Source organism: Gambusia affinis, linkage group LG15 (assembly GCF_019740435.1).
Source record: "Gambusia affinis linkage group LG15, SWU_Gaff_1.0, whole genome shotgun sequence".
Lineage (NCBI taxonomy): Eukaryota > Metazoa > Chordata > Actinopteri > Cyprinodontiformes > Poeciliidae > Gambusia > Gambusia affinis.
This window is the reverse complement of record NC_057882.1, coordinates 19,673,757-19,729,270: the sequence shown is the minus strand read 5'-3', so window position 1 is coordinate 19,729,270 and position 55,514 is coordinate 19,673,757. Positions and strand designations below refer to the sequence as shown.

The window sequence follows — 55,514 nt, the reverse complement described above, 5'->3', positions numbered from 1 at the left end:
TTATGATTCAGTCAATATTAAAACAGGAAAGTTTCCTTAGACAGAAAAGGTACCAATGGACCTTTTTACACAAAGTGTTGAAATTAGTTTCAAAGTTTAGATGACCTGAATGACTGAGAGTAAAACCAACACACTCACCCTGACATGAATTATTCAGAGTCTCGTCTGATATGAGCATCACTGTGTGTGTGTGTGTGTACACACATTGTTGCCTGCCTCTGATGCTACATCTGGATCGATTTGTAAGGAGTGGACATGAAAGGGCGCCAGGAGGGCATGTGTGACCTCATAATCAGTACAGGCAGTTACTAGAGCAACCAACAGTCAGTCCAAACAGTGACTTAAGGTCACCAGGCACAGGTAGACTGTGTGTGACTGCCTGACATGCGAGGTGCAGAAATGTTACAGTGACTGGAAACTGCAACCAGTCCTGAGTACATGACTCAGAGTCAGTGAGATGCATGATCCCGGTTATCAAACAATACAGTTAGGTTCACCTTTTTATTTAAACTGGTTAAACGTTTTCTACCTGAAAAAGAACGTAACGTGTCTAACCATCTGTAGCAACTGCACTGTGTGCATTCACAAACTGTAATCAGTCTTTTTACGTTGTTAACAGAGTAATGTCTTCTTCCCATCAGAGTGGCTCTTCAGCCCTGTTGGAAATCTTTTCACAGTGGATAATAGTGCTCTTTTAGTAGCCTCAGCTAGTATCTAAACAAAACTCTGTTGCTTTTTTCATCTCCAGGACACTATGGGACTTGTATGTGAGCCTAAATATTTAAGCAGATAAACCTGATGCCTTCAGGCATTTCAAGTTTTTACCCTTGAATGAGCCAGACTTATGAAATTATCCTATGTCTTCATGGTTGAGTTGTTGCCCTAAAATACATTCAGTGGTGTGTCTTCATTCAACTCAGATGATAGCCTATCAGATACTTAGAAATACTCTATGTATCTACTAATCCTATTCTATATAAACTAGGGTTATAATAAATTTAGGTTTTTCATTGTAGTTTATTTTTATAAAATTAAACTAACTGAATTAGCCACTTGTTTGTCTAATTCAAACGTTCCAGTTTGTTTTTTATCAGTTATAGTCGTAGTTTAGTTGTTTCACACTTTGGTTAATGTGTTGAATTCAAAAAGGTCAAAGTATTATTGTATTGTGATTATGTATTCATTGAGTGGGTAATGAAGACTCAACAGAAGATATTATTCACAAAAAATTTATTCAATTATACAACTGACTCTGGTGTTTTCTCCTGACTTTTGCTGTCACATTTTGTGGATTAGCATCGTGCAGACAGCTGATGTAATGGGGGGAGAAAAAAAAATCCATTTCACGTCAGTTTGAAAGGCCAATGAATAAATTCACAAACATGAAAACAAAGGGCATCATATCTATAATTTAACTATGTTTTAGTTAATTTTACAAATGGACAACATAGTTAGTTCTAGTTGTTCCCGTTTAATACTGTTTTTATTAATTTTGGTTAAATGCAAAAATGCGTTCTCAATCTCAGTTTTTGTTATCCTTCTAGTTTTAGTTTACTACAACCTCGATGTAAACTTCTGAATTTGAAAAAAGTCCAGAAGAAAATGTGATCTTGCTTATTATTCAGGGTATTTAGCAAATGGAAATTATGGTGGTGACGGCGACTGACAGTGAGGAATAAAAGGTTTATCTGGCTTCTACAATACAATGGAAATTACTTCAAAATTACTCTAATCCCTACATCCTCATCTCACTCCAAGCTCCACTCAAAACTGGGCAACTCGAAGTCATCTTTTGTGCCAAAACAGCATATAAATCTAAGCATCTTGCCTGGATACTTAAGTTTTAGTCGCACAACCTGCCTTTACGTATACATAAATAGTTTTAAATCCTTTAAATGTGTCAATTCGATGCACTGACGTTTAAACAGCCTGATTTGCTAAAACATGTTCAGTAAAATTCAGTCATTCGTCTGGCAACCAGAAATGTTTGTTTGTAACCACAGGCGTGCTTCTGTGTAGGAAGCTTGGGTTGAAATCTTACAGGGCATGTTCCCAGTGAGGCTGAGCTGGTCCAGTTCAAGTTTGTCTACACGACTCTCACATACTGACAGCTATGAGCCATCCTGCACCCAGCTCTTCCTCCCACGCGGTTTGACCTCGTTCATTATCGAATGCGTTCCTAATCTTCAGAGCTCGGCTGCACAAGCCATGAGGAGCGCATCACGCATTTATAAAGAAACGACGATGGCCTTGGTGTTTTTGCTTTCGTAATTATGATATTATCTAGAAGAAAACGGTGGCATCTGAATTCTGATGCTGATTTATAGGAAGGATAGGAAATAAAAACAGGTTCTGAAAACATCATTTATTAATCAGGCTCTCGGGGTATCCAGTTCCGATTAATACCTATAGCATTATATATATATTATTTATTTCTCTTTGTTTGTTTATTTAGTTCCTTTCTGTTTGCTTGTGAAATCCTGTATCAGAGAAAGAGTGGCTCATGGACTGGGAAACAAAAAACTTAGCATGTCCAGCTGCCTGCATGCCAGCTATCCATCCATCCATTTTCTTTACACCCTTCTTCCCTAAACAGGGTCGGGAGGGTTGCTGGTGCCTATCTCCAGCTGCGTCCTGGGCGAGAGGCGGGGTACACCCTGGACAGGTCGCCAGTCTGTCGCAGGGCAACACAAAGACATACAAGACAAACAACCATGCACACACACACTCACACCTAGGGAGAATTTAGAGAAACCAATTAACCTGACAGTCATGTTTTTGGACTGTGGGAGGAAGCCGGAGAACCCGGAGAGAACCCACGCATGCACAGGGAGAACATGAAAACTCCATGCAGAAAGATCCCCGGCCGGGAATCGAACCCAGGACCTTCTTGCTGCAAGGCAACAGCTCTACCAACTGCGCCACTGTGCAGCCGCATGCCAGCTATTAAGATTAATAATTAAATTGCAAATATAAACTGGTGTTTTCATATAACTGGATGAAAAAGTAATCGGAAACAGCAGCAAACCTGAGATGACTGTTGTTTAGTCAATGGCAGCACCTGTTGAACTGTTTGCTACTTTGCAATTTAATAATCCTAAGTGTTTTAAAGCCAACCCCACCAGAGTTTGTTCATGTTATTTAATTTATAGATTAACGGGTTAAAACTCGAGGCCTGAGACTACAGATCAGCTAATATTAAAGTATATAAAATAGTTTCCCCCCCCTTTTTTTATCTCACGTCCCATTCCGCACTCCATGCCAGTAGATGACAGAAACTGCCGTTAAAATTGTTTTGTTGCTGTTAATTGTTTCAAGGTCTTTCTTTGTCCTTTTTTTTATTATTATTTTGAAAAAAGAAACATGCAAAAACATAAGATTATAGCCAGGTGGCTAATTTCTCTCTCCATTCCCATTGATGTTGATGTTTATAATGTTAGGTAATATTAATTAAAAGTAACCTCAGATTACTGCACCCCCCCCTCCACCCCCCCCCCCCCACACACACACACACACACACACACACACACAAATCTTCATAAAGGAGTTAAGGAGGTAAGTAAACAGTTGTTTGTAATTTAATTTATGATGATTAAAAAATTTAGCAACTAACATTTTTTGTGTAACAGCACTAATCATAGTTATATACAGTTATACTATACTAAACTAGACAGACTAATCACCTGACTGAGAAAAATAAGACACTTTACCAAACAAGTTTACTGTATAGTCCCTCACAACAGATCCATGACTTTTTTTTTTATTATTGTTTTTTTTTTTGGGGGGGGGGGGAGAGACTGGTTGGTGGGGAATAAATATTCAAGTTTGAATCTAAGACTGCAGTGCATTTAGATGAAATGTATTTCTAGTTTTTCTCTTGTGAAGGCAGCTGATTGTGATGTGTATCAGAAAGAAGTGAATACAAATGCACACTACAATTTCTTTAAAAAAACAAAACAAAAAAACCTTTCTGAAACTATGCACAATTTTCTTTCCACTTCACAATATTATGCTGCTTTGTATTTGAAATTGGATATTATAATGTCTTATAATATCAAACATTATAAAAGCTTTTTCAGTTGTTTTTAAAAAAAATGAATATTCTCCTTGCTGCTCACGTTTTAGGGGTTTAGTGAAATATCAGCTTCAGTATCTAGCTTACCTTTCAGAATCTGACAAAAATCTTATCTGATTCAATGTTTCATGAGTTTCCTCCCACGGAAAATAAAGAAAACACACACACACACACACACACACACACACACACAACGGAAGTCTTTTAAAGGACAAATTTATTTTTTTTATAATAATTACAGAACTCTGACTTTGCAACATTGGGTCAGGATTTGTCCTCTGTCCTCCCTTGAAACGAGGAGTAAAACAGAAAAACGAAACCTGCATCAGTATACGTTTAAGGCACATTTGATTCCTGCTGTGAGAGAAGGTAGCAGTGGGCTTGAATGATAAAATTGCGTTGTCAAGGTAACAGGTTGTTCTGAAGACTGCAAATATGTCATGTTGGTGGTTGGTGATGCTCCCATACAATATGCCCCCCACCCCCCAGTTGCTGGAGCGAACCACACGGCTCTGCTGTCTCACAGCCGGCCAGGTGACTGCAGATATAATGTCCTTTGCATTCATAATTCACAGCTCTCTAATAGCCGCTCCATCTTCATCAACATCGCTGAGATTATTCTCTGCAGATCTCATTTGCAAAAGCCAAATTGTGGCTGTCGGAAACCTTCAGGTGGCTCTGCGATTTCTCTCGAGTGATGAATGAGAGAAGAAGTGGAAAGTGCTGGAGAATAGAGATGCACCGAGGCACCCTTTAACATGGCTCCTGAAGTAACCATGGATACCTCTATTTCATGGATGGAGTAATTTTAGCTGGAGTGGGATCTGAGGGAAACGTATCACTGTTCTCTCCATGTCAGCTATTATCATGTCTTTCAGCTCGACGTCATGTCGCACGCTGTATGTTTTTTTTTATATTATTTTTTAGCACAACCATTCTGGATGTGTCACAGTTTGGAGGATTTGCTCATGTGCATTGTTTTGTAAAAGCAGACTGCAATTGCAACAGACATGCACACTCATATCTGAGGTTGTGTTGTGCCGCAAAAGCAAAAGTGAGATTTGGGATGAATTGAGGAAGAAAATCCCAGCCGTAACAATCATCATTTTATATGCAAAACATTGTCTGACAGCCATGTTTCTGTGGGGAGTTTGAGGTGTTTTAACAAGAGAGGGGAGACGAGGGTGCAACCATCACATCATCGAGTGAGAGGAGTCAAGAGGGGATGTATATATGTTTAAAAAAACACAGAGCTGTTCTTGTTCAAAGCACAAGAGGTTTGACTTTTAGTGAATCTGAAAGGCAGAACATTTATCTAGATAAACGCAGCAGACTAATAAATACTGCTGAATTCTTTTTGTTTTGTTTTTTAATTTGTTTTTTGTTGTTGTTTTTTTGTTAGGTTTATTGGAGATAGGATTCAAAACGTGAGATGAAAGTGATGCCACTGCTCAAGACTAACAAACTCCCAATTCTGGTACAATTGGAAGATTGCCTTATTTGCCAAAAAAAGTAATGCAAAGTATACAGTACATGCAGTTTGTTTCTTTTGAATTATAATTTTACAATCCAGCATCCAAATAGTAATAAGGAATAAGAATATTTGAAATATCTAAATGCTCATGTTTTCAGACGTGTGTTAATGTAAGGGCACATCCGCATTCATACTGCACAAAATATTTCCATAGCGGATACAGATGATGAACGTCTCCTTCCCCTATAACTTAACCCTGTCAGGTGCTCTCTGGCTCCATCTAACGGCTGAATTCAGCACCTACAAGCGCAAACAAAGTTCACGTGTGAACTGCAGCAAAAGTTCAGAGGCAGCACTAAGCACTATGCTGGATCAGTGTTCTCTGGTTTTGAATGCTGTGCAGCTGGAAGGATTTTTGTTGATACTTTTTCCATTTTTGGGCTTTTGTTATGATACATAAACAGGGCAACCAGGTGGTTTACAACTGGGAGCAGCTGGTTAACATCACAAAAGCTCAAATTATACCTTAACTGCACCCATAAACCCCAGATGCGTTGAAAAAGTGGTGCTGCGAATCCAAAGCAGGAATAGTGGAGAGAAAGAAGGGGGGAATCCAACCTTGTCTTCTGATGCAAGAATGTTATTAAACAAGCTGGATTCATAGAATCAAGAAAGTTAAAGAGCATCCCTGTTCTTCAGACTGTGATACAACAATAGGGTGTCCTCAGTTAGAGGCTTCTGCAGATGTGTAGCAATACACTCTGCCACACGAGAATATTCCTGTTCACAGTCATCAGAATCTACAACAAAATTTTGAAGAAACTTGTACAATGTTTAAGGACCCATGGATTCAAGGATTTTTGTTGTCATACCAGCTCACATTTGGATGTGAGCTGTTTAAGAAACCAGTTTAAGAAACCTGATGCGTAAAAATAAAATAAAATAAAATAAAATAAAATAAAATAAAATAAAATAAAATAAAATAAAATAAAATAAAATAGATAGATAATAATTACATAAATAAAAGAGTACATAGATTTATAATGAGTGTAATGTAACTAAAAATGCTGCCAACATTAGTGACAGTTCTAGGACATACATTACTTCATGCATTAATTGATGCAAAAGTAACGATGACAAGTTCATGGAAATAATTTTCAGTTAGTTTTTTGTGGCAATGTGTAAAACCTTTATTTGCTAAGAAACACGTTTTATTTATTTATTTATTTATTTATTTATTTATTTATTTATTTATTTATTTATTTATTTATTTATTTAATATAAACATTAAGTAAAATATTAAAGTGCTGGTTATGATTATCAAAAATGATCAGAAATAATTATATTCAATCCAATCTAATATATTAAGACGTTCCGGCAAATAAAAAGAGTAATGGTTATTCCCTATCTGCTGCATTTTATTTTGTAAGAAGGAAAGCGGAAGTTGCTTTGAACGTTTCCTGTCGCCTCCCTTATTTTTATCCCTGCTGCGTCAGTTAAGGCGTGTTCACGGTTCCTGGTTCTTACTGACATTTTTGGAAGTCACGCAAAGGCTCGGACACAGGACAAGTTTGTAAACCTCTCCATCCACACGGTAACTACCTCTTAAAAACAGGATGGTATCAGGGTCACTGCTGTTAACTCCTGTTTGGCCAGTTTTCCTTAATTAGACGTCGGAGTTGGTGCGTTAGCTGAAGCTAAACTTAATTAGCTGCTTTGCGTCGGAACACTGTGTCTTAAACTTAGTTTCTCATTTGCAGCTTTTTTCCCTTAAGTTTAGACGGTTACGTAAACCTCCTTGAAGGCTATAGTTGGCTAGCTAAAAAGCGCCGACTAGTACGGCAATGCCTAACTTTTAGCCCAAACAAAACGTAACACCGTGTACATATTTGACTTGTGTTTAAGTGGCTTGTTTAGTTGCATTTTTGCCCCGTCTGTGTGCATCCCATGTAGTTTTTGCTTCCATAACAGGAAGCGTTTGAAGGGGGCTGTGGGGCGTGTCTGTGGTTAATTGCAGCGGAAATTCTAGTTGTGACTAACAAGACCAACTGTTGGGACTGACAAGCCCAAACCGATTACTGTTCGGTTGGCATTCTGTAAAGCAAAAATGTTCAAACAAGCACAAGAGTTGATTTAATGTGGTTTGTCTGGGGGCTTTACTTAATCGATCATTGGCACTTATGAAGTCAGAAATCTTGTATTGATTACTTCACTCACTCCTTTATTTTCAAACCCAACCGAGGCCTTAAGTTTATGTTCTGCTATGCTTTTTTTTGTTGTTGACAGAAGATGTTCTTTCTCAAAAAAGTTGTCGGTGGCATCGTTGACGTTGTCAGGTGAGAATCTGAACGATTCATAAGCGTGATGTAAATCTAAGCGCTGTTTGCGGTGTTAATGGTCATCTTCATCTCTGGTCTTTTTGCAGCAACATTGACCCTGAGCAGTTTGCGCCCTCAAATCCTGTAAGTGAGTCATCTATATCTGCTAGAGATGCACCTAACAATTTCCATGTGTTTTCTCATTCTTAAGGACTTTAATGTATAAAAGGAAAATAATGTGTTGTAGGTTTTTTTTTTTTTTAAATAAAGATAAAGAGGTTTATGCATCTAGATGTGCAAAACCTTTGCCTGATTTATTTATTTATTTTTTTTACTCAAAGAACACAATATTTATAAATAAAAATTGTGAGTTTTAGCTCACAAAGTGAAGAAAATAATTAATGTATTTGACCTGCTGGTCACTGATCAGAGCCAATCAAGGGAGTCAATTTCTGGCTGCCCGATTGGTGCATTTCTAACCTGTCTCCGTCCCACAGCCTCCTCCACGCCAGCCAGCCGTTTATGCAGAGAAACATGAAAACGATGAGGAGAAACAGTTCCGCAAAGTCTTCCAGCAGCTCGCTGGAGACGTGGGTGTTTCATCTTTCTTTCTCATTTTATTTTCTTTTTCTTTGTTGCACCTTGACAACACTGTCTCCTTTTGTTTCTCACAGGACATGGAGGTGAGCCCAAATGAGCTGATGAACATCCTGAACCGGATCATCTCAAAGCGTAAGCGCTGCCTCCATTTGTTGCATGCAAAGCTCTCATCTCTCTCATTTACTCTTAAATGGTAAATGGACTGAACTTATATAGCACTTTTCCAGTCATTTTGACCACTCAAAGCACTTTACACTAGAGTCACATTCACCCATTCATACACCGATACGCAGATCGGTAGGCACTTTAGGGTTAAGTGCCTTGCCCAGAGGCACATCGACATGTGGCAGGAGGAAGCTGGAATCGAACCTACAACCTTCCAATTGCAAGACAACTACTCTACCATAGAGCCACAGTCGCCCACAAACTCTACTCTTGTTCACATTAGCTCTTCAGACCCCTGTTGTAACGATGGTCTGAACAGTTCATTTGTGCGCTAAACAATTTGTCCCTTAAAAGATTTTTGTCCAACGATCATTGACTCTTGTTTCAGATGGAGACCTGAAGACTGATGGCTTCAGCATCGAATCCTGCAGGAGCATGGTGGCTGTCATGGACGTATCCTTTCTGTCACGTGTCATCTGTAAATATTAATGGATGTAGTTTTTTTTTTTTTTTTTTTTTTTTTTTCTATAAATACAACTTGGACGAATAAGAAGTCTTAAGGTAGGAAGTAACGTTGAAGCTGGAAAACTTTTGGACTTTCTGCTTGATTTCCTTAACATGGTTTCAGTCAGACAGCACCGGGAAACTTGGCTTCCATGAATTCAAACACCTGTGGAACAACATAAAGAAATGGCAGGTCAGTGCAGCACAGCTTGTTGGACACAAACGAATGCAGCACAGATGCACTCTGTCATCTGATTTGAATGAACGGCGTGCCAAAATCCCCGTTAATTTAAATTTGTTTTGAATACAGATCTGAGATGATTCCAGCTACCAGAACAGACAGCTGCATTTCCTAGATATGTCTGGATTAAAGCAATTGCGTCTAATTACTGTTTTGGTTCTGAGACATCTTGTGATGGTTCTACTCTTTCTAGGTTGAGCCAACTAACCTAGCTGGCATAACTGCTCTAAATATTTGCATTGTTTCTGTTTAGGGCGTGTACAAGCAGTATGACGCAGACCATTCGGGTGTCATTGGTGCAGATGAGCTGCCGAATGCGTTCAAAGCTGCAGGTGAGGATTCTCCTTCCTTTATCGTACAGTACAGCGACATGAAAACATGCATACACCTCATTGCTTTCCTCTGTCTTGGGATTTTTTTGTTTTGTTTTTTGTCCCTTCTTGAGGCAAAAATGTGTAACAATTTTTAGACTTAAAAATAACTTTCATGAATGCAAAATGAAAATCTTTTTTTAATTATTTTTAATTTTGCTTATTCGGGGGAATAACAATTCAAAGCAACCTGGCTCTGTGTAGAACTGGTTGTTCCACTCTGGGTGGCAACAACCAGTTGCAGTTGATTAAAGCAACAATCTGTCTTTTGAGAATGAATGATCTGTTTAAGGACAGACCACAACTCTAGAGTTGAGTCCAAACTTTGACTAGAGAACCCCCAGAACAAAACCGGTTAGAGGCTCAAAAGATTTGACTATGAAGGTTCAGCTTCCAGACAATCTTATGCATACAGTAATGGAAGGCCTTGCATGTAAGGATTTTCATTTTAGAATGGCCTAGTCAAAATCTAGACCAAAATCCAGTAGAGAATATGCCAAGTTGATTTTATGTTGCTGTACTCATGTTTCAAAGAAATTTGAACAAACGCTTCACTCTGCAGATGTCTCCAAAAGTGTATCGTAAGAGACAATCTCCCAGCTCTAACTAGAAACAACCAATCAGAGCAAGGAGGAGGGTGTCAGCACTGTCGATCATGCAGTGCTGCTCACCAACACTGATGCATAAAATATATAAAACAAATGAACAGCAGAGGCTTTATGTGAGATTCCCATGCTTTTGTCGTGTTGCTGTAGCTCCATGGTAACAGACTGGTCTAATCTGTGTCTCTTGCAGGGTTCCCCCTCAACGAACAACTGTTCCAGATGATCATCCGTAGGTATAGCGACGAAAGCGGCAACATGGACTTTGACAACTACATCGGCTGCCTCGTGAGGCTGGATGCGATGTGTCGTAAGTAGATCTGAGCCGATCGTCTGAGTGTTTAGTGGCTTTATCGGGGCAACAAGTCGTCATGTTGAAGCTTTATTTAATCTGCTTCAGGGGCCTTCCAAACCCTGGACAAAGACAGAAACGGGACCATTAAAGTGAATGTTCAAGAGGTAATGGAATCAAAAATATCAGTGGATCCAAGTTTTGCAGTTCAGTGATTTCATTACGTGTTGGTTGTTGTCATTGCAGTGGCTTCAGTTGACCATGTACTCCTGAGTCCTGGTGATGCCGCCTTCTTCCTCCCCAGCTGGTTTTCCAAAATGACTCCGCTCTTTATCTAAGCAATCCAAAAGTATTTTATATAGACGTCCCCACAGCTTCCTGTGTTCTTCAGAAGTTAGGAGCACAAGCATGCAGTTTTTTTTCTCTGAGTAACACATGTAGATCAAACCTGGGAGCAGAATGGTCTCCATACCTGCAATGCGTTGTTCTGAGACGGTCAGATGTGAGGTGGAGGGTTGGTAATCATGCTTTGAAAAATTGACATTTTGCAAGACAATTGTGCACTTTTTTTTTCTTTCAATCAAATTTCCTTTTTTATATCCATAAAAGCGTTTTATCACGTCTCTGGTGCTGTGTTGATGAAAATAAGTGAGCAAGGTGAAGTGACAGCTTCACCCGCTTATTTCCAGGAGTTTCACCTGTTTGGATTCTTCTTTGAGCTCTCTGGGCGTGTATCAGCCTGAGTGACAATCCTGTGTCTACCGCTACGGCTTTGCTTTGTGTTGTTGGACCTGTTTGGTGTAGGAGGGTATTCCTTCAGTGGTTGAATGAATACTGCAACCTTGACTTGGCAAGTTCCTAAAAAGGCTCTATAGAACCTCACCCTTAACACAGTAACTAACAACTTCCACTACTGAGGTCATGTGTACAGCATGCAGGTCTGTAAGAAAACTGGTTTTTGTGTAAAGTCAGATTTCTTAGAACCCTGCATTTGCAAAACTGGCTTTAAGTGCAGTAACCACCAATTTGTAGTTAGACAACAGTGAGATGTTGAAATTAAAATCTTTTAATATATGCCAAACTTACCTTAAAAACCCTCAACTATGAAGACAATGCTGTCATTAACCCATTGACTTTTTTAGTCCAACAGTTCAACTTTTTATGGTAAATATTTGTTGAAACTGTCCTGTTATGACAGTAAGGAATGAGACAATCTGTGGAAAAAAAAAAAATCAAGCTCCTCTGTCTGTTCCCAGTGCAATCTAAAAACAACCAATCAGAGCCAGGAAGAGGCTTTTAGCGCCATCAGACACTCCTCCCTGTACCACGTTCTCCATTATGCTGCAACATGCTGTTGTGAATGCTTATGTTAGCTAGTATGGCCACCAACGATGCCGTTTAAACAGTTTTCCTGTAACGGGAAGTTGTTTCTCTGCCAGCAGCAAATATGCGATGCTGATTGGCAGTTCTAAGACACTCCTCCTGGCTCTGACTGTTTTTTTGTTTTGTTTTTTTTTACTTCAGATAGCAATAGAAGCTCAGGGAGGAGAGCAATCTTTCTCATAATGTACTGTCACACCATCGTGACGGTTTTAAAAAATATGTAAACATTTTTCAGAATTTACAAACTGCACCTGTAAGGGGTTAAAAGAAATTGGTGAAAGCTAACACATTCTGAATGTGAAATACGATGTTATAATTTTTTGCACAGCCCGTATTGAAATTATAACCCCAAACCTAAGCAGGGGTGTCAAACTCCAGTCCTCAAGGGCCGCTGTCCTGCCACTTTTATATGTGCCTCTGCTGCACCATAACTGAATAGAATAATTAGGTCATTAGCAAGACTCTGGATAGCTGATCTACACAAGGTGGAGGTAATTAAGCCATTTCATTCCAGTGTTTTGTAGCTGTGGCACATCTAAAAACTGCAGGACAGCGGCCCTCGAGGACTGGAGTTTGACACCTGTGCCCTAAAGTGAGCTGATCTATTATCGCATGCCTTGGTACGCAGGGTTTTAAACATCCGTTCAGTTGGGATAGCTCACTAATGGCATACTTACTTTCTGCTTCCTCTCACTTTACGCATTACTACAACTGTGGTAAAATGTGCACCAGGTTTTTTAGCACATGGAGTTATGTGAGTCAATTATGTGCCTCTAATGCATGCTAAAAGGTTGTTGCCATAGTTAGAATCCCGCTCATTTAACTGTTACTTAATGTGCTGATGTCAAATAAATGCCTGTGCCATGTTTGGAATAAAACTTGCCTTTCTTTATGGTGGATAAGTGTGTTGTAGATTGAATTCTCATGTTCAGCCACTGAGAATTATAAAATTTCAAAATAAGCATTATTGAATTCGAACTCTGTTCGCTTTTATATAATGTTTATAATATGCTGGGTAGTTGAAACGTTGTCTTTATTAGATGTTTATATAAAAATGAACAAAAAAACATTTAACACCAGAATCTGGGTAAATATTTCTTTCAGTCACCACAATTTACACCTAATTTGAACTCCTATGCGAGAGATGCATTGATGTTGCTTGCTCTGTATTTTAGCAATAGCATCCTAAGAATATTTCCATCCCCTTCAGTTCAGTGAGGTTTGACATGCTTTTTATTGTTTGCATGTTGCAGCTTTTTTTGTTGGGGCGGTGGTATTGGCGAATCAAAAGTTGCCAATAGCACATCTAGGTATTTTTTTTTCCCTTTTATTTTCTGTATTTTAGTTTAATTATCAGCATTGACAAACTTCCAATATACTACTGATTTTGAATGAAAATCCCCTCGAGTATTCATACAAGAGGAAGCTTAGTTAAATTCTGAGCGCTCCTTCAAAATATAACACTCCAAAGCACTGGATAAAATAATTTTACTGGACAAAAACCACAATTAGGAACAATAACAAAACAGGGTGTGGTATATATCATCAAATTCACAGTAAATTATATAACATTGTCGGGTTTATGTTAGAATTTCATAAAGCTTTACTTTGGAAGCCTCTCATGTTAACCGGAAGTAATTTATACAACGTTAGTGTCATGCAAACTAGCTTGACTTCCTGTCCGGTAGAAAAGGAAGTTTTTTCCTCACATTTCTTAATAAATTGTACCTTCTTTATCTTGAAGGTAAGTCCATCGCTCAGTTAGTTATGCTTGCGATAAGAATACGGCGTGTAAACTGTGGTTGCATGCGGAAACTACATCATTTGCTGTCAGGTAAGGTAGCTAGCCTACAGTGCAGGGAGCTAGCTTCGTGGGTTGTTGTGCAACAGAAAATGAACGCCTGCTAGGTATTGTTGTTTTGAAAGAAGCTAAGTAATTCTCAGCGCTTCTAATCACGAAAAATAAAGACGTTTTTTTGAAACCAACATGAGGTCTGGATGGATGTCGCATGTTTAAACACACCGTCTATTGTTCTGAGCTAACGACAATGTTCAACACCCCCGTGGTTTATTTGTGCTGTCCATTAATGCATGCGAGCTTATTTAGTTAGCTGCTTGCTTTTTCACTGAGCATTTAAGCAATCATCGGCTGGTTGCTGTGCACCCACATATTACTGCAGCTCTGTGATAAAAATCCATCAGCTCTGCAGAATGGTTGCACCATAAAGCTGCCCTGAAAACCAACCAACCGTTTCTGCTCCTTCCATCCAGTTACGAAGCCGTTTCTATGCTATTTTACAAAAAAATGATGGTCTCTATATACACATTTAATTTAACATGCAGCCTGTTAGAGAAAAAAACATGTCTGTCTTATGGGTGGAAATGCTCTATAACCCGACTATGGTGTGTAAGCCATGTTGAAGCACCTTTTTAGCTTGTTCGCCTTTGAGTTACCCTCCCGCCACCATTATAGTGAATCCGAAGACTACAAACTGCTCCTTTCACACTAGTCAAGAGCGTCGTTTACAAAAAGCATACAAAGGAGAACTTTCCCCTTTAATGCTGCGTTCCGGTTACCTCGGAAGTCAGAACTCGGAGCTGGGTTTGACGTCACACCCGAAGTTGCGACGTCCCGTTTAAAAAGTCGGGATTTCGACATGGCGACGCCCATACATTGTTCGCAATAACTCTTACGAGCATCATTTTAAAGTTGACATTCCATAAACAAGCACAACTTGTAGTTGTTAATTTTAGAGTTGTAGAAGCTACACGTAGCATTGACTTAATACGCACTCTTACAAGTGTTTTTCTCTTGAACTAAAGATGTTTCCATCACAGCTTACTACTGTGGATTCGAGGAGCGGCCATATTGAAACACGAAGCTGGACTGACAATTCGTAACTGTGGCTTACTGTAGTTGGAGTTGCTCCCACTTTCCCAGGGGAAGTCTTCCAACTTCAGATGGTGTTGCAATCGATTTTTCTGACTTTGAAATGCAACTGGAACGCAACATTGGAAATGGATTTGTATGGAAGACAATAAGAGTGAATAATAATAATAAAAAAATGCAGACTTTAACCTCATAATATTTGTAAAAAAGATCGACATTTTGGAGCAACCAGCGACAGAGATTTGAGTTGTGCTGGAGGAGAAATAGCTTTCTGGCGGGTGATTAAGGTCAGAATTGATTTTCTTTTATTGGCCTTATTCCTTTTCCATACTTCTGTTACCACAGTCTTTCATAACATGACAATGATGCTTTTAGGTATGGGGATTTCTCACACTGTATGTAACCACACGTCTGGACATTTGCTTGCAGAGCAACTGCAGCATCGTACTCTGGGATTTGTTCAGATGGAACAGGGATTGAAATCATGAACAATTCAAAGTGGATGTCAGTTTTTGTAAGAAACTTTCAGCTGTGTCTTAGAAAGCTGAAGATCAAGAGGCATCAAAATGTTTCATCGTCACAATGAGTCGAAGCATATGCATTCAAACCCAGAGACAGATTTGATAGTTTCTTTTTAAGTGTAAATTGTTCAGAATATGTCACATTAAAGGTTTCTAATTTCATATAAATCACAAAGTGGTTGCACTTTTCTGACATTTTCTTCTCCTTGGTTGTCCAACAGACTGTAGCCGCCAAGAGGCCAAGCAGCAGCTGGAGTTATTAGGACTGGGTGGACAGGATGTCTTCTCCGGTGTACTACAACCATGACAGCGCTGTCCGCTTCAAGAAGAGAAAAGCTCGTTTTTCTTTCAGTGAAGTCCATGTCCTGCTGGATGAAGTGAGGAAGAACCGTTCGATTGTTGTGGGTACGTGTGTATTTGTGTTCTCCATTTTGTGACTAAGGTGTGTTTTTAGGTTCTGAAATGGCTTTGAAGCTAACGCGAATCTGTTAAAAAAAAATGTTTCTCTTTTTTCCAAGGCAAATTCAACCGAGGAATACCAACCGACTCAAAGAAGCGCACCTGGGCAGAGATTACGGCACGCGTCAACGATATTGGGGAGTGCCAACGGGAGGTCATAGAGGTCATCAAGAAATGGTCCGACCTGAAGTGCGACACCAAACGCAAAGTGGCGGCCATGAGGTCGGGGACCGTGCCCAACAGGGGACTCAACTCGCGTCTCTCCCGAGACCTCACTCAGACAGAAAAGATAGTCCTTCAAATACTGGAGATGGACGAAGACGACCAGAGCACCGGAGAGTGCGGTCCACTGGGGGACGACGACGACGTTCCTGAGGAAGAGGAGGAGATGGAAGAGGAGGACATGATGGGAATGCAGAGTTCTCCTAACGGCGGGGGAGACATGTCGTCCATGCCGCCACCAACTTCCTACGGTATGAACGACCTGAGGAGTTCAGCTGGAAAAGATTACGTTTATGCAGGAAAAAAAACAAAACAAAAGAAAAGTCCAAACATTTTTACGTCACCTTCATCAGAAAGTGTTCAAGTCACGGCTGAAGGGTTTGGCAGACCCACAAATACTTTGTGATTTGAGGTTTTCAGGAAACTTTTAAAACGTTTCTATGATATATATAAAGAACGATTAAAGCATTTGAAAGAAGTTGAGACTTTTATCAACACATTAAAGTTACGAGCGCAGTCAACAATTAAAATATGATTAATTTATGCATATTTGATTCTAATCTCTGTAAGTCTCTATTATGTTTAATGGTGACCAATATTTGTTATTTTGATACTTGGAATCTGATCAGTTCTCCATATCATTAACTTGTGATTATTTTAGTAAGTCATTATTCTAGTGACTAATCGAATAAAAAATTGACACATTTTGCAGATTTTTCATTTAACCACCTTTTTTATACAACTTTGCAAATATATTAAAACATGCAATTTGACAAGTAATTTTATTTGTCTTTTAAATAAAAAAAGTGATAATTTACTGCCAGAAATCAACAACACATAATTGCTTTACAGTCTAGGGCTAATCTGTTGATTATTTTTCCTATTAACTGATTAATAGTTGGATTGCAGAAGGAGTAGGAATAGATTTTTTTTTTTATATATATATATATATATTTGCAAAATTTTTATCAACTGAAGCTAAAACCGCCACTTGAGTTCTGGGTAAATTTACAGAAAGTTTTTCTCTTTTTTTATTTTAAATACAAAATGTATACCTTTGTACAGTTTTGGCTTACTTACTACTCTGGGTGTGTTGTTCTTTCAGCAAATGGCTTTGTTTTTTGTTTTTTTTAATCTGATTACAAAATTAGTTGATTATTTCAATACAGTTAATACGATTAATCATTTCAGCCATAGTTTATTGTGGATTCTCAAATAAGCTGGGCATCTGCTGAGTTGAATATATGAGCTGCTTCTCAGTGAAGGTAGAGGAGTGATGCTGCGATGACTTCCTGAAGCCGGAGTTTCAGAAAGAGCAGGAGTTTTTAAGGAGACAGAGGCCCAATTTCTTGGCATTAAATTGATAAGTAAAATTTCTTTAAAGCCATGTATGAGATGTAGCATTTTTATAATAGCTGAAGTTAGCAGAGGTACTTGATTGTGCTGTAAAGTGTCACTATGTGTCTGGAGAATGCATAATACTGCCTCTTTAAGGCAAGCTGTCAGCACAAAACCTTCAACAGTGACTTCTATAACTGTTGTCTATGACTTTACTTCTGTGTGAAGATGAGACTTGTTATTGAATTTTCGGCTGCTTGTTTTAAAATGCATGACAGCTGCTTTAAACCTTCTAGGGGACTCATCGCAGCCAGCTTATGATATGCAGTATGAGATTCCCCCAACAGAAGGTGATTAGGATTTCTCTCTTCTCTTAAACATTTAGACAACCTTCAAATACGTTTTCATAATCTCCCGCTAATGAAAGGACTAACGTCTCCCATTCTATTGTTTCCTTTGCAATCAAGATACCGAAACCCCATTCGGAGATTCGGATGACGACCAGAGAGAAGACGTGCTTCCCTCCAACCAGGCAGGAAAATCCGCCGAAGTGCACCAAGTGAACAACGGCGTCCATAAACACGTCCAGCCGCCAATGTCTTCCGGTGCTCCGGCCCTGGCCCCGGCTCCGGCTCCGTCGCCAGCGGTCTCGCTCCCTGCGGCGGCGCACAACTCCAGGGACAGCCTGCTGCAGAACGCCACCCTGAGCCTGCAGGAGCAGCACGCCACCAACATGCTGCTGGAGACGGTGTCGCGCTCCCTGGAGCTGCTGGCGGAGTCGGTGCAGCAGCTGGCGGAGACGCAGCAGGAGTTTGTGCGCGAGTCGCTCCAGCTGCAGCGGGAGACGGTGCAGGTGCTCAGAGACTTCACGGGCGGAGCCATCGCCCTCATGCATGACAAACTGAATGGACGGCCGGCTTTATAACACGACCCGGAGAGGTTGGCGAGCCGCGACACTGACTTTGTGCTTGGCCCTCAGGTGCAGGAACATGAAGTTCTGTTGGTTGGCAGGTCTGCTTACTGTACTTTATTTTGAAACTTTATTGGTACAAACAGAAATAGGACCATAGAGTTGTTTTTGTTTTGTTTTTCTTTTTAATTTGCTACTGAAGGTGGGAAACCTCCTGCCTCGTTTTTTCTAAATTAAGCCCCTCTTTTTAAACTTCTACTTTAACATGATAATGGTAAAAAGAGTGATTTCTTTTAAGAAAAGAAAATCTCATCATTTTCTGTGCTGTTTTGCTGTAACCTTCCTTTGCCTCGGTGTCTAGAGATTACCACATGTACTGTAATGGTTGAGTGGCCGTCTGCACCTGACCATCATATGGTCCTTATGTCTTGGAGCTGAATAAGCTGGTATTAGATGCATTGAAAAGAACTATATGTTAAGAGTTTGTGGCTGTCTGTTTTTTATATTACACAAACACTTGAATTGAAAGGTTCCGATGAGTTCTTTTGAATATGAAATAAACCCAACATGTAGAAAACTGAAACCAGCGCTTGTTTTTATTTTTATTTATTTATTTATTTTCTTCTTGTTTGGATCAGTTTGTTTCAGGTGTGTTGACACACAGGGACATCTAAAACATTCACAGAACTGCTGTTATATCTCTAGAACCCAAACCACACAGCTTCCTAGACATGCTGCTTCATAACAAGGAGTGGGGAAGCTACAGCTCAAGTTTGCATTTATCACCAACTAATTCTGTTGGAACTCTTTCTGTTGCTGCACTCAGATAAAACCGTCCACAACACAAAACTTTCTATCAAAATGCAACATGAAATACAGAGTAGGGATGAGCAAGAAGTACTCAATAGATTTAGAGACGTGTAAATCGCGCGCAGACCTTCAGACAGATTTATAATGTCATATATGCCAGTAGGGGGAGCTGCAGCTCAGCTTTGCTGACATGAAGCCCGAAGCACAGCTTCTGTTTTAACACACGCAACTTTATTTACACTAAAAGTCCTCATGTAGTTTGATAAGTCAGGCCATAAATCTGTTGCTTGTAGCAGATTTAGCTTTTTCTCCAGAGATGCTGAAGTTAGAAAGATTCACGGAGGAATAACGGTCCTGTTTTAACTTGTGCTGTCAGACTCGGTCATGGTGAGCTTCTGGAATGTTACATGATTAAGCACGACTGACGAGTCAGCTCAACCCTGATGTTAAAGACCGCAAGACTACACATAAAGATGTGATATGTAATGGTTTAAAGTAGGATACTATTATGCATTCACACTGCAGACAATATGAGTTCTGTTCTACTTTTACTGCTGTAATTTTAAGCCTGCAACACAATTTTTTGAGTGATAAAATAACGTTTTTAAGGGAACTCATTCTGACCGTATGAGTAGGACTGGGCATCCTACTGTAACTATGGTAACACAATAATCAAACAATGACGCTAAGTAAGCTTGCCAATTCCTTTAAATCTTATATTTAACCTTCAAATCAGGTTTGATAGTATTATCATTGTGAATAATCAAATATATCTATTAATCGTTTAAGATAAAATTTCAGCATTCATAAGAGGCTCCTGATTGGTCAGGGGCCCTAAGCAGCAGTTTAGAGGGTTTTGTTGCCGTTTCATTTAGTGTAAACCCAGAACGATTGGTCCTAAAGGGTAAAGCTAATAGATATTCCAAGAAGCACCAAGACCAAAGTAGAGTCGTATCCAATTAAAACACATCAGGTCTTAAAATATCAGAGGGGTTCATATGAATACCACAAATCTTTAAATCATTGCCATATTTTCTTGTTCATAGAAAATGGTGAACGTAAAGAGTTTCTGATCAGAGTAACTGATAGAAAAGTAAAGTGATGCAAAAAAAAAAAAATCTATAAAATAAGGTCCACTTAAATTGCTGTAAGCTTGCTGCTTTTGACAACAGTTAAATTTTATGTCAGTACTATATCAACAGGAATTGTGATCTGATACAGTTAAATTAATCTGTTTCTAGTACATGCCACACAGGAAGATAATTTTGCACATTACTTTCAGCTACCTTCCCTCTTCCAGGAAGTAAAACATGAAAAAAATGTAAATAAATAATTTTTTTATATATATATACATTGCCTATATCAGGGGTCTCAAACTCCAGTCCTCAAGGGCCGCTGTCCTGCAGTTTTTAGATGTGCCACAGGTACAAAACACTGAGAGCGTCTGTAATCAGAACTGTGACTATATTAATAATAATAATAATAATAATAATAATAATAATAATAATAATAATAATAATAATAATAATAATAATAATAATAATAATAATAATAATAATAATAATAATAATGGAGAAAGTAGGTTGCGGCCTAAGAGAGAAATTAAAATGATTGACTTTTTGGTAAATCATTTGGTCAACCACGCTATGGCTTCCATGGCGTTACCATGGAAACCAGAATGCTGGTTTCCATGGTAACGCCATAAGCGACAACATCTTCAAGCTTTTTGCTGAAACGCTGCAGCAGGAGCTTGCTGAGTGTGTCTTTGTTTACTGAGCAGCTCAACCAGCAGGCTTACCTTGAGTTGCACTCATATTCTTCTCTCAGAGGATGAGACGCATAATAATGTCTGAATAAATAACAGAAAACATGAAAAACAAATCCTGGGTTCACACTCTCGGAAAAGATGTAAAACTCATTAAAATAAATCCCTGTATTCCAGTTCAGTTTATAGTTGATTATTTTATTTGCATGGCTCTCTTTGTGGGGACTTTCCATTGACTTCCATTCATTTCTACAGCCTAAACCTTACCCTTATCCTAACCCGATCCACTAACCAAAACTCAATTCACACCTCAGTCCTAAATCTTACCCCTGACCCAAAAACAAAGTTTCCCCTGTGGGGACCGGGCTTCGGTCGCCACAAGGAGCAGTAGGTCCCCACAACATAGTCCATTTCAGGAAAACGGTCCCCACAAAGTATTATAAACAAATTCACGCACACAGGAAAGAAAGAGTCACAGTGAAATCGAATTGCATTGTCCATCTGCAGCCCCTTCTGCCTCTGTTAGTTAAACAGCTGTCAGGGTTGGGTCGGTGCGCCGCAGCAGGGGAGGGAGTGGGGGTCTCTAGCAGCAGTTCAACAATCTGCTGGGGTTTCCTCTGAGGCTCCGAGGCAGGAGGCTGCATTATAGTGTCTGGGATGTGGGGGGTGTGAACTGGGGGCCTGAAACGGCAGCTGTATTCACATGGTGAGCAGGTCTTTTACCTCCAATTCTTTCCACAGCCCTTAAACCTGAGCCTAAAGCCTTTCTGAAAGGGCCTTTTTCTCTGGGACTGCCTGTAAAACTGTATTTCACTCCATTCAACCTTCCATCCTCTGGTCAGATTAAAATGAACTGTGCTTTGAAAATAAAACCAGAACCTCTCACACTGAAATGCCTTTATATGCTGAGGTTCTGTGGCCCGTTTCATGTTATCATAAAACACAATCTGTTGGTGACAGAACAAATATTAAAGACTCTCTTTAGTCCAACCCAGATAAAGTTAGAAGCTCAGCAGAGATACTGTTTCTCCCCCATCTTGCTTACATTTTATTACGTTTCTTTAGGACTAATGCGCATATGGTGAAAAGTGGAAGACTTTAGACACACAATGAAAGGGGGAAAAATCGATCCATCGATCTTTTCCTCAACAAGTCCACATGTATGTTTCATCCCCCTTCCTACTGACCTCCTGACCCCTGTGGCCTTTCATTTCTTCAGTTTTCACCCCCACCTGTTCCCATTCCCTCGTTCCTCCAGCTCCCTCTTTCATATTCCATCTGCCACTGGGGCTGCAGGACGATAGAGCCCGGAAAGGTGGACTGAAAGCGAGGCAATCAACTTGGACCGGATTAAATTATTGTTATGGCTCCTTTAGTGCCCCAGCAGCAGCGGAGTAAATGTGTGCCTGCTGTCCAGGCAGTGAGATCAGATGTATTTACCTCATTGTTTTAGGATCAAAACAATGGAAAAGAAGCATATTTGCTAAAATGTTAATCATTTTGGACCTCACAGAAAACTCCCAAGATATCAGCATATATATTCTCCTAAAGAAACAGGAAGTAAGAAACAATGTGGTTGTTGTCCAGGGCTTTATTTTAGTTGCTAAAAGAAAATGCTTCACGATGATGTTCACTTCTGCTGCTCTGTGAGTGATGAGACAAACAAAACCATCTGGAGACTCAAAAATGTGCCATTTGTGAGTGTAACTATATTCACAAACTCAAAACTATACAAAGCACACGGTCTTGAAGCCTGGTCGGTTATTTCATCCTTGTATTAAAGCTTCTTAAATACCTTTGTAAAGACGACTATTTCTCCTTAAAGGGGCAGTAGTATGTATTTTCCAGACACACTGTGCCATTTTATAGCATGATCAAGAAACTATGTGTTCTTCAGTTATAAAAATGCTGTATATATCAAATAGGACTTGACACACACACAATTTCAAGGAATAATTTAGCGCCTTGAAATTGGGCCTCTGTTTCTTTAAGAAGCTCCTGCTCTTTCTAGAATGTCAGGAAGCCATAACAGCATCATTCTTCTACTGACTCTTCAATGTTTGGGGCTGAGAAGTAGTTTGCATAATAAGTAGTTTGTAATAACATAATAGTTTGTATAATAAGCTCAGTAGATGCCAAGGTCCACCAGGTATTTGCCAATTGATGATGGCTAGTCAACATTTCCTGTGTCAGTGGAAGCATCCAGAATCTTAATGAGATAAACCAATCAACCAAATTGCCTGCATAAATTATTTGAGTCTCTACATCCGCACCCACCACCAGCACCAGACACCCACTCCACACCTCCTTTTGTCCCACAGGCAGACGGCCGGCCCAGCCTGCAGAAGCCGTCACAACAGCCCGACTTCTGTCGGGGGCTGCGGGGGTCAGATCTGGAGGAGATACCCCTCTCATTCTGCCCCAGAGTCCTTGGGGAGAAGGATCTCCAAGCTGCTGTGCGGCTGTGGAGGAGGCAGATGCCGGCCATTCAAAGTGATGGGAGATCCAGAGAGTGGGGGGATGACACGGCTCCTCTTAGGTTCCCATGCCCCGTGGCACACGCGTGTCACACTCCGGCAAGTAATGCAGACAACAGCAGCAGTGTCCATCTGCTCCCCTCACACAAAGCCACAGCCATGCAGCAAATACACCGTAGACCGGCTCACCATGAACAGCACAAGTTTAAAGTTAGTGTTTTTATGCGCTGCTCGTGGTGAGTGTGATACATATCGGGATGAAGAATTATGACTTGTAGAAATATGCACCACACAGGCATCCTTGGTTCAGAGCTACAAGTGTTACAAGTGTCAGAATGACGCTGCACAAAATATTTAGACCAGGAGAAAAATGTTTCCAAGTCTGTTTTGCTAAAAGTAAAAATGGGATGGCATTCGTTATTGTTTTTCATATATATATGGTTGATCATCTTCATTTTATTAAATTCATTTTGTTTATATGGCACCAATTCACAACAAATCTCAAGTCATTTCAATCCAGTCACACATACATTCCAGCTGAGCTTATCAAACAATCCATGAATGTCAATTTATTATTTAAATGAGTTCAAAAAGTTTTCTGGAAACCCAGTATGTTGCACTGAGTCTTGCAGCATTCAGTCCTCCTGAATGTTGCAATCCTGCATTGTGCTGTTGACCTTATGGCAATCCTTCATACTGAGCATGCATGTGGTGACAGTGGAGAGGAAAAATTCCCTGTTAGCAGGACGAAACCTCCAGCAGAATTATCTGGAGAAAACAGGGCAGATACACACTAAAACAAAAAAAAAAAAACAGAAAGGTTGACATTGGAGTACTTTCTATGCTAATAAAAAGTAAGAAAACAAAAAGCGGCAGAAAAACAGTGTTAAGTTGTCGATACCAGGCAGGCGTTGCTGTCAAACAGAAAGCCAGACCAGATGTAGCTTCAATGGAGAGAAAACAGAAAGTCAACAGGTGAAGTAACAGCAAATAATGCAAATTGGAGAGCAGCAGTAGAAGAAGAAGAAAGTGAGTAGAAAGTGGTCACTTTGTCCTCAGCAGTGTGAGCCTATCGCAGCGTAGCTATAGTGATGACCTTTCTCCTCTGAGCAACTTACTGTGAATAAAGACATGCATGTTATATATTATCAATATTTACAGTAGCAGTCAGGTGTTTGTATTTGCTCATCTTATTCATTTAGAGCTTTTTGTGATGGATTTGGTTATATTTTTCATGGTGGGATAATTATACTATCTTATTATGTTAGCTTTTGAAGTAGACAGGGTGTCTGCCTCAGAGAAAACCACGGGTCCGGTTTCACAGGAGAAGAGTCTGTTAACTCAAAGACCTGCCTCCTATTCTTGTACCGCTGGAAACCTGCTGTCTGAGAGCAAAGTATTCATTAAATTCTGATCTGAGCTTAACAATGAAGGAAAAGCTAAACCTGAACAGATCTTTTCACTCGTTCATTCCCATCAGGGACCCTCGTTGCTGAAGTTGTACTGAAATCTTTAGACATCCTGACAGTGGGGAACAACAAAGTTCAGAACAAATGCATTGATTAGATTTTCTGCATCACTCTTCAAGAAGATTCTTCCTTTCCCATTTGTGAACAAGTAAGTCAAGTCTGAGAGGTGTCTGAGTAATAGAAAGAAGAAGAGAGAGTTAATCCCTTCACTCATTCATACCCTGACTTCATTCCACTGTCTGCTCTGATAGATATCTGTAAACAAACCACACACAAAAGCCATTTGTATCATTTTTATCTTGGTAGTTATTATTTGTGATTTCTAACAGTGGGTCGCCATTTAAGGACTGCTTTGCCTTACTGCTTAGATATCACACCGACCCGGCTGCAGAGGACTTCCTGGCATTCCTGAATGACCTTTAGTCCCGCATCCATCCCAGAATTTTGCTCCACACGGAGCCTGAAAGTTTGGCGTGCTTGAGGTGTCACTTCTCTCACGTTTACAGCAATTACTGTAACTTTCTTCACAAGTGTGTGTGATGGAGGTTTTATTGTTCTGCAGAGAAGCGTGCCAGGGTGTGAGTGGGGGGTGGGAGGAGAGATGGGGCCACTTCAGGCACGCGTCCCCTTTGACTCATTGTAATAGGAATGGGTCCCCAGCCCCCACCCACGCTCACCCAGATGCCACACAAAGCAAAACATACACTATAAAGAAGGTAGAAAACACAACTTATGTCAGAAACCTGATTGCTCTCTAATAAACATCACTCATTAATATGTTAAAAAAAAATGTGTATTTATAATTGGCATCAGATTTCTTTTTGGTTTTTTTATCATTTAATTTACCACAGCTAATATTTCAAACTGTTCATGTGAAACATTAACTTTTTGATTTTTATCAGCTGCCATCTTGGCGGCGCAGGTGGTGCGTCAGGTCAGTGTTTGTAGGCGAACAGTTCAGGTGTGTTTACTCTACCGCATCCCTGAGACAGGTGCTGGACCCCGCAGCCCACCGCAACTCCCCCTTAGCCAATGAGAGCGCAGCCTGCTGATGCTGCTGCTGGTGGTCTGTAGACTGTGCGTGCGCGCGCGCGCCTAAGTCAATAGCCAGGAGGATGGAGCCTCTCGAGTTCTAGCATGTGCGGTTTATTACCATACAGCTGTTCGCTCGCGCTCCAAACAAAGCCCCGCACCCTCCCTGTCGCGCCCCTTTGTCTCCGCACACGCGTCGGAGCAATTACCGGGGGGGGGGGGGGGTAAACAGAGAAGAGAATAAAGAGAAACAAGGCCCCCTTTTTCTGTTGAGCCGACTGTATCCATGGTTTCCTTCTCTCAGAATCCATAGCTTTCATATCTTAAGTTCAGAAAACTTCTTAATCTGTCAGTTTAGTGAAAGTTTTGGTTGTTTGATAAAACCAGGAAACTGAAAGCTGAGATCATCCTGTAAGTCTAAGCAGGATTGTCAACATTCGATTGGTTAAAGGAGAAAATTAAGCTTAACTGCTTCATTCGAACATTTTTCCATTTTGAAGTCACTTTGTTATTATTATTTTCTACTGACTCGCGACTGATTTGCTATGGAAACGTCAGGACAGTGACAGATCGCCTCCATCACTTTGATTTTGCGTGGCTAATTAAAGTGATGAGAAAACTGTAGAGGAAGCGTATATCTGCTTCGCGCCTGCGTCTAATGAATATTCCTCAGATTTCCACTCCAGATGTAATGTGGGTTGCCTAATTCCCCGAGCAGCCCCCCGTGTGTCAGGGTGCTCCCCTGAGGTCTGCGCGCGCTCCACCTCCTTGCCGTGACGCGCCGGACGCGCGGCTATAAAAGCCCTTTGAGTCTTTACGCACCAGAACCGAAGCAAGAGAGCGCCAGCTTCCTCCCAGGACCCAAGGGGAAACCACCAGAGGGGAACTGGAAACACTGGAAGGATATCCCACTGCATAGGGATGAAACTTTAAGAGATCTTACTTTTTATAAACTGAACGCTTTCGTAGTCCGCTGATATTTTTGGATATTATCGCGAACATCTATTTAGAACCCAAGGAACCGGACTTCACCGAATACAATGGCGCATTCACACCTGAGATATCTCTTGGCTTTGACCTTGGTGCACGTGGTGAGTTGACTCGTATTACATTAACTTAAATAACCTCCTTACAATGTCTTTTGCCGTGCCTCACGATAATCGCCGTCGCCCTGTTGCAGGTTTGGTCCTCCGGTGTCTTCGAGTTGAAGATCCACTCCTTCCACACGGCGCAGCACATCTGTAGAAGACATAGAGACTGTCACATCTTCTTCAGAATTTGCCTAAAACACCCGGAGGATGTGATCTCAGCCGAGCCGCCCTGCACCTTTGGCACCGGCCACACGAACGTAATCCGGGCGGATCACACGTCGATCTCCAGCAGCGCTCCCATCCGAGTCCCCTTCCACTTTAAATGGCCGGTAAATACAAAAATCACAACAAAAAAACCCAAAACACAATAATAATAATAATAATAATAATAATAATAATAATAATAATAATAATAATAATAACAATAATTTTCATTTGGAATGAAAGTTGGAATGAACAATGAAATTGTTCATAAATAAAGGTTTATTGTAAACTTTATTGTTTAGGTTACAATAACATCTTTAATTGTAACCTAAACAATTTCGTATCCGTTATTTTCTCTCGGTGTGAAATTGTTCATGAATCATTAAGTAATTACAAATACTCAAACATGAGATATAATTTAATTTGGATTACCGATTTCTGAAGAATGTGTTTTACAGCCCACACCCTACTTGCACCACGTGATTGTAGTTGGCCACACTAAATGGTACTTGACCAAACTGTGGCCAGTAACTCAACACTTTGTTGATAGTCATATTTCATGGACACTTCACCTTATTTTTATTTCAGTCCTCTGAGCAGATAACCGGATTACTTTAATTAAAAGATTGTCAGCTTGGTTTCGAAGTCAAAAGTTCTGCGGTCAAATCTAAAGAAAAGGGGCGAAATGATATCACCCGTTGCGGTGGCTCATAGTTCAATAATAACGTGCAAGCTCCAACACCATCATCTTTAGAATATGAATTATTAAACACTTTGTGTTTTTTTCAGGGAACTTTTTCATTGATCATAGAAGCCTGGAACGCAGAATCTCCAACAGAGTACACAGGTAGACATTTTTCTTCTTCTTTTTTTTTTTTTTTACTCCATGAGTTTATTTATCCCCAGAAAAAAAACAACCGAATTGCATCTCTTGTTCTCAGACAACCAAAACAACCTCGTGAGCCGCCTGGCGACCAGGAGGAGGCTGGCTATCGGTGAGGACTGGTCCCAGGACGTGCACTTCGGCGAGCAGAGCGAGCTGCGCTACTCCTACCACGTCTACTGCGACGAGTACTACTTCGGGGACGGCTGCGCGGACTACTGCAGGCCGAGGGACGACACGCTGGGCCACTACACTTGCGACGAGGAGGGCAACCGCATCTGCCTGGAGGGCTGGAAAGGAAACTACTGCTCTGAGCGTGAGTGGAGATTACTGATGAAGTTCCCAGGCAGAGGCGGCCAAAAGTTAATTGGGGCCATAAGGGGCCCACATTTCAGTTCATATTATTATACAGTAATCAGTCATTGTCATTTCCAATTCATATACTATTATAAATATTAATAAATCAAATTGATGATTAAAATAATAATTACAGTGAATTAATAAGTTTCTAGATGAATTGATTTGAATTCCAGAGGAAGTGTTTTGGTGTTTGGTGGTAAGCAACTTTTGAAGCACATTTGAGTGTTCTTACCTCACCTAGTTGCTACTGTAAAACTATGTGATTCACATGAGTGTAGTTGGCCACCGTTAATGGTGCTTTGTGATTAAGTGAAGGGCTCCTGGGGGGCCCCTACTGGCCAGGGGATCCTGAGCAGCAGCTTTATTTGCTTATGTCTCATGCTGGCTCTGATCCCAGCAACGAGATGTTCACTTGTTTTTTAACTTCCATATGATTTAACCATTTTGAAATGCAGTTAAAGTTCTAAAGTTATGCAAAATACTTCGAAGCTGTGCCTTGTTTTCAAACAAAGACCAAAATTGACTGAATATTGCGGGAGAGAAAATGTGTATATTTAGTTTTAGCTCTTAAAGATAAACTCCAGAGTTTTCAGAGCCAATGGGTCTTTTGTGCTCGTACAGTCTGATGATGATGATGGTGGTGATGATGATGATGATGGTGATTATGTCCCATCTGCCGTTTGTTCTCTTACAATAAGAGAAAGAGTTGTGGCCCCCTTTAGACACATTTTTCAAGGTGATTTGAGAGGCTGTGTGTGTGTATGTGAGACAGTGACAGTTTGGCTGCGTGCATGTGTGTGTGCGGGCGTGTGTGTGTGTGTGATGGAAAGGACATAAAAGAAAGCATCTTTCTTCGGCTGTGTGCCTGCCAGCTGCTTGGATTAATACTTAACCAACAGTGAAGTCTGAGACAAAGGTAGGTTTAGACTTGGTGGGGGGGATCTGTATGTGTGTGTGTGTGTGTGTTTGAGAAGGCGTGCCCATTGTAATCACAACTCCTCCCCCCCCTTTCTTTCTCCAGCCATCTGCTCGGCGGACTGCAGCGACAAGCATGGCTACTGCGAGGCCCCAGGGGGCTGTACATGCCGCATGGGCTGGCAGGGCCCCTCCTGTAATGAATGCGTGCGTTACCCAGGCTGTCTCCATGGGACGTGCAGCCAGCCGTGGCAGTGTAACTGTCAGGAGGGCTGGGGGGGCCTCTTCTGCGACCAGGACCTCAACTACTGCACCAACCACAAGCCATGCGCCAATGGGGCCACCTGCACCAACACGGGTCAGGGCAGCTACACCTGTACGTGTCGGCCAGGCTTCGGAGGCACCAACTGTGAGCTGGAAACCAACGAGTGTGACAGCAACCCCTGCAAAAACGGAGGCAGCTGCAATGTAAGTGTCCACAACCATTGGCCCTACCTGTGTGCTGTGCAGGGATGCGGTGTCTCATTTGGCTTGCGGATCAAGGGGATTAAGATATCATATAGTGGTCCGCAACATTGTTGCTTGAGGTGTAGATTACTTTTAGTTAATTCATAAAAGAAAATGGGCACTCTGCCTCTTCAAAACGACAGTTATTCTTCTCCAGAGGGTGCACCTTAGGCTGTGGAGTCACAAAGGCTTATTGTCCAGGGGATCTTCTACCAGACCGAACTCAAAGCAAGTGCAGAATAATAATATCTATAATCTGTCTCCAGGACCTGGAGAACGACTACTCCTGCACCTGTCCACAGGGGTTCTATGGAAAGAACTGTGAGATCATTGCCATGACCTGCGCAGACGGTCCCTGCTTTAATGGCGGAACCTGTGTGGAGACGATGACAGGAGGCTACACATGCCGCTGCCCTCCCAGCTACACCGGCTCCAACTGTGAGAAGAAGTTGGACCGCTGCAGCAACAGGCCTTGTCTGAACGGTGAGTTCCGCCGTTAGAGTCTTCTCTGGCGACATCTTGAGGCTGAAGAGTGAACGAGCACACTTCTTTTTATTAAGCATGATCATTTTGTTCACCATTACTCCTGCATGCTGAGCTGAGTGTTTCACTCTTCTTCAGGTGGTGACTGTCTGGATCTCGGCCAGAGTATTTTGTGCCGCTGTCGGCCAGGTTTCACCGGTGCCAACTGCCAGGTCAACATCGACGACTGCACCTCAAATCCCTGCCAAAATGCTGGAACCTGCCAGGATGGTGTGAATGACTACACTTGCTCCTGTACCTTAGGGTACACTGGCAAGAACTGCAGTATCCGCTCTGATGCCTGCGGGGCTCGTCCGTGCCAAAATGGAGGCACTTGCTTCACCCACTTCACTGGGCCTGTATGCCAGTGTCCGAAGGGCTTCATGGGTCCAAGTTGCGAGTTCACACTTCAACCCAGTTTCAAGCCCGCTTTGCGTCAAGCCTCCCAGCCTTCCTCCTCCACCACCGTCACCATCTCCTGCCTCCTGGCGGTCCTGGTGCTGGTTCTGGTCACAGGCATCCTTTTCCTGAGGCGGAGAAGAAGGAGGATGGAGGGAAGGAAGCAGCTGAACGACATTGCAGTCTACAATGACTTGGAGGCGGTCAACAACCTGGGAGGCAGCGAGAGAGATGCTTTCCTCAGTCCTAACAGCCTCTTCAAGATCAGCAACAGCACAGCTCGCCTCAGCCTCACGCTGTGTCCCGATGGCAGACCCGGATACAGACACAACCCGGTGGAGAGCAGCCTGGCCAGAGCGGAGCGTCAGGACTTCATGTGGAGGGATGACGCCATGCTGGGCTCTGCACCCGGGCTGAGATGAAACCAGGACAAAAACACACACGTTGAAACAGGGGCAAAGAACATTTTAGCACTTGTTGCTTTTCTCTCTTTTTGAAGAGAGGAGCAGAAGCATAAACAGATAGAAATGTCAATATAAAAAGTTAAGTTCTGACACATGAACTAATGATGATTTACAAGACCTTTGGAGACTTGTAAAGGATTGTGCTCTTTAGTGTTCAAGAGCCAAAGAGACAAATAATGTAACCCGCCACTGATAGGACCTACAACACAAACCAAATGCAGGATGAAGCAATATATTCTCAACACATTTACTTTGTTTTCCTTTTTTAAAACAAACTTTTCTTTTGCTTTTCAATCTTCCTTTGACCATTTTTTCCTTATTGTGAGCACCATCATTTTTCCCATTTTTTATATTATTTATTTATTTGAAAACTTGTGTTTATGGCTTCACTTTGATTGTCACAGATGTAGAAATATATTTATATGATGCTGAGTGTAGACTGACGTTTGTTGCATTTGGATATGTGAAATATCCCAAAGATAAATGTGTGAGGCTAACTGAAGCCATTTCTTCAAAAGACAGATAAGGTTACCGAATACAACTATTGGTCACGTTACGCTCATGTGCCATTTTAAGTTCATGCCAAAGTTTGTGTTCTGTTACATATTTTCACTCATGTTATTTAAGTTCATTTTGTGTGTGATGTGGAATAAAAGATTTGATATAAAACAGTTCAATTTGTAGCTCTTTGGATTGCTCCATGGGATTATAGTAAGCATAGTCTGCTTGGTAGAGGACAAAAGTAACATTTTGTACAGAGTATTTAGAAAAGTGCATTTTAGGGCTTTAGTGTTATAATTAATAATTCATCCATCAGTCATTTCTCCATAGTCTTTTCATTGAAAAAGTTAATTTGTCAAACTAAATTTGTGACCAATTTTGAGAAGAAAAAAAAAGTATTTGTTGTAGTTACTGGGGTTAATTGGGGGCCATATTCTCAGCTGGTGGAGCGCGTGCACCATTTACAGAGACGGAAGTCGGCGCTGCGGTTGCCCAGGTGACCGGTCTCGAACCATTCGCTGCATGTCATCGCCTTCTCTCCCCTCTCCTTATACCTAAGTACGATTTAATAAAGGTCATTAGAACCTAAAAACCTTTTGAAAATACAAAAGTATTAATTTTTTTATCTAAAAAAAGAGCAGGTGCTTGTAGTTCAAAATCTACCACAGGACGCATGTTTTGCTCCCAGAATGCTTAAATTATTACTCTCAGCGGGGCGATTCCTACCTCATCGACTTTTCTGAAATATATTTGCTCAAAGTCTGTCACAGTCAAATTCAGTTGTTTTTTTTTTTGTTCTTGTTTATATTTTTTACATTTTTATCAATATTTATCTTCGTAGTTTTCAAAAAGAAAAGGCATAATAATAGTTTCGTTTTTCATGAATTCTACATGTAAACCATTTGTTATCTACCTGCTGCTAGGAAATGGAAGTAGGAAGGGACGGAATGGCAGTGAGTTGGTACAAAGTGGGGCTACTAACTGGCAGAGTTAGTAGCCCCAAACCGAGACAAAATCAAATACCTAAACAATTATCCCACCCCCACATAAACATCCGGACAGCCCGCAGAGCCGCTGCTGTCGCCTCCCAGCGCCTCCCAGCTTTCCGCTCTTCAGTCAAGCAGAAAGGCGAGAAGCGAGTGAGAGGAAGCTCACAACAGCGATGGCAACTGACGGCAGCGGGACACCGCTCGAAGAAAACGACGAGCCGGTTTCATCAGATCTGGAGCTCAGCGGAAACATCCCGAAGAGGCACGCCCGGGTCACAGTGAAGTACAACAGGAAGGAGCTGCAGAGGCGGCTGGACGTGGAGAAGTGGATCGACGAAAGCCTGGACCAGCTGTACAGGGGTCAGGTGGGTCCCGCGGCTGCTTTGGCTCCACTGCATGCTGCTGCCGCTTTATCACCTCGCTATTTGATTAGAAGTGGTACAGAAATGCAACAAATCCAATATGCAGTCCCTTAAAATAAGGGAAGCTTATTACGTTACTATAAAAGGGTTGAAGGCGCCTTGGAGAGTCCCCAAGGCTCTAGTGGTCTCTGAGGTGTTGAAAGGGCAGTGGGGAGGAGGAGGGCTGCATCTCCTTACATGGCCAGGCTCTGTGTATAAGGGCTGGATCCCTCTCATAGATCAGTATCTGACATGGGGCTTTCTGTCCTTACATGGACATCATGGGACAACAGACTGAGAGTTTACTGTGGAGGGGAAGGGGATCTGAGGACAGAAGTGTCCCAGGAGGTAAACTGTGTGTACTAGATGCTGACAGGGGGACGGAGCACATCAGCAGATGCAGAGAAAAGGATGTTTCTGAATGCAACTCGATGGGTTTGTGTTGCTAAAGCAGATTTACTAGATTTTCAAGGAACAGAATTTAGATTACAGTGATACATCAAACGACAAAACAGGTTAGTGCACCTGCATTCATTAATCATTGCAGCCTGAGCATTCATTTCCTGGTGTGCTAAAAGTGCAAAAGTATTTTCTGTTTGCAAAAAGGGATTCGAGAATGTCGCTTATTGCAGAAATAAAAAAAAAAGGTCTTGTCCACAAAGAACAGACTGGGTGTACTGCAGAACCGCAGTCCTGCTTGTGCCAAGATCCCAATCAAACGGAGAAGCTCAGTCCAGTGGTGTGGATGGCTGGCTTCTCTGCTTGTACAATGGCTGCTTGTTTCAGCAGAACAGGCCTTTGTTACAGTATTATGCAAACTTCACTATTCGCCTCCTGGGTCTACAGATGTTTGCAGTACAAGGACTTTAGCCGGTTCTTAGAAAATGACTTAAAAGAACTTAAGCAATAGAGATGTGTTGAAAGGTCAAAGTTTCTGCTGCTCTGACAGAAAGATCTATAGAACAAATGTATTGATTGGCCAAAGTGTTTAGGATTTTGCGCTTCATCGGTGTTATCGCAAAGGATACACTGTAAAATCGAATCGATTATCTTTATTTAAAATATATGCAAACTTGTTGCCTCAAAATATTTTTAGTTTTTATCAAATCTATCTTCAGTTCCTTCTTACCATCTTCACTCGTGAACACGTCCCCTACATACTTAAACTCACCTGATTGAGGCAGAGACTGAACCCCCACAACCAAGAAGGGGACAAAAGTTAAAATAAATTTGTACAGTGCAACAGATGGGAGGGGAAACCCAGATGAAAGTCCTCTTTCATTCTTTAGTACATGAAAATATTGTCAAAGAGTAGAAAATAGTGGAATATGTATTCCTTTTCTTTAAGAAAGTAATTTAACTACCAGATTTTGTTTAATCAATTAAATGTCTGAATGATGTCAGAATATACTACAATAATCACAACCTCGCTTTGTTAACCTGGACATCACATTTGTCTTCCACCGTGTGCGAAGGCCTTTGTTTCCTTCTTGCACAAACATGACGATAGCACGGTCTTATTTTGCTACATTAGCAACATATAGGCAAAATAAGTCTTAATCTGAGAAAGGTCCAGAAACATAGAAGTGATTAAAAAGTTTCATTTGCAGTTTGAATGATTCAAAAGTTGGAAATGTTATATTTAATGGCAGAAAAGCTTTTTGACGTGTGTTGCATTTGGCAGGAAGAGCAATGAATAGAATTTTATGTTTGCATTTTTTCCATCTATGTTTCTTTCACTTTGACGTCCATCTTTTCCTCCTTTTCCTGTTTGCAAACATTTGACGACGTCAGGAGGCCGACATGCCGGAGGAGGTGAACATTGACGACTTGATTGACCTTCGTACTGATGAGGAGCGAATCGTGAAGTTAAAGGTAACGTTGCGTGTCACATATTTTAGTGATTTGCTGTGTTTGGTGGCCTTATGTATTCAGAAACATTTGTGTTATTTAACAATTCCTTCAATAGTCACATTAGTAGATTTAAGAACACATTGCTGTAACATCATTGTGCCACAAATCTGAGGATAAATGTGTAATGTTTTATTGTAAATCTGTGATGTTATTTGTTTTGTGTTTTGTTTTTTGTTTTTTCACAGGAGCTCCTCCAAAGCTGCAGCAAAAACACTGAGGTGAGATTCAAAAAGAATTGTTACTCATTTTATACACTATTAAGCACGTTTAGCACAGTGCAGTTTCAAACTCACTAACTTGAATTGGAGCATTTGATTTCTGATCCTGCTGCTCAACAATGGCTTTCTGTATTCTCTTGCCTCAATTTTAAAGCAGAAGCAACAGACCTTTCCTTAGTCAAACATTGTTCTTGTACTGGCCTGGTTTAAACATCAGTCACTGGAAAATGCCTCCAGATATACCGCGACTTCTGCTGTTTATACTGAGCGCAGGTTTATTATTGGGGCATGCCTAAAATCAAATAAGATGACTATAAATGTGTCTTTCCCATGTGATGATAAAAATAGTTTTTTTTGTCCAGAAAATGTGAAATTATATTATTTCTTCTGAGAAGAAGTCCCTGTTTGGTCTCAAAATCAGTTTGGAAGTAGAGTGATATTCATCTGTGCATTCAACAGAATTTACTTTTGCTGTGCTTACAGTAAACGGGGAAAGAATTCTAACTATTTATGGTGTTTATGTTCCATCAAATGAATTACAGGATACAAGACCATGTATTTATACGGTCATAAAACAGCTTGTTATATTTTCTTTTTCCACATTTTATGTAAATATATAAATCTGCACACCGGCTGAAGGAGGATCCACAAGAAACTCAAAGTGTGAGTAGTGTACAAGGCAGCAGAGTGTCAGATTTTATTAATAACTTAGCTGCTTTTCTCCCTTGTCCATTCGCACTGTTGTCACAACACAACGCATGTGGGTCATTTGTTTCTCAGCCAGCTGTAATCTTTCATTTTACCTTAACAGACTAAAGATCAAGGGAAGAGTTTGACTGATTGTCTTATTTAACAGACAAATGCAGAAAAAAGCAGCTTTGTTAACAAAGTCCCACGTTCCCTTTTTGTTCATTAAATTCTGATGTATTCGGTCTCTGGACCTTCCTGTGTTCTTGAAAGAATCAGTGTTGATTTACGTCAGTAAACGGAACCGATTTGTTTTTCTCAACCTGCACACATAAATAGGTTTAGCAAAGCTTAACCCCCACACGAGTTTTATAATCCCTGAGAATATTAGATGGAGTCACAATCGAGAACGCTGCTGGAGAATGACTGGGAGTGCAATTTGATGTTCCCACCTCCACTATCATGAGCGGTGGGTAATGACTGAAACGATAAGGTCACAAACCAAGCAGCTGAAATGAGCAGCTGAGCCGGACCCTCCCTTGGGGGAATGGTGATGAGTTTGTAGATTTTGGGGACAGCCTCAGAGGAGAGGCAGGAGCAAACACATCCGGCAGGCGGGGTTTGGACATCTGGTTAGAACGGGCCTGAATACCAGGACTTTCTGTTGAAATTAAATGTTACAATTGGTTGGGGATTGACCCAGAGTTATATAAACACAGGGACACAAAATACATTCATAGTTCCAGAATGACATAATGTTGAATGTTAACAGCATCCTGCTTTGTATGGATATCAACGCAGGACGCTGTCACTGAAAAGCTGGTCACTTTTCTGCTGAAATGCTGATTTCAACATTCTCTCTATGAGCACTGTTGTTTCTTTTAAAAACATAATTTTTAAAAGAAACAAAACATTTTGACTGTAAGTTTCAAATGGACACAATTTGATTCAGGATTTGCCAAATTACAGGAAAGATACACAAAGATATCTTGTATTTACAAAGTAATTGTAAATCCACATTTGTGTATCTACAAGGAACCCACATGTATCACGATGCCAAACATGTGGGGTTCCTTCAGTATTGTTCAGATTAAAGAAGAAATGTATGGATTTATATGAAATATATTAAATTATAAAGAGTAATACCAGATGGATTGTAATTATTAAGTAGTTGCTCCAAGATGAAAAAGAGAAAACAGATCTAATTTTATTAAAGGAACGCACATTTTCATATGGTAGATGTGAAGACAAGAGTGTTAGGGAGAAATATGAATATTATTAATATCCTTCTATGACAGCTCTGGTGGTATGGTTAAGGTCACTTTTCTGCTGCAAATGTCTCAAATCTTATGTAAAACGTCCCCGCAGAACGATTCTCCTAACACCATGTTTTACCACGCAGATGATGTGTTTCTGCAACATAGGAGTTTCCGTGTCGGGCAAAGAAATTCTGTTTTGGTTTGTTCTGGTCCAGTTCTAGTTGTTCTGTTTTTAGATGATGGATTGAACAGATGTGAGATGTTTAGTTTTGGATGATGTTTTATAACTCAGCCCCGTCCATTAATTGTTTCCCTTCTACAAACCTCTGAGGCAGATTATATTACACACACCGATGAACATTTTATACAAGTTATGCAACATAGAAGGGCACTGGATCTTTTTAAGGTTGCTGGAGCAGAAGATGATGAATGAAATAAAATATTCTAGAATTGTAGCACACTGGACTGTTATGTTTGCTCTGAGTTTTGGTCATATACATATATATTTTAGGTTGAAGCATAGCTTTTTTGGACAGTTCTTTCCTGGATGTTGTGATTTTTTTTTTTCTTTCACTCTTTTGCTTCCGAACACCTGTTATGATGTGTAACCATGGCAGCAAGGTTTTATTTTTACAACTGGGAGCAGCTGATTAGCATCCAAAAAGCTGAAATAGTACCTGAACTACGACCCCGCACTACGATCCCAGACGTTTATTAAAACCACATACCCTTAACTTCTACTTCATGTTTGTCGTTTACATAAAATATCAATAAAATACATTAATGGTGTATAAATACTGTAAACACCGAAGACACTGTCTACCAGTTACTGAATTTCACTCCTTAAACGTCGATGTAAACGTCAACGGGTTGCAAAGCAAAACTTGAATGACGTGCCCGATTGCAAAATTTCAGCGAATCTGTGTGTGAGAACGGCTCTGGGTTCTGTGTTCTTCCTCAGACTTTCATCAAGGAGCTGGTGGCAAAGCTGGTGGGGGTTTACAAGCAGGAGGATCTGCAGAGTGAAGGCATTGAGCATCCCGTCATCTGCCACAGCCTCCACCGCCACGAGCCCTACCACTTCAACAACCCGCAGCACCACTTCCATCACACACAAGGCCACAACCAGAGTCTCTGATGAGAACCGGATCCGCGTGTAGACAAACTGACACACAAGGTTGGCTGTGTTGGACTAAAAGATTCAGGGATCGATAGAGCATCAAATATACTGACGCATTTCAAATGTAAGGCTCTCCTGCCGAGAGTTAAAAGTAGTGACTCTATTCACAAAATGCTCTCAGTTGAAGCATGAAGGAATGCAAAGAGAAACCTTCATTCTGCCAGAGTTAGGAGGCAAACAAAATCTAATCTACTACCAGTTAATGTTTTACCTGCTGCAAAGCCAGTCGATCTGGTGTCCTGAGTCTGGTACAGATGCTCCAGCAGATTTCTACTTTGGTTCGCAACTTAGTTCACGATTTTAACCGTGATTTGCAGGGGATAAATGCCAGACATCTTATCTGTTATCAAAATGATGCTTATAGTTTCTGTTTCATCCTTTATTTCTTTCTTCAAAAGATTTGTTTTAAATGATAAAACTAGCTGCAGTTTCATCACAAATGTACGCAAAACTTTGTTATTGTGATAATTAAAAAACCCCACAATTTCGCAATCGAGGTGTTTCCATTAAATAAGGAATTGAATTAAAAATCACACATGAATACGTGATGCCATTTAAAAAAACACGCCATCATCCTAACGCAGAAACGTTTCACCAAAGGGCAAATTTTTTTTGAAGCTGCCATGTTTCTATTAGGCAAATCTATTTTCACAATTCCAATTTGCACAATTAAACGGTTGATGGAAACGCAGCTACTGATGATGTCACTCAGTGGCACAAAGAAGTTGGGCCTGTACTTGACCATTTTGAGCTGATTCCAGTTAGACTGTATTTTTAATTCTGTTGCTAATGAGTTCATGGTGATCCATTGATCCATTTGAAGAACTTTACCATATATACGCATTTAGAAATCAGCTTGAGGTTTAAAAATGTGCACATCCAGTTTTTAAGAACATGGCAGTGATGTAATCTGGTGGTCTTCTTATTTTTAATGGTTGTGTTTCATCCTCAGTGGGCTGACTGTAGAGCTGAAACAATTCATCAGAGTAATGGTGATAAATCGATTGTTGAAATAATCATCAATTTAGTCGTCGATTAATTGCTAACTGGACTACACAGACTCAAAAAAGGCCATTTGCTGAAAGAACAAAATACTCAGAACAGATATTAAGCCAAAATTGTATGAAAAATATGTACATTTTGTATTTAAGATACAACAAAAAAAACACTTTTGTCTGTATCCAAAACACTTCAAGTGGCATCTTTAGCTTCACTTGGTTCAAATTCTTAAAAAAAAATATTTAAAAAAAATTACAATTCTATTAAGCACATTTTATAATCCAATTATGAACTAGTTAATATAAAAATACACTGTATTAATGCTAACCTGAGCAGGAAGGCCTGAGCTTTTCTCATCTACACATTAGAACAATTTTTAGATGCATCCTTTGCTACAAATGACCAACCATTCACTAATGGAATGGTTTTTAACTCTCCCATTGAGGCCATTTTTGGCTGGTTAAGTTGTTATTGTTGGATCATGAACTGTAGCTCTAACAGCAGTTGAGTGCTGCACCACTTTGAATGTGGTTCTTTCATGTTCTCTTGGAAGAGGTGTTGATACGCTCTGGGAGTAGTTTTGGATGTTCTGTGGATTATTGCTCTAACTGTAGCCTTAGAGATGCTTTACTTATTGACATAAAAATTTGGGACACTTTCTGCAGATTCGGTCAGGCTATCTTGGTTTGACATTAAAACTTGTTTTTGATGATCTGAAATGTTTAAGTATGACAAAAATAAGAAAAACAAGAAATCCATTAGGGGGCATTTCACTGAACTGTGTCTACATAATGTGATGCTGGAAATGAAGCCTTTGTGATCCCTAAACTTTTCAATGATGCATTTCTGCAGAGAACTGTTAAAAAGTCAACTTAATAAAATAATTTATGCAACTATTTGCTATTTGTTTTGCTTCATGTTTGCAAGGCCACTGAAGAGCAGTTAAAGAAGAGAGCTCATGTTTCTGGAAGTGGTACTTCAGTTTGATTAAAAAGAGTTTTATTTGTATCACTACAGTAGATAGTGCATTTATATATTTTTATTTCACAATATCTCCCCAAGTGCATAACAGAGTTCGCTGCCATGCAGCAAATAAGATTAGAGACAGCTCCACAATAATCCCTGTAGCTTTTGCTCACCACAAAATGCATTTGCTGGATAAAATCATTTCTGAATTTGATTTAATTTAAACCAAATCACTGGTTTCCTTCTGTGTAATTTCTTTCAATAAAACATTATGTAGTTAGGAAACAAGATCTGGAGAAACTGATCAAAACAACAGTCCATCCAGAGTATCACACTTCTTGCCTGAAAAAGACTTGGATGGTTACATTGCTCAGGAACCACCAGTGTTGATCAGATGATAAACAGGGAGGATGTTGGAACACCAGTTTTTATATCAGCACGGACTAAGAGGGTGCAGACCAGGCCGAGCTCAACAAACGACACCTTCAATATCGACTGACAGCGTGTTGTAATCAAAAACAGTAAAGAAATTAAGTAGCAGCTTTTACGCAACGAGTATTGTGACAGCATGGGGTTGTTTTGCTGCTAGTGTTATGGGTGCATTGCATAAATTAACTGGCAAAATGAAAAAGAACTGGAAAGGTATTTAACTACACCTTTGAGAAACAACTAAAAGGTTAAGACCTGAGAACAACTGAATTATCTAACAGGACAATAAACCTAAACACATAAAAATGGTTTTGGAATGTATTAGGAAAAAACATAACTTAATTTTCTGCATTTTAATTGGCTGAGGGACAGATGAAGAAGGAGGGAAGTACAAGATTACATTAATGAACTTCACTACAATAATGTCTAAGAGTTAGAGCAAATAAATAAAAACAGATAAATAATAACATGAGATTAGTTGCATGCTAAAGATTCATCAAAGATATCAGCCTGGATGGAAGTTAATAAGGAACATTACTTAATCTGTCCAGCAGAGAGCAGTGAAAACCTGATTTTTTTTAATACTGAGTAATCACATCCACTTAAATATTTATATGCATATAGCTAAATATCAAGTTCACAAAATGTACTCTTCTGTATAAACAAATTTTTTCATTTTGATTCAATGTTACAGTAATTATACATATCAGTTAATCATTTTGTATTTCAAATCTGTCACATTTAGTCAATCACAAAATGCCAAATAGAAATTTGGTATTTATAATAACAATGTTTCGGCTTTACATTGGCTGCCCTGGCGTTATAAGCTCTTGCCATAACTCAGTGTGAACGCTGGGTGGCAGTGAACAGCCATACTGCTGCTGCTGGGTGGCAGTGAACAGCCATACTGCTGCTGCTCGAAGCTGGTCAGTAAAGCCAGGACATCACAACAGCAGCAGCAGAGTTGACTGTCATAAAAGTTCAAATCTTCCACCTAAATCTTCCACTGGGGATTAATGAGCGGCTGATGAGGTAGGAATGGAATTTCTTCTCAAGGCTGTTGTTTTCTTTCTTTGTTTTCTGCCCTCTAGAAGACCACTGTCACAAAAAACACAAAACCCCATTTTACAGAGACGAGCAAGGGGTATGTCCTGTCCCCCTCCACTGGACAACTTGTGCAATTAGTGTAATTAGAAGTGTCCCTCGGGTGCGGGTGTGTGTATCTGTGTGTGCGTGGGGGGCGCAGGATGGGCTCAGTGGTGTAGGTGAGGGGGCGCGGCGGAGGTGGGGGTCTTTCCTCAGGAAAACATATCACCTTCCACCACAATAGAGAGCATCAGGAAGCCACAAGCAGCCCCATTGCTCTCTTGAGTCACCCAGCACTTTCAGACACGCTCTTGCACTCATCAGTTTCTCTCTCACACACTCACGAATGCCCACACACCCCACAACCTGGCAGCTCACAAGACCAGTACTCTCAAAGATGACACTGAACTGAAACTCAGCACAGACACAGTGTTCAGGTAAGTCCCAGATGCTTTTCTCCTGACTCCACCGACACAACTGACTTTTCAACTAAGGTGTTACTCTGATGATGATCCGAATTGTTTATAACGTTGTCAGAAGTCTTTCAGTTACTTCGTTTATATATTTCTAACACATCTCTAAATTGACATTCGTCATATTTTTTTGATAAAGACAAGAATAATGAAAATAGGTAAAAAACCTAAAATCTCTTCCCTGGTTTATGTTTTGTGTCTCTGTATTGCTGTATTTTTACTCTTCATGGATGATTTCTCTCCATAAAGAATAATCCCAAGAAATGGTTTTTCACTCAATAATAATCCTGATTCAGGTTTCTGTATTTTGAATCCTAAATCATGCACCTATTTGATCTTTATTGTGCCTTAAAATGTTTTTCAACCTTACTCAAAAGGGATCGTCTGGACCTGGAAACCAATCTTCAGATGTGAATGTAAAATTATGCACACTGCATATGGAAGGTAGCTTGACAGGTAGAATAAAATAAAAATTTAAAACCAATCTGATGATCAAAATATATCAGTAGATTTTACATTCGTTTTTGATAAAAAGTTTATATTTTTGTATGTGTAATCCATTAGTCACAATTTATTTTACAAAAAATTTATCAAACTAAATTTATTTAGTCTGAATGATTCTTATGGGAGCTCCAGACTGAGTTAACAAAAAGTATAAACATACCAGCTCTGAGTTCATTCATAACACAGCTCTGTGTATTTAGTACCAAGTCTATGTCAACCTGTTAGTATTAGAACTATGAATGTTTTTTTTATTGCTAGTAAAGACAAAAACAAGAAACAATAGGATTCAGTAGATACACATAGCAGTATGCTTGTTTAAGTGAAGGCTTGCAAACAATCAGATGACTCCTTATGAAAAATAGCATTAATTATTAGAAAACATTAGATGCATCGAAACTGAACCCCATTTATAAGGAACAGTTGAAGGAATAATATTTGGTAGTGATAATTTGCATTTTACGTTTTGTATTTCTAAAGATTTGGGATGGTGTGTGCACGTGTGTGAGACCAAAGTCACAAACTTGCAGAAAATATTGAATTATTTGTCCTCAACCTGTGACTGTAATTACATTGGTGGTTATGTGGAAGCACTGAGTCTAGCAGTTCATAATTAGCAATATTCTAATGGGTTGCTAAAGCTTTTCCCCTTTGAGTTTGCATGTTTTCCCCGAGTCTTTGTGGATTTCCCGCCGCTGCTCCGGCTTCCTCATGCATTCCAAAGACATGCGTGTTTATAGGTGATCCTAAAATGGCAGAGGGTTTGAGGAAGAGTGTGCATTGTTGTTTGTGTCCATGTTGGACCTGCACAATTCTCACCCAGTCTGACACTGGATAAGCAGCTCGTAAGCATAAAGTAGGCGCAGGAAATGTACTTTACTGATAGAATGAAAAAGTTTTTCGATTTTTTTGCCTTTAAAAATCAAGCTCTCTTTGAGGATTACAGGATAACACATTATTGAGTTTTTGCAGAGAATGATTATTGTACTTTTTCACAAAATCATTCAAATTTTGTTAATCGTCCAAAAGCAAATGCAGTAACAGGCCCGTCACTTTGGGTAAGTCGCCTTCCAGAACCTTCTTGTTGGTTGTTCTCCAAATATTTTCAAAAAGTTTGTCAGATAAGATGGTAATAATTTATAGCTGTGTTTCCTATTTTCTCTGTGAGGGGTGTTACATAAGAACTCTATAATAGAAAGTTTTCAGTTATATAAGCTGTTGTCTTGCGAAAGAATATCCAAAAGCATAAAAAATGTGTTTAGATTTTACATCGTAGTCAAATTAATAATAGTTAAAAAAAAACAAATGAATTGATTGAACTTTTGTTTTTACCTTCACCCTGGATGTAGTTATTGTGTCCCTGAACAATGTGACTTTATCTAAAATGTTCTTGTTTTGCAGTTGTTTTTAAGGATCGCCAGCAATCATGCCTATTCTAAAAAAGCTCCCAGGAAGATCCAAGAGCTGTCACGAGTTCCCTAGAGTAAACGGTGAACTGATCCTGCCTCGGCTGGACTTGGACCTGAGGGACCTGAATGATCTCAACGAGCTGAAGGATCTAAAGGACCTGAACAAGAACCTCAACCCCTTTGAGGACGTGGACTTGGACGAGGATGAGAAGAATGGGGGCGACACGGGCCTCTTCATGGGGGAGATCAGGGGGAACCTCCAGCTGAGGTCCTGCCGGGATGGAGAAGAGGAAGAGAACGAAGTGAACGCAGAGAAGCACGGGGCAGGAAACCCCAAAGCAAAGCCGCTCAGGGGGACTCTGGAGCGGATCTGTGGAGTGTCACCGCTCAAAACCCTCGGAAAACTGGGGAAGGGTCTTCGCATATCAGGACGACAGGTGTGGGGGAACAGCTTTCCCCACTACAACCTTGGAGACTCAAATACACTCCCAGCAGAGAAGGAGAAGAAGAAAGGGCTGCGAAGAGGCTCGGAGGGGATTATGACCCTACTTCGGTGAGCAATGGGTGTTGAGGAGAGACGGATGGGGAACAAACTGCTAAAAAATAAATTGTTTGAGTTGATTGTGTGACTTTACAACAACATGTCTTACTTTATTGGTACACACATACGTTTGTCAGTCTGTTCAAAAAATGTTGGATAAGCTTGAAATAAGGGCAAGTACTTTAGATTCCAATAAAAGTAATGGACGAAACTAAAAATTGAGAAACCGTTCCAATAATGTCTCAGCATCATCTAGACCTGAAGCTTAGTTCAAAGGTGTGATGTAATGTTGTTATGGTGGCTCTATAGTACCTCTTTTGTTTTCTTCTGACATGTCTACTTGCTTGGCCCATTGAATTAGACTATTTTTAACTAAGCTGGCTATTCTCTGCAGCACCACACTTTAGCAGATGTGTGTAAATAAGTGCCATTCCAACCACAACAGCAAATACTGTTTTGCATTGCACTAATCAGTCCTTAAGGAGGTTTTAATTCATGTCCTGATGTCGCTGCTGTGGATGCACTCCAGCTTCACAGGTCGCCGTAAGGAGGAGCGCAGGGAAAGCCTGCCCTCTGGGGACCTGAGCACAGAGTGCGAGGCAGAGGGATCCAGGCGACCCTCATTTCTTAGGATCAGCTTGGGCAAGCTCAAGAGGGAATCCATGTCGGACAAGGCTTCCCAGGAGGCCGACGAGGAGGAGGTGGAGGAGGAACCGGTGATCAAAACCAGAGAGCCCTTGTCAGGTAAAAATCAAGGAAACAGCATCAGTTCAGAACTTCCTGTTCAAGGTTTATGTGTGCTTCCTGTGAGTCTAAGACAACGCTCTGATTAGGTTGAGAGGTCCACAGATTCCCGAGCCGCTCACCAGTTGACTGTCAGATCAGGAAATGATTGCACTTCCTCCCACCACACTTTCTTGAAAAAGCTTAACCACAAGCTTAACCTGTGGAACTTATTCCACAGGGAACATTGCTTGAACAGAAGAATGTAGAGAATGAGCAGAGATAACCCAGTCTGTAGCTCAGACACTTGCACAGATACGCAATAATCATGAGAACACAAAAGCCTGTTCCTTGTTTTATCTGAATCCTCTTGAGTCTTGTCACTTAAACTTTGCTTTCTATTTGTTGCATTCCAACAGTTCTGGAGATTCTACAATTAGTCAACCATAGAGACCTTCTCTTGGCTGACACACACATTCTGGAGTTGGAAAGAGAGTCTGAGCTCCTGTCTTTGCTGCCAGCCACAACTGCATCCACCCCTACTTCTACTTTATGTCCCAGCACCCCACCTATTAGCCATTTTTTGTCATCTTCGTCATTTGACGAGGCCCTCAGCTCGAATGCAACGTTAGACTCTAGCAGGAGGAAGGTTAAGGATGTGGAGCTCTTGTACGAAGCATTGCAGAAGGAGATGTGGGACGTGGTGAGAGAGTCGCTCCGCCAGCCCAGTGCTGGCCCTAACCTTGGCCTAGTGGTGCTAGTGATCCAACAGGAGGAGCATGCTGATGCTGCCTGGGCTCTGAGAGAGGAGTCCAGGACAGAGCGAATGAGTCCCCAGATCCAACCCAGCCAGCGCCCTCGACGGCTGAAGACCAAGTGGAGGCAGGCGGTGGCAGAAGCTGCGGACTGGAGCCTGCCTCACCAGGTGGACACTCAGGCAGGCCAGCTGGCCTCGTATCTGGAGCGTATGAGGAGCCGGATGGTGGATGACCTGGATGCGGCCAGGAGAAACGCTGTGTGCATTTACCCAGAGGAATTTGCAGCCTTCCAGGTGTATGTGGAAAGTTACCATCAGGCCGTCGCCAAACGTCTCCGGACCATCACCAGTGGGCCGCTGCAGATCACAGATGTCTACTCACTGTTAGATTGGTTTTACAACATCTACAACAGGTTGGTTATGACAGTATTTACAGGATGCATCAGTCTGATGAAGATATACCTAAATTTCCATGATACATCTTTTTGTTAATGTCTGTTTTCCCATAGAGATGTCTTAGGAACCATTGGCACCAGTACAGCCATACACTACTCTGCACTGGAGCCTATTCTTCCTCAACAGACAGTGGACAGGCTGGAGGAAGACTGCATCAGTATAGTCAGGGTAACATGAAGATTTATTAATTTTTTTTATAGATATTCCTATGAAAAGCTGGATGGAAGATTTATTTTCATGGAACCTTTTTCTTTTCAGGATAAGGTGACAACAGAGCTGGTCCAGGTTCTGGATGATGAGGAGAGGCGATGGGCCCAGACTCTACATATAGAGGAGTATCAGTCAAACCTGGCACGCTCAGTGATCCAGGTACAGCGGAGCGTCTTGGTATTTTTAACCAAAACTTCTTGCAATTTTCTGATTGAGAATGTAAATTATAACCCTTATTTGTGATATTTCCAGAGGCTGAAGGTGGATTTAGATAGATCCACATCTGTGAGCCAGTTTCTAGGTGCAAGAGTTGCCCGCTGTTGTCTTATTGGGCTTGCTGACTTCCTCTACAAGTGAGTTCACATCAAACATGAAATTAGATTAGAAAATTTATACAGGATGACAAGTTTTATCATGAGAATAAATATAATTTGGGAATCAGGATTAACAGTAAGATCACTTTAAAGCTAAAAACAAAGCACAAACAGAACAACACTTCTAATTTTAGTTCACACTCAACATTAATGGGTTTGTGTTCATAATTTTAAGGAAACTACAATTTAGTCTGATGTTTGGAATAGAATTAAAGCATTTGCACCAATCAGGCATAACATAATGACCACTGTCAAGTGAATAACACTTTTTTATCTAATCATCATGGTGGCTCTCAGTGGTTGGAATACACTAGGCAGCAAGTGAACATTGTGTCTTTGAAGTTCAGGTGTTGGAAGCAGGAAAAATGAGCAAACGGTTCGTGTGGGCTGTTCATTGTCTGCAGTGGTCACTTTCTATAAGAAGTGGTCTAAGGAAGTAAGAGTGGTGACCCGGTAACAGGGTCGCGAGGAGAGTTCTCAACTGAGATGTGATTACAGGATCATTTGGTTAACCAAAACTCCCAACATGTAACCACGACACAGATGTAAAACATCTGCTCATTACTATTGGGTTTATTATTTCATGGCGGGTCCCATTGTGTTCGGAACTCAGACAATTTCCACAATTTGTAAAATTGTTTACGCTACATATGTTTATTATAAGGTTCGTGGCCCATCGTTGCTGTTTATAGCTTCTCTAGTCGACTTTCATTCAGAAATTTCTCACAAACCTTCCATGTTTCCAGCTTCCAGAGGAAGGTGGAGATGTTTCACGACACACAGGCAGAGTTTGGAGACAGAGGGGACGGATACGTGTCCAAGACCATAGCGCTGGTCAACTGCTGCCCTCCCCTGAGGTACAACCGTAACCATAGTGACATGATTTACTTGACTGCTGACGGGAAGGTTTGCGGTAAATAACTTAAATGTGCTACTTGCTGCAGGAACTTTGTGGAGCGTTGCAGGCAGTGCGACCCACAGGGCAGCGAGGAGTCAGCCCAGAGAGCCATCTCTTCCCTGGACAGAGTCGTCAGCCTGTCAGTGCGGGTTCTGACGGGAAGACTGTTTGAAAACATCAGGGTCAGCAGGAAAATTTATTCTCATTACTAAACATTTCAATATTCCAGCAGGATGTTCAATTTCAACAGCTAGCTTTGCGAATTTCATTATAAACCCTAAGACAGGGGTTTTCAAAGTATGAAAGGGTGAGCCCCCCTTCAAGGAGCTTAATGCCTAACTCCACCTTCAACCCCGCTCTGGCCAAAACCAGTGATGGCATAGTTACTTTGAAAAAGTAACTTTAATCGGACTACTGATTACTCCTTGAAAAAGTAACTTAGTTATATTGATTGATTACTTGACTTGGAAAGTAACTGTTACTTTCAAGTCAAGTAGTAACTAACTGCAGGATTAAGTAACTTTTAGTTACTTTCAGCAGCTGCTAACAACAACGCTCTGCCTCCTGTGAAAATCACATTGATCTTTGCCAATACTTAATTGTGTTATTTTATAATGTTGACATCAACAATGTGTCTCATCTGATAAGGTTGAACTGAAGAGGAGATTGTACAAAATAAAAAACATGAGTAATTTGTGTGGTCCACTGTTGTCTGGAAAACTCTGAAGGATTTTAAAGCCCCCTCCCCAGCCTCCAGATTCTGCGCTGAGTTTGATGTAGCTCCTCCTGCAGCTCCACAGCTCAGATGGCTGCGACACTTACCGTAATATTAATAATTATACGATGCTAGTCAGCACTTGCCATTATAACTATTGCCAACTACGGACACGTTCATTCGTGGCTGTTTTCACGTTATTGCTGTTTAAATTAGTCTCGATATTTGCAGTTTTCTGGATGCGCTTGTAGCGTCATTCAGGTAATATATTAACTTGACATTAACAAAGACTCAGCGGGACGGATCATCCAGGAAATGATGAACAGGGAGAGACTGACTAAAACTACCTTAATGATGGACAAATTCTGGGATTTATTATGAGTCTCTGCTTATTTCCAACCCCAAATGAGCAACTTCACGTTCAAAACGAGCCCAAAAAGGCGCAACCGCCGCTCATTAAATTTACAACTTTAACTTTTAAAAGATGAAGCCCAAAGCCGTTTATAATAATCGGACTTGGCGACAGAAACTGAAAATAGTTCCAGTTTTTCCACCAACAAAATGCGCATCTCCCTCCATTGTTTACATTTCTGTCGCATAGAGACGTCGGTCACGACAAGACGAGTAGAGGAAATACGATTCAATAATAAAAGAAGATAGTAACGCAAAAATGATTTTGATAAGTAACTGTAATCTGACTATTGTATTTGAAATAGCAACGCGTTATATTATTCGTTACAGAAAAAAGTGGTTGATGTCAGTAACGTCACTGACATCACTGGCCAAAACATCCTCTAAGGGGGGAAACATTTCCACTGATCCCCGCTCCACACGCGCACCCCACAGTACCAACTTTTTCCTAAATCCACAGAGTTGATCGTGTGCGTAAAAGACGTTTCTCTCACATCAGTAGACAGCAAGCAGATAGCTTTTCCGGTTTATTTTTTTGCCTCGCACCGCGCCTCCCCTAAAGTGCTCTGGCGCCCCCCAGGGGAGGCGCGCCTCACACTTTGAAAACCGCCGCCCTAAGAGATTACATTTTTTAAGATAACCGGTTCTAAGATAATAATTTTTTTACAGTCATTGCAAGAAGGAAGTACTTCCTTCTTCAGTTCTGGATATAGAAAGTGATCTGATCTGGGAAGATTTGGAATTATATTAAATGTCTTAAATAATGATTTCACAACAAATAACATCGATCCAGACAAGTAGGCCACAGAAGCTTGTAGTTTTTGATTTTTGCATGCTTGGTAGAAATCAGATAATTTTCACGTTGACCTGCCACACGCAGGCCTAAGACTGGAAGAGGGCGTACTTTCTTTTTTTTCTTGACTGTACATCTATGAAGTAGCTATAAAAAGCATCCAGAGAGATGTGTGTGTGTGTGTTACAGAAATGTGTCACGCTGCACTTTGTTAATGTGTTTCTGATCTGTTGTTTACAGCCTTTCTTCGACAAACTGATGAAGAGGAAATGGCTGAACAACACCGAAGCCTTTGAAGCCATTGAAGCCAGCACTAAACAGCACTTCAAAAAGTTCAAAAGGATGGATCCTCCTCCGTATCAGGTACAAAACCTTCACTGACCTTGTTGTGAGGTGGGAACAAATATTTTAAAGGATTTCTTTTTAAAGAACTGGATGAAAGGTGTATGTAGCAGATCATTGCTTACTTTTTCTAAACCGGCAGACACTGGTGGGTGAGGTGCATAGACGGATCCTGGTGGAGTACGTCCGGGCCATTATGCGAGGACGGATCATTTGCACCTCCTCCAAGATGAGAAAGAGGATGGCTTTTCGACTACAAGACGAGGCCAAGCAGTTGAAAGGCCTCTTTAGAGATCTGGTAAGTTTCATGTGCACGCACAAAACAACACTTGTTAGATTTGGAAGAAACGCTTTAGCACGGGAAAGCATCCATGACCAGCGTAAAGTTTACATCTTTGGAGACGAGAAATGTTAAGGTATTCCAGGGGGGAGGATTCTTAAAAACAAAACAACAAGCTGGCGAGGGATAAGGGTGATGGTGAGTGGAGACTGACTCTGAACTTTCCGGGTCAGGAAAAAGTCAGACAGTGTTTACACAAGAAAAGAACATGTCTCAGTGATGGCAGCCCTGAAAAATGGCTGCCTTCACAAAGATGGAGATGGATGAACCAGGCTTACGTTAGCATATGTCAAAGGAGGGAAGAGAGAGTACAACAACTGGGCTTGACGCAGTGGCATTTGCCCCCATTTTGGGTGCGAGTTCAAACAAGTGTCCGTCACCTCGGCTGACAACAGGAAGTTTCTGTGTTTGGAAGGAACTTCCTGTTCCTGTCAGCTGGCCAGCTTTGATGTGCCTCTGGCTTGGCCTTGATGGCCTTTCTGGGCAAGGAGTGGGACAGAGCCTCTGTGGAAACTGGGAACATTTGGGCAGGGGGGGAAGAGGATGACTTTTTAATGGCTGTCTAAAAGGGATGCTGTTATTTTTTTACCCAATGACAACGTAAGGAATTAATCCCTCTTTTCCTGAGCGTTTGAGGTGAAAACAAAAACTCGGAAGACGGAGGTGGAGATCTGTTATTCACCAGTGAATTAAGTGTTTGACCTCTGGCCTTAAGAGGCGTTAATCTGTTTTTCCTCTGAAGTTGCTCTCTCTGGACTGCTTTCCATGCTTCCTCTGAAAAGGAAATGTTTAAGCCGAAGAAGCGTGGCGAAAACACTATTCAAATTTAGTCAAAAAAAAAAAAGCAAAAAAAAAACAAGCTGATTGCTTTAATGAGTTTGTAAAGATGCACTTTTCTTTGCTCCAGGAGTCAAATGCGTCCTGGTTGGACAGCATCATCTCCCACCTAGCCGACATCATCCTCCTGGAAGACACTCCCTCCATCCAGATGGAGGTGGCTGTCCTGGTGAAGGAGTTCCCTGATATAAGGTGAGGTCACAACCCGGATTTGAACTCCCTTTATTATTTCGTGCTTGAAAGACACACTGACCGTGGCTTTGCTGACACTACAATTACAAAAGCAAAACAAAACATGTATGTTTTTTTTTGTTTTTTTTTTGTTCTTCTTTGGATCAAAACAATGGGTCAAAACAAGGAAAAGCACTGTGGAAACTTTTCTATATTAACACAAACTATTTTCGGAGATCAGCAAGGGTCGGGTTTAAAAATGGATGAGACAGAGAGGCCCCTGAGGTTTCGCGAGGAGAAGTTCCAGCTTGTTTGCACAGATTATGACTCAGGTGACCGTTGGCAACCTTTATCAGCATGTGACGTTCAAGTCTCCGAGGAATAAACAGGAAGCTGCTGCCGAGTACTTCCTGTTCCTGCCACCTAGCAGGAGACAGACTGGTGCCACAATTAGAATTAAAAAAAGAAGGAGGTGTGGAAGAGGATAAGACATGGCACTTCAGACATAAACTCCTCATTCAGTAGTTACTTCCTTCTGTGTTTATTATAAACTACCACAGAAATCTAATACATCAAAGAGGCCAGGCGTTCCTTTAGTATTGTGTGCTTCATCCTACTTGGACCACTGTCCAATCAGCTGGCATAACCCTGGTTGGATATTTTTACAGTTCATTCAGACTGGTTGCTTCCCTGGCAGTGACCCAGCTGTTAAGTATAGTCTGCATGTTTTTTATTGGAGTAGTGTTCAAAGCCATTCCAAAAGCTTAATGTTTAGATTGCTTTCAGAATAAGTTCTGATGTGGGTTTGGGATTCTTGTCCTGTTGTAACACCAAGCTGTTGCTACATTTCAACCAACTGTTGATTTGGGGTGAAGATGACCTTAGAGGTAGTCACCTGTCTTCATCCACGCTTGGGGTTAATTATCTAGCTATGATGGAAGACATAGCTAGATAATTTCTCTATTTCTCTAGTGATTAGTAGCTGCCACAGAATATATGAACTTGCTGTGCTCACATTTTGACACCTAATATTGTTCTTGACCTTGTGGACAACAAAACTCAATCATTGCCTTCTTTGATTGTCAAACTTTTCACTAACATCAATATGATTCATATTTTTGTGGAAGAAAGATATTTCCGTCAAACTTGAAGGTGTTGATTTGGAGCAGCAGCTTCTTACTTGGTCCATGTTATTGTAAAACCTGGGCCTCCTGGGTAAGGTCACTCCAGTTGACTTGATCCATGGTGGTTCCTGGGTTGCTCTAGGACATCCTGCTAAATTACATCTCACCTGAGGGTGATAGATAAGGCCAGATGGAGTTGCACCAACTAGTCACCTTGTCGATTCTTTACTCTGCAAGGACTTTTTACGTAGCAAGTTGTCTAGTTGCAATCATGTGACAAGACTGAAGAATTAAGTGAGTTTGTTGGACAGTTTGAATTGTAAGAAAGAAAAAAAATAGAAATTTGCCTAAGAGGCACTGCAAACTCTGGCGAAAGGACATTGCATGGCACTGTAGTTAGAGTGGGCGTATAAAAGCTTTAGACTGCGGCAGTCCTGATTTTGATTCCCATTTTTGATTCCCTTGTTGCATGTCTTCTTTCTGCACCTTTCCTGTCAGATTACTGTCAAATGAATAGGACTAGTGCCAAACAATAATAATTAAAAAAAACACTATCGGAATAATGTGCAGGATGATATCAGGCTCTTTTTCTTGACAGTGTTGTCAACTTGAAGTTTGACAACACTGGCGTTCCATCGGCAAAAACTTCATAAGCTATCTTCCGAGCAGGAAAACCATAATGAAATGATTCTGAGCTCAATTTTGGAGAAGACTGACAGGCGACAATTCTAAAAAGCACAGGAGGCACAACCATTGTTGGTTTACTGGAATGGACCATCCTTCCAGGATACATTATCACAATCCAAAATAAACATGACATTAACGGTAATAATGAAAGCTCCTGACCGTAACTGAACGAGTCCAAATCAAATGTGGCGTGTTTTCCTGGCGCTCCTTCCCAGAAACGGATCATTTTCTGACTTATGAGTAGTTATGAGTAACAGTATGACTGTTACGCATACTTGTGACAGTCATTGTCGACACCAAACAGTGATAGTTTCACACTAACTTCAGCCGACCGGCTAACTTCCTCAATGCCTCTTTCCGCCTCACAGGAAGAAGCACGTCTCCACCCTCCTGAATGTGCGAGGGATGACACGGCAGGCGGAGCGGCAGGAGATCCTTAACGTTGTCAAAGACTTCGAATGCAGCAGCGCCCTCATCTCGCGGGAGCGCGCTCTCTTTGCCGACATCCCCATCACGTCGGAGGTGCACTGCATCAGCCTGGGTCTCCTGCGCCTCGCCATGACCGTGTCCAACTGGTTCTCGGAGCACCGGCCACGGCGCAGGTGCAGGACGAGCGCCCGGCATGCCGCGCCTCAAGCAGCTGAGACAACTGGAGACGCAAACAAGCTTCATAGAGAAGAGTAGGAGCTTGATGACATGTACATGAACCTTTGATACCAAACAGTGTTACCAGTCTCCTAAAGAAAACTTGACCTCAGGTACTGCTGGTATTGTGCATGCTCGCTGACTTATCTCCACTTTACCTTACAAAATCTGTAAGAGATTTTGGGGTTTGTGAAAACACAGTGTTTTATGTTCCTGGTGTTGATCTTTACATATAGAGAAGAAGACAAAGAAAAACAATCTGTGTTGTACTTTGTTGCTTTTTATTCCTCTGTAACTCTGCAAAATTCATTATACTATATCGTACAGTATTGCAGTATATTAGCCTCGTCATATTCAGATATCTACAAATCAGCATCATCTGCTTTATAATGGGACCTAAATTCACGCTACATAATGCAGCTGAACTGTTTTTCTGTGACTTAAAGTACTAAGATTCCTGGACAGATGGGCTGGCCCCCACAGAGCCCATATCTCTGCATCACAGAGACACTCTGAGCTTTCTCAAGATGAAGCTTGCAAGTATAGTGGTAGGTGTGTGTAAGTGGACCCAGAAGACTGTGCTGTTTCAAAGGCAAGGTTTTTTTTACCCCCCTTCATGGCACTTTTCTGGAAGGTAACAGAACTAAAAATGGTTATTTGCTTTAATTTGGAGAGAGTGCTCTCTTCAACTTGGAGGATTGATTTTGTTGTTGTAAAGCAAGATGGTGTGAAAATGTGTTGAACTCTGACTGTGAATAAAATGGATTAATTGCTGGAAACATAATAAAAGCCCATTGACTGGGCAGAATAAACATGTCTGGGTTGTTTTTGGTTCAGATGCTCTAACCTGTGTCACAGTGGATAAACGGTACCATCGGAAAGTATTCACACTCCTCCACTTTATCCACAATTTACCAGACTTATTCAGATCTCAACTTAAGGATAGTTTTAAATCATTTACACAAAACAGCTCATGATGACATGAATAAGACCAGTTTTCAGGCATTTTTTAAATGTTAGAAAATGTAAGCATTTACAAATAATGGGTACAGTGGGGCTAAAATCTGTGAATACTTGAGATCCCCTCTAAAAACGCCTATTTTTAAAATTCAAACACTGAAATACCTTAATAATGCCTTGGTAAACACAATGGAAACTGTCTCGACACTTCCAAAGAAGCTAACATCTAGTCTGTTAGCTCTGCTCTTGGATACA

General features: G+C 40.9%; 5 protein-coding genes across 10 annotated transcripts; all 5 read left to right on the top strand.

Moving 5' to 3' along the window:
* The first annotated feature begins 6,958 nt into the window (after window positions 1–6,958).
* Window positions 6,959–12,922, top strand: capns1a (calpain, small subunit 1 a). Of its 2 annotated transcripts, none has more exons than XM_044140426.1 (11): window positions 6,959–7,143; window positions 7,836–7,885; window positions 7,975–8,011; window positions 8,365–8,457; window positions 8,542–8,599; window positions 9,021–9,085; window positions 9,261–9,329; window positions 9,631–9,709; window positions 10,544–10,660; window positions 10,751–10,809; window positions 10,889–12,922. In XM_044140426.1, exons 2-11 carry the CDS (start codon window positions 7,839–7,841, stop codon window positions 10,913–10,915), a joined length of 651 nt encoding a protein of 216 aa, XP_043996361.1. In that variant the 5' UTR covers window positions 6,959–7,143; window positions 7,836–7,838; the 3' UTR covers window positions 10,916–12,922. The 2 variants fall into 2 exon arrangements, with proteins under 2 accessions (XP_043996361.1, XP_043996360.1); XM_044140425.1 differs by having other exon boundaries at window positions 7,015–7,143; window positions 7,839–7,885.
* Window positions 12,923–13,608: 686 nt separating this feature from the next.
* Window positions 13,609–18,948, top strand: zgc:153990 (uncharacterized protein LOC768125 homolog). 4 transcript variants are annotated; one of them, XM_044140421.1, is made up of 5 exons: window positions 13,609–13,769; window positions 15,658–15,841; window positions 15,955–16,368; window positions 17,752–17,805; window positions 17,923–18,948. In XM_044140421.1, the coding sequence occupies exons 2-5, from the start codon at window positions 15,715–15,717 to the stop codon at window positions 18,378–18,380; spliced, it is 1,053 nt and encodes a 350-aa protein (XP_043996356.1). In that variant the 5' UTR covers window positions 13,609–13,769; window positions 15,658–15,714; the 3' UTR covers window positions 18,381–18,948. The 4 variants fall into 4 exon arrangements, with proteins under 4 accessions (XP_043996356.1, XP_043996359.1, XP_043996357.1 ...); XM_044140422.1 differs by having other exon boundaries at window positions 13,672–13,859; XM_044140423.1 differs by lacking the exon at window positions 13,609–13,769 and adding an exon at window positions 15,179–15,202.
* Window positions 18,949–26,764: 7,816 nt separating this feature from the next.
* On the top strand, window positions 26,765–31,864 carry dlb (deltaB). Its single transcript, XM_044140420.1, has 7 exons — window positions 26,765–27,009; window positions 27,099–27,338; window positions 28,003–28,060; window positions 28,155–28,412; window positions 29,478–29,839; window positions 30,145–30,361; window positions 30,500–31,864. Exons 1-7 carry the CDS (start codon window positions 26,959–26,961, stop codon window positions 31,219–31,221), a joined length of 1,908 nt encoding a protein of 635 aa, XP_043996355.1. The 5' UTR covers window positions 26,765–26,958; the 3' UTR covers window positions 31,222–31,864.
* A 935-nt stretch (window positions 31,865–32,799) lies between these two features.
* Window positions 32,800–40,307, top strand: ppp1r14aa (protein phosphatase 1, regulatory (inhibitor) subunit 14Aa). The gene is made up of 4 exons (XM_044140419.1): window positions 32,800–33,118; window positions 34,949–35,029; window positions 35,254–35,286; window positions 38,194–40,307. The coding sequence occupies exons 1-4, from the start codon at window positions 32,927–32,929 to the stop codon at window positions 38,368–38,370; spliced, it is 483 nt and encodes a 160-aa protein (XP_043996354.1). The 5' UTR covers window positions 32,800–32,926; the 3' UTR covers window positions 38,371–40,307.
* Window positions 40,308–41,751: 1,444 nt separating this feature from the next.
* Window positions 41,752–55,113, top strand: exoc3l2a (exocyst complex component 3-like 2a). Of its 2 annotated transcripts, none has more exons than XM_044140418.1 (13): window positions 41,752–41,838; window positions 44,268–44,828; window positions 45,346–45,560; window positions 45,959–46,709; window positions 46,806–46,920; window positions 47,011–47,121; window positions 47,215–47,315; window positions 48,083–48,193; window positions 48,281–48,416; window positions 50,394–50,516; window positions 50,638–50,793; window positions 51,743–51,864; window positions 54,023–55,113. In XM_044140418.1, the coding sequence occupies exons 2-13, from the start codon at window positions 44,293–44,295 to the stop codon at window positions 54,336–54,338; spliced, it is 2,793 nt and encodes a 930-aa protein (XP_043996353.1). In that variant the 5' UTR covers window positions 41,752–41,838; window positions 44,268–44,292; the 3' UTR covers window positions 54,339–55,113. The 2 variants fall into 2 exon arrangements, with proteins under 2 accessions (XP_043996353.1, XP_043996352.1); XM_044140417.1 differs by lacking the exon at window positions 41,752–41,838 and adding an exon at window positions 42,156–42,329.
* Window positions 55,114–55,514: the final 401 nt, after the last annotated feature.

What these genes read in the sequence shown, in the direction of transcription:
- capns1a (XM_044140426.1), top strand. Translation starts at nt 7,839, where the DNA reads ATGTTCTTTCTCAAAAAAGTTGTCGGTGGCATCGTTGACGTTGTCAG. An exon ending in GCATGGTGGCTGTCATGGAC is followed by an intron (nt 9,086 to 9,260) that starts GTATCCTTTCTG and finishes ACATGGTTTCAG; the next exon opens with TCAGACAGCACCGGGAAACT. An exon ending in TTAAAGTGAATGTTCAAGAG is followed by an intron (nt 10,810 to 10,888) that starts GTAATGGAATCA and finishes TTGTCATTGCAG; the next exon opens with TGGCTTCAGTTGACCATGTA.
- zgc:153990 (XM_044140421.1), top strand. Translation starts at nt 15,715, where the DNA reads ATGTCTTCTCCGGTGTACTACAACCATGACAGCGCTGTCCGCTTCAAG. An exon ending in GAACCGTTCGATTGTTGTGG is followed by an intron (nt 15,842 to 15,954) that starts GTACGTGTGTAT and finishes CTTTTTTCCAAG; the next exon opens with GCAAATTCAACCGAGGAATA. An exon ending in TGAGATTCCCCCAACAGAAG is followed by an intron (nt 17,806 to 17,922) that starts GTGATTAGGATT and finishes TTTGCAATCAAG; the next exon opens with ATACCGAAACCCCATTCGGA.
- dlb (XM_044140420.1), top strand. Translation starts at nt 26,959, where the DNA reads ATGGCGCATTCACACCTGAGATATCTCTTGGCTTTGACCTTGGTGCAC. An exon ending in AGGAAACTACTGCTCTGAGC is followed by an intron (nt 28,413 to 29,477) that starts GTGAGTGGAGAT and finishes TTCTTTCTCCAG; the next exon opens with CCATCTGCTCGGCGGACTGC. An exon ending in AAAACGGAGGCAGCTGCAAT is followed by an intron (nt 29,840 to 30,144) that starts GTAAGTGTCCAC and finishes ATCTGTCTCCAG; the next exon opens with GACCTGGAGAACGACTACTC.
- ppp1r14aa (XM_044140419.1), top strand. Translation starts at nt 32,927, where the DNA reads ATGGCAACTGACGGCAGCGGGACACCGCTCGAAGAAAACGACGAGCCG. An exon ending in ACCAGCTGTACAGGGGTCAG is followed by an intron (nt 33,119 to 34,948) that starts GTGGGTCCCGCG and finishes TGACGACGTCAG; the next exon opens with GAGGCCGACATGCCGGAGGA. An exon ending in AGCGAATCGTGAAGTTAAAG is followed by an intron (nt 35,030 to 35,253) that starts GTAACGTTGCGT and finishes GTTTTTTCACAG; the next exon opens with GAGCTCCTCCAAAGCTGCAG.
- exoc3l2a (XM_044140418.1), top strand. Translation starts at nt 44,293, where the DNA reads ATGCCTATTCTAAAAAAGCTCCCAGGAAGATCCAAGAGCTGTCACGAG. An exon ending in ACTGCATCAGTATAGTCAGG is followed by an intron (nt 46,921 to 47,010) that starts GTAACATGAAGA and finishes TTTTCTTTTCAG; the next exon opens with GATAAGGTGACAACAGAGCT. An exon ending in TGGATCCTCCTCCGTATCAG is followed by an intron (nt 50,517 to 50,637) that starts GTACAAAACCTT and finishes CTAAACCGGCAG; the next exon opens with ACACTGGTGGGTGAGGTGCA.